Raw genomic sequence first — 72,089 nt, forward strand, 5'->3', positions numbered from 1 at the left:
TTCCAACAAGGCCACACTTCTTGACCAAGTACTCTCCACCTGGAGCTTCACCGCGAGCCTGAGGCCCAGCTCCCACACTCAGAAAGCGCCCCCACAGCCATTGCCACCTGTCCCTTCTCAAACTCCCCTGCTCCCTAAACCTGCCTCATGCATGATCGCTCCTCTCTGGCAGCTCATTTCCTCCAAAACTTCCACTTGCTCTTCCTGACACATCCCAACTCAAGCCTTCAGTCCCTAAACCAGGAAGGCACCCCAATCCCCAAAGCTTCCTTCCACACCCACTACAGCTTTGGGACCTCTCAACTCCATCTTGAATGACTTTCTAGTCCTTCCCTCACCAGACTCCCACCAGCCTCACACCAGCTTGTCCACGGACTCTACACACTTGAAGTTCTACTTCTCTCTCATGTCTGCTGCTCCAGGTTCAAAAGCTGGGAACCATTCTTTTAAAACATTTTGTCATTATAAACTTCCAAAATGCTTATTACAGAAATCTGAGAAAATATCAAACAAGCAAACAGACAAACAGCAGTCACCCACAATTCCACCTTGGAAGGAAACCATTTCACTCTGAAACATCCATCTGGTTTCGGTTTTTATGCAGAGTTCATGGTCCTTCCAAACATGGGAAGCTGTGCGCATATTTTCCTTAACCTACATTTCTCACGTAAAAATACAATATTCCTTCTATTAAAGCCACTTTTAAAAAATGATTGAAATACATCAAGTGCGCAGAAGCGTATCAAGAGCCAGACCAACAAAACCTCGAGGCCCTGAAGCCTGCATTGCTTGACCGTGTCATTATGCCACAGAGCTTAACTACATTCCCAGCTTCGAGCAGCAGAGTTGTTTTGTTTTTTTAAGATTTATTTGACAGAGAGCACAAGCAAGCAGGGAAAGTGGCAGGCAGAAGCAGGCTCCCCACTGAGCAGACCCCCCATGGGGCTCCATCCCAGGACCCTGGGATCATGACCTGAGCAGCAGACACTTAACCGACTGAGCCACCCGGACGCCCGGCAGAGTTCTTATTTTCAAATCTTTCTGTTCCTTCAGTAGCAGCACCTACCATTTCCCCCTTCGTTTGGCTCATTCCCTCAAACATGGATTATTTTTAATGTCCTACTACCTCCAACTTTTCCCAGATCCAACCCATTCTACATACATCACATGGGTATCCCTAAAACACCATCCTCTCAGGCTAAAAGATCTGTAGCCCCCAGTGCTCCACACCAGAACCCCAATGTCTCAGCCCCTCCACTCACAACAGCTCTATAAAAAACACTTCATATGCTTGAGGGGGAAAAAATCTCAAAGGCCACTGGTGTAATGCCTCCCCGTGAATCCTCACCAAACCCATTGAGCTCTGAAGCTCTTCATGTCAAGCTCAAGCTGCCACATTGCAAAACCTTCACACCAGCCCGGGTTTCACCTCCAACACCTTCTTCCTCAATGACACGCAAGGCACTGGCTCCTCTCCTCAGTAAAGGGGACGGTTACTCTCTTTCCACACCCCTGTTGCTCTGGATACCGCTTGCTGGTCCCAGGATTCCCACTTAATTTACCATGTGCCCACTCCTTTCCCAAAGTCAGAAACCCAAGAGAAAGCCAAGCCTGCTGCAGACACATTTGTTGAAAGTGGCTGGCACAGGCCCTACTGGTAGGCCCTGGCAGCTCAGCTCCTCTTAACAAAGCACAGGACTGTTAAGTGGCAGGACTCCAGGGAGTAAGGCCCCACACCCTGCCCCATGTAGGCCCCAAGCGTTGTAGTTAGGTCTCTCCTGACAGCTTCATCCCCTTTCAACACTCATTACTATCCCACATTCGCACCAATGCTCGTGCGCGCACACACACACACACAAGCACTACACATCCAGTGGTGGCAAGTGTTACTAGCATACTCCAGGCCATGGAGTTCTTCAAAGGGGCAGGGATCAGTCCTGGCACTGGTCCTCAATGGTGCCATAACCCACCTTCTGCTGTTGTCAAAACCCTCAGAAGGACGGACAACACAAGAGAGAGATTCCTATGTACCAGAGAACTGGGCCAACATTCAACATGGAACTTTGAGTACAGAAAAAGAGCAACTTCTTGCCACCTGTTAACAAGTGCAATTTAGTTAAGAGGACTCCTACCTCTGGAGTTTTCGTCGTGTGCGTGCACACACACACACACACACACACACACACGCCCTTCATTAGAAAATTAAGGAAACCATTCCTGAGTGTAAGACAGGTTTCTTTTATTAATTTTTCCTAAACTTGGCTGTTCATTTAATGTTTCTCTTAGTGTAAGAACGTGACCTGGAGCTTTAACAAACCAATTTGGATAATGCAACCTGGATAAATGCTTGTCTGCAAACAAGTCATCATCACACACACTCTCTGTCTTGGCCTCCAAGTAAATCCAATTGGTCTTAAAGCCTGTCTAAACAGACAGCAAGCAGACCACATCATCTTATTTCTAGTTTAAACTTTAAACTTCAATTTCATCCCCATCCCACACCCACACCCTCCCCCACACAAAAAGTTTTCTTAGAAGAAATGGCCATTGCGGACTGAGTCAGTTGCATAAGAATTGGCTTAATCCTGCAGCCAGCACGCCAGAGTAGCTACTGGCCTCACTGCAGGAACTCAAAGCATGACAGGTACAGAATGGATAGACACTCTAAGGACAGGGCCAAGTCCTGGTGCTACAAGGCTTCTGTGCGAGCTTATGCACCGACGTAAATACACTTCCACCTTCCACCTCTAAGCAGTGTTTCTCTATAGCACTTCAGAACTTGGTAACACTCTAAAACTGTTTAGTGCAGAGATGGACAGAAACTTATTCTAAATAGGCAAAGATCATCTTATTTCTAACATAGGCCAAAATTAACAGAGAGATACTCTGTTACACAGATAACAATTATTACAAAGATCCAAAATGTAACCAACAAAGCTTGTAACAGTTTCTAAGGCAGAGACCAGCTATGGCCTCTAATACAGGCTTCCCTCAGAGTTTCCCAAATGTTGCCCTCCTATCAACACGGCCACAAAGGGCAGTCACAGGGAACGCTCTGGTGCACCTGACACTGGCCACGCAGTAAGAATGAGGTGTGGCTCACATCAGACACCATGCTTCTTTAACACTAATTTCAGACTCATCCAGTACAGTCCAGTGTATCTTAGGGTTTGGGTTTTGTTTTTTGTTTTTTTTTATCTGTCAGCTGTTTAACACATAAATTGGCAGGTTCCTGGCAGGTATTAACACTTAACATACAAATGATTGTGAATGAGCTAAAAAGAACGTTTAACTCTTGCCCTAGGACTTCAAGCTATACCTCAAATTTACACAGAACATCTCTCACCTGAATGAGCAGGCCAGGATACAAATCTTTACACCGTAATTAACAAGAATCAGTTCCTCAGCTCAATTTACCATGCCTGTATCCAACAATACATCTATCCAATTCTAACTTTCCAAAGAGAAAATTATTTAGACTTGATGTTCGGGGTATTTGTGAACGCACTTTCAGGAACATACTTTCTCAGGAAGAGCTTCCAGGTCCAAAATCCTCAGTTATCAACTTGCTGCTGGTGAAGGGGTCTATTTTCCCAAGAGCAGCACATGGCATTTGTAAGAGGAGCTCCCTCACCGGGGGCAGGGGGAGGTAGGGGTGGGAGTCGAAGTGGAGTGAAGTGCAGTGTGAAGGAGCTCAGCGCACGCCCCTCATGTTCTGCTATGTTAATCCAGGCCATGCCATGCTCTAGCCCTCAGAAAGAGGGGGCCCCATCCCCACACCAGGCGGGGAGGCTTCGTGGCAATCTCTACAACAGATTTTTGAAGCACAATTTCAAGAGTTCCTGCCACATAGGTCACAATGAAAAGTCTGCTTGACAGCTAGTTAGAGCCTTTGCTTATAGCCCAGCTTTCCAAAACAAACTTATCCTTGTGTAAGCATGATTAAACATAAAAGAAGTGAAGCAGAAGCTCGGTAAGTAAGACTAACTGGGCTTCTAAATAGTACCATTATGAAAAAGATACAATGCACTTAATTTCTGTATCTAACTATGTAGAAGTCAAAATGCTCCATACATTACCTATATCCCCTCCCACGAAATCCCCTAAAAACTGACTAAGAAATCTCCAGTATTTGATTGCTCTAGTTGATATTCAGAACAAAGTTGACAACTTAAAGCTTTATAATAGTCTGTTTTAATATAAACAATTGTTGGAATCAATCAATGTCCATTTCAGGAAGCTTCTTGTCTGACTCCGAAGGCACAGCTGCGTCTGCACCCTGCTCGGCAGCCTGAGGGCCTGGGCTGTCTCCTTGTCCATCCACTGGTCCATTCTGCTCTGCATTTTTTTGCTCCTCTTTTGGAGGTTCCACTTTGGGTTTGGGCTTGGAAATTATAGGGCTACAGATACTCATCAGCTCCTAGAATGGCAGAGGAAAGAAAACCGTGGGTTCTTAAAGATCACCAATTTTACATGACATTCTCAACTTAAACCCAAGTCCACCCCCTCCCAACCAGAAGCCAGAAACTGAGATGCACTAATGAAGTTCCCTCTTCAGTGTCACTTTAAGGACCCTTAACAATAAATAACAAGGCTGACAAGAGACTATGAGATACTCAGAGCCATGAACTACCTTCATTTTCGCTTCGATCTCTTTTGCCTTGACAACTGGATCCACGGTCAGACTCTGCTTGCTCTGCAGGTTCAGTCTGTTATTCATCCACTCCATGGCCTCATTCGTGCTTTTCTCCACCTTCAGCATGTCTGCCGCGTCCAAATGGTCATACTGGTCCTCCTGCAACCACAGACCACCAGGCAAGTGTCACAGGACGATATTCTCCCCACCCAAATAGTACCTAGTTGTTTGCCGTCTTTCAAAAAGGTACAGTCTTTCCAAAAATGAAGCACATTCAGCCTCACCATCCAAATGGACATTCGATTCCTTAAAATAATTAAGAAAAAAATAACCCCGTTTTAAAAACACTCAGGATATAGACTTAAGGGCCAAAAACACTCTGAAGGGTAGCAATTAAAAGACTTCAATGGTATGAAAAGTACATGCTTGACACACAATCTTATGATGGTAATTTCACAAAGATGACATTACAGGTCACGAGACGTGAGAGCAGAGTTTAGGCATGCTAGTTAGGAACCAAAACAATAACGAATACAATTTCTAAAGGAGAGCCTTCAGCAACAAATTTTTTAAAAAAATAAGCCCAATTTATCACTCAAAAGTTTCTTACAAGGACTATCCATCAAGAACCTGGAGTAGAGTGGAGTGGTTAGGAACCCAAAATTTGTGAAGTCAGTCCTCAGGCCAAACCCCCCTCTCAAGAGTAACCTTGGGTGTTACTTAAGGACAGTGAGGCTTAAAGCAGTTAGAAGTTACCTGTTAACTATTACCGACATGACCGCCTACCTCATTAGGGTACTCTGAGGATTTAATGAAATAATATATTTATGGAATGTATATCACAAGCGCTCAAAAGAATTGTTAAGCAGTTTACTATTCAGACAGTCCTACATCTGCATAACAAACCAAACCACAGGCCTAATGGTTCGCAGAAGACCAGGACAGAGCAGGTTAAGTCACTGATGAAGAAGCATTTCACAGCAAGAAAAGGAAATCGAACAATATTGCTCACTTCCAAATTCTACCTATTAAAGAAAAGTAGTTCTTAATAAGACTCTATAAAATGTTATACACATTACACTAACATCCCCAAAAAAGTATTATTAAACATTGTAAAAAGAGCAAAAAATTGCTACGTAAATGCCTCAAAACTTTACCAAAATAACAGTAGGAAAAAAAAAAAAGATACCTTGTTTTTGAAAGAGCTGATTACTTTCATATACTGTTGGATTTGTTTCCCTAGTTCTTCAAATAATTTTGGTCTTTCTTCAGATTCCTGGAATCGCATCTTAATAGGTTGACCTAGATTCTTAACATAAGAAAGAATGCTTAACTATCAGGATAGTACTGTTTCTATAATTACTGAGATCTACCGTGAATTAAAGTACATTTCATCTCCATGTGCTTGATGTGAAAAGCTCAGTATCAATCCCCATGCCACTGAAATCTATCCTTAGGCTAGATAGGAGAATACACCTCTATACTATTCCACGTAGGGCCACTTCAACTTGTCACTGGAGTCCTAATTCTCAAAACACTGCAGGGAGACAATGCAAAAGAAGGTGCCTCCTGATAGTGATACGCAATCCTTAATAAGCATACCTGCCAAAAAATTTTTTGAAAACGAAATCTGATGAAGCCTCTAGATCTAACCATCATTTTACCCGGTGGTGATAAATAGCATAGAAGTGAATTAGAAAATAATAAATAGCACAGAACTGAAAATCAGCAAAATCCAGACTGGGTGAAAATCTGACCTAGGACATCTGATCCACTTTTTTAAAATAAATGAATAAGGGGGCAGAAATGATGGAAGAACTACACAGAGTTAAGAGACAAAAGCATAAAATGTACAGTCCTTATGGGGATTCTCAGTCAAACAAACTAAAAACTAATTTATAAAACAACTGGAACTTGAAAACTGAACTTAAAAGTGATATTAAGGAATTTTTTAAAATGCGATAATAGTATAACTTAAGGTTACATTTTCTTTTAAATACCTACTGAAATATTTTCAGATTAAATATAACACGAGGGACTTTCTTCAAATAAATGGGAGTGGGAGGGAACAGAAACCAAACAAAACTGGCCATAAGCAGACAAGTCGACAAGCGTTAAAGCTATTGCTGTACTTGAATGTGTTTGACATCTCCCATAATGAAAAGTAAAGCAAAAGATTCCATTGGAGAGATCTCACTGGAAGCTCTTGTTATCCTTCCGTAATGACAGGAAAACTGCCAGGTACTGTCCTTGAGCAATTCCATTTCAGAGGTTAATCACAATGGCCCAGTTTGATTGTACTGAAGTCATCAATCCACAGAAACGTGGAAAGTTCTTCCTATGTGTTTGCATCCTTTTGCAAACAAAGTCCTCAACCTTAGATCATTTTTTATATTTTTTAATAAAGTTTTATTCAAACACAATCACTTCATTCATTTAGAGTCCTTAACTCAGAGGAAAGGCATGACGCTGGACATGCACTAAAACACTCAGTATACCAGGAACAAACCAGGGACCTTCAGTTCTTCAGCCTAACACTCTCCAAACTGAGCTATTTCAGCATCCTCATTTTTTTGTACTTTTAACCAGAAGGTTTAATGATCAAAATTCTTTAAATACAAAACAAGATACTTTGCTTTACCGAAAATCAAACCTATATAAACAACCTTGCCTCAACTGCACTATCGGTACCTTTAGGACAGGTCCCATCTTTCTAGTCTTTCAATCGCCACACCAAGAATGCAATCTCCTTCAGGAAACCATTTTAAGTCCAAACTGAATTTTCAGAAAAATAATTTTGTTACTATAAGGTTCTAAAAATAAGAAAATAACCGTAAGTGATAAAGGGTATATTTCTTCAATCACTTTCAGCCTGTCTTCATTACTTGATATGACAATTCCTCCCAATTTTGAGATAAGTCCTTGGAAATTACAGTGTGGGTTCGGGTTTCAGAACACTTATGCTTTCAAGAACCATTGTTTTTTGTTTTTTTTACAGTCAGAAGGAAATGCTCTCCATCCTCCTGCTTTATTTTAAGTAAGCTCTAGGCCCAACATCAGGCTTGAACTCACAAATGTAACATCAAGAGTCACATGCTCCACCAACCGAGTCAGCCAGGCACCCCCAACAATCACTTACTTTTAATTCTGCCAATTTATCGACATAAACTTGCTTTGGCTGGTCTTCTCCATCCTCATATAACCAATTTTCAGTATCTTCTAGTTTCAAGGTAAAACTGTTACGATCCTAAATATGAATATTATGATTACATCAGTCAAAAATCAGCTGATTGACCAGTGAAGTCATAGGCAAAGGGTACAGTATCTGAATTGGCTTTAAAATACGGGGGGGGATGGGACAGACAGAGGACACAGACAAGAATGGCAATGTTGTTTTGCTTGGTATCTACAGTTAGTTTTATTATTCTCTCTGCTGCGGGGGATAGGTTTAAAATTTTGGCTAATTTGGTTATTTGAAAATTTCAGAAATAAAAACTGCATTTAAAAATATGTAAGCCAGGAGAGCCGGGGTGGCTCAGCCGGCTAAGCATGTGCCTTCAGCTCAGGTCACGATCCCAGGGTGCTGGGACTGAGCCCATCGGGCTCCCTGCTCAGTGGGGAGCCTGCTTCTGCCTCTCCCTCTGTCTGCCGCTCATGCTCCCTCTTGCTCACTCTCTCAAATAAATAAATTTTAAAAAATAAAATAATGTAAGCTATAAAAAAATAAAACCTTGAAAGAAATGTAAGCTATGTAACTAAAATACTGTATTGCCTATTTGAAAGCTGCTAATAAGTAGGTCTTAAAAGTTCTCCTCACAAGAGAAAAGAACTTTTATAACTATGTATAGTGACAGATGTTTAACAAGACTTATGTGATCATTTCATAATATACACAAATATCATCATGCTGTACTCCTGAAACTAATGTTGTCAATTATACCTCAATTTTTTTAAAAAGTGAATGAAAATACAGAAACATGAGAGAAGGGTGGGCTGACTTAAAGAAAAATACCAGGTAAATAATAGCATGCAAATGTATCAAAAAGTGATGCATAAAAAAAAAAAGGAAAAAAATGATGCATGACGACAAGACTTTGGGAAACCCAAAAGAAATACAAAATTTTTCCCCAGAAGAGCCCATTTTTAATCATTTGACTGTGTACCTATGGATGCCAGCAAATGTGCCTACCATATTTAAGGCTGCTCCCAGAAGACACCTAGTAGGGAGACACATACTTACATCTTCACTCACAAACTTCTCGTATTCCCCACTAAGCTTGTCTCTCATTTCGTACACATATTCTTCCACTGCGTTCTTGGCATCATTCCTCTCCTTCTCCAGTTTATCCTGCATGATCATCTTACCCTGAGAACAGTAGAAATTAGATCTTCGGACAACTGAGACAATATCCTCTTAAATATTAGTACTGTAATTTAAGAGTGGAGAATCCTTCTTCCCCAAATCCTCTTAGTTCTGCAAACCATCCAAGAAAGGAGAAGTGGAAGTATTAGTCCCCAGTAAATTATGAAGATATGAGTTCTCTGAGTGTGCTCAGAAAAAAACAGTAATACAAATATCAAGATTTAGAAACTCAAAAGCAAAAATAAGGAAAAGAACTTAAGACAAGAGAACTTTAAGACACTTATTAGCTCCATGTCACAAGGTGGTATACTCTGCTGTAGGATTACTATACAATACCAAGAAAAGCAAATGATTCATAGTATAGTTTAAAAAAAAAAAAAAAAACTTCAGAGACAATAATTAATTCAATAATTTGTGCACCAGGGTACCAAACCTCGCATCACTCACAGTAACAAGAGTTCAACACTGACTAGCAATAGGGGAAGGAACTAATACACAAAACAGCACTACCACTAATGCTCTGATTTCTCCTACTGATCAACATCCATGACCCACCACCTCAAACATCCCAAGCTCCCAAGTGGACACACACACAAATGAATGCTACCACCTCTAAACCAAAGACATAATGTCAAAGATGTCTTAACAGAGCTTCTAGCTATGGACACATAAAACCATAAAAGAATTCTGGTATCACATGGGATTTGCCCTTGAAGAACTCAAAATTCTGAAATTACTGCCTTGAACACCGAACAACTAAAAATGCATAAAAGTCACCAAAGAGTCTGGACACTATGGCCACATTAATCTGTTAGCTTCTTGTTCTAAAAGACCTGAAATAACCACCTCATTTTCAATGTACAAGTTGAGCATCTCTCTGTCTATCTGCCACAAGAGCTGGTTCTCAATTGGCAGGTCCACGGTACTGGTCTTCACTTTGGCCTTCTTGGCTTGAGGTGGTTGGTCCATCTTTTTGTCTTTTGATCCAGCTTGAGAGGTCTAAAATAACAAGAAATCATTATTAACAAACACATATACAGACTATCTTAAACTTCCCAATGGGTCAGGTTTAAAGAGCTCTTTTTGGTTTTTTATTAGTTTGCTCTCTAATGATATAAATAACCTGGGATGACTACTTATAGTATCTAGAAAGTTAAAAACATTAATATTATATGAGTAGTCAAATCCAAAGAGACAGAAAGTAACAGTGGGTGCCAGGTGCTGGGGGGAGGAAAAGTGAGGGAACGGGGAGTTGCTGTTTATTGGGCACAGAGTATCCATTTGGCAAGATGAAAAAGTTCAGAAGACTGGCTGCACCACAACGTGAATACACTTACTACCACTGCACTGTGTGTACACACACACACACACCTCCATAATCCCACAATCAGTACATTATTAAATATTCTCCAATTTTCTTCCACTCTTCTCTAAATATACAGACGTGCATATGAAATTAGGAGGGAAAGGGTATGAAATTTTTATGGTTCAGAAACACATTACCAATAGGATTTCCAAACTGTCTGTACCAATTGACATCGTCACAAAGAGTGAGGGAGACCGTCCACAGTGCCCCAGCCACAGAGAGTATCTGTTTGCCATTGTCTATTGTTTTCTCTGGGTCAATAACCTTTTCTCACACACTTATAAACCACACTTATTTCTTCACATTGCCTCATCATATTTCAACCAACATCTCTTAAGATTTTAGTGATCTTTTCCCCCTCAACTGATGGACTTTTCTTATAATTTCTTTAATACATCTGTACGAGTTTTTACTGTTGAACGTGTCCATCTTCTCCTTTGTGATAACTTTCACTGCTTTCATGCTCTCAAAGCCCTGCATGATCCCCCGACTGGAAAGATACTCATTCCAGTTGTTTTTTTATTTAACTTTCAAATTCATCTGATCAACGTGCTGCTCACGGACATGAGGCACAATTGCAAACTTGTTTCCACCTCCTACCCAAGTTAAGTCAGTTTCTAAAATGTATTTAGCATTTGAAAAAAAAAATAAAGTTTATTTAGCATTTTTATTTCACTTCATACTAGGAAAGGCACCAGTTCTCAAGCCACCTCAATGAAGAAGCCTAAGCAACAAACACCCCCCTGAAATCTTCCACTGCCCCGCAGCATGTTATGGGGGAAAGCAGCTCTCTCTTCTCACCAGCTCCCCACGTACACCCCAAATAAGTACTTCTCTCTCACCCTGCTGCCCCCAACAACATGAAGGGCTTTCCACCCTGGAAAAGGCCATTCCTTTTCCTCCTCCCATTATATTTTCTTTTTTATGAGTATCTGCATAGCCAAATGGAAGTACACTTTATTAACTGATGTGAAAATGAGTAAGAGACTGAAGCCATCTACAGGCTCTGCTGAATTTTTTAAATGCCACAATCAGAAATACCTCACAAAGTGAGACTCTGCAATGTCATAACTTGAAAGAAAACATGCTTTCAATACTGACACCAAACTTAAACATGAAAACTTGGAAGTTAGAATTAAAAAACAGGATTGTAAAGGATTAAAAAATGTTACGTATTCTTTTAAATAAATACCTGAGATAAACATACTATTTACACTATTTACAAAATACATGTAAATACGATATTATTTAAAACACTATCTTTGGGGCGCCTGGGTGGCTCAGCACATTAAGTGTCAGCCTTTGGCTCAATTCGTGATCCCAGATCCTGGGATCAGGCCCTGCGTTGGGCTCCATGCCCAGCAGGAGAGTCTGCCTCTCCCTCTGCCCTTCTACCACTTGGGCTCTCACTCAAATAAATAACAGATGAAATCTTTTTATAAATAAATGAAAATAAAACACTACTTTTAAACAAAAGACAAGTGTCAGAGAGATAACAAAATTTGAAAAAATTCCCTCTCGTTTATTTGTAAAGAATAAATTATGGGTAGGATGAATTATAGTAACAGCCATTCAGAAACCAACATGAACCAATCACCAGCCTAGTAAATTACGGTTTCTGAGCACATTCTTCCCACATACCAAAGGGACTAGAGTTCAAAGTTCTTGCCAAACATACTTTCCAAACCCACTACAAAATCTAGCTTAAAAACTTGAGATATATAAAGAACTCCTAATACAGCTGACCCTTAATTAAAACAGGTTTGAACTGCAGAGGTCCACGTATATACAGAGTTTTGGTAACAGTACAGTACTGTTAATGTATTTTCTCTGCTTTATGATTTTCTTAGTAACATATTCTTTTCTCTAGCTTACCTTACAGTAAGAATACAGTATTTAATACAGGTAACATACAGAATAGGAGTTCATCAACTATTTATGTTATTCTGGTCAACCAAATGGGCCATTAGTGAAGTTTTGGGGGAGTCAAAAGTTACATGCAGATTTTTTTACTGCGTAAGGGTCAGCACCCCTAACCTGCACACTGTTCACGGGTCAACTGCGCAACTACCTTCTAAGACACAGTATCTCATGTATGTGAAGAGATAACAAGTCCTATTCTAGAACACAACGTCTACCTCCATTTCTTCAGACTCTGCCTTATTCTCTGCTGGCGTCTGCTGCTGCTGCTCCTCAGCATGCGGTTCCTCCTGGTCCACTTGCATCTTCTGAAAAACAGGTCACAGCGAGTCCTGAAACTAGGAAACACTAACGGAAGACGAAGCAACCTTCGTGACACGTGGGCAAAATCCCATGGTATGGAATTCCTCATCCATTACCAGCCATCAAAATGCCTAGACTCCAATTCCAGACATGACGCATATATTACCTATTAACAGGGAAGTTTTCCTCTCCAGATCTGTTAGTAAATCTGTACAATGGAGTCAACACTCGCCCTGCCCTACCTGTACGTAAACAAGGGTGGCTGTGGAAATGCTTTGTAAACCAGCGCAGTACTCATCCTAAAGGAGTGTGGCAATATTTAACACAATGTCTCTGAAGAGAGCAGGAGTTTCTCTCACGCTTCCTTGTGAGAAAATTTCTCTCAAACGTCTCAACATTTTCAAGCAGTTTTTAAATTAGTCTTTTCATCCTCACAAGTACAACCATTGTGCACATTAGGGGAGGTGAACACCTCGAGAATTCTGTTAAAAGAACAAAGCCTGGGGGCGTCTGGGTGGCTCAGTCAGTTGAGCTTCCAACTCTTGGTTTCAGCTCAGGTTGTGTCTCATCAGTTGTGGGATTGAGCCCCCCACCCCAACCCCCGTCGCTCCCCACTCAGTGGGGAGCCCACTTGAAGATTCTCTCTTTCTGCTCTTCCCCCAACTCACGTGCATATGCGTGCACTTTCCCTTACATAAATAAAAAAAAATAAAATAAAAAAAGAACAAAGCCTGACAATAAGACAAAGAAGGGAAAAGCTTGTGGAGACCTGGATCACTGGCTCTCAATGTCTGCAGCTCATAATAATAATGACCTCAGAGGCTTCTAAAAGTGATACCTGGGCCTTAAACCAGACCAACTCACTAAGACCTCTGGAGACTCGAACATTTGTAGTTTCATAAAGCTTGATTTTGATACACAGTAAGGATGAGACCCAGGGCATGACTCCAATAAATGACTGTAAAATCAACTTATGAAAATAATCAATCAAGACTCAGAACATTCTTTGGTAGTAAGAATCAAGAACAACTCGAGAAGTCTGAAGAGGGAAGCCAAACTATATTCCATTTCCATTAGAACAACTGCATAAAGACCTTCTGCTAGTTCACCTGTGGCTGGGTTAAGGGGACACAATGCAAACCTACTCTCAGCAGCTCGGCCACAAGGTCCTCCCTTGCCACCCAATTTGTTAGAATTTCTAGACAAGTCACCTCTATACCATCTTAAATGGACTAAAATGGTATAAAATGTCCAGATTACCTCTTCCTCCTTTGCATTCTGATCTGTTTCCATCGGTTCCTCATTTTCCTCAAACTTGAGCACTTCCACTAGAGATGCACTGGACACACTGAAGATGCCATGGACATTTACTCGAACCTTGACTTTCACTTTTGAACTGGAGCCATCAGACTGAGGAGTGACTTTCTGAACTAAAAACTGAGCTAGGGACATATGAAACAAAAGAGAACACATAACCTGAGAGGATGAATTCAAACATGAATATATGCCCATACGGCCAGGTTATGCCCATTTCTCAGTGACAGGTCGGTAACGTGACACTTCAATAAACCAAGTAGGTACTCTTACAATCTTACTAAATCGTTAGATTTCTCCTTCTTCTCTCATAGTCAAACTCTTAGTACCTTGTCCCAATTAAGGACTCACATATCTCCTAACCCTCCAAGCATTTTCTTACCTTTGGTCTCTTATTCCAACTCATCTTTATATGCCACTGCCAGGGAAGTTTCTAAACCGATGTCACTTCTCTACTGAAAAAAACCCTACTGATTCCACACTGCTTCTGTCATTTATCAAGAAATTGCCTACAGAGAGTCAGTTACAACACCAGAGTTTTACTTATGTTTTTTAATTCACGAAATATGAATTCTCATTCTCATTCCTGTTTTACAAATGAGGAAAACAGAGTAGGTTAACTTTCCCACAGCTTCTAAGTGCCATTCAGGATATTCCTAATACTTTACTCGTGTATCCTCAGTCGGTAATGATCATGTTAACTGTAGTTTCTCTCCTCACCTAGTGTAATTTCCAGATTATAAGAGTTTCTGAGGGTCTCTGAAGACGCTAGCCAACATAGCTCCAACATAACAATTTTCTAATGATTTTCTGTGTACATCTTATAATTCTGTGTTAGGGTCAAAAATGAGCTCAACTCCTTTTCAGTATCTAAGTATTATCACATTATGCACAAGGTATACCCACTATGTGCATTAACCAAGAAATACTGCCCACTCTATTGGAGATCCAATTAAATTGTAACCATCCTGCGAGTAGTGAACTGGTCACAAACCTGAAAGAGGTTTTTTGTGTGGGATTTACAATATCAAATTTGAGAATATTATACTTGCTCTCTCCCAGTTCTCCCAAGTACATAACTTTTCTTTTTTTTAAGTTCCCAATTCTACTTACCTATAGCAGGATCTGGGTAGGGCAAATCCTGCGGGGAACTATAATAGGCCTCAAGAGTGAAAGGTTCCTTTCTATAAAATGTGAGTACTTTAGAGAAAGGAGCAGAATGATTTTTTGTAAAGACTTCACAGTCACTAGATGGAGGAAAAAGACAAAAAACACACAAATTTAAGATATTCCTGAACACTTTGACCCATTTATTCTACATCTGTAATTACTGCGCAGCTCTAGTTACTCTTCTCATGCTCTCTCATCTGGCATCATTTCCAGGATATAAAAGGTTCCAAGGGGAAAAAAACTTACATATATATCTATAGATACATGTGAAATCAGTTTTAAGAAAAGGAATATAAATATACTTAAGTACGTAAAAGGCACCAATTACTTCAGCAGGATCAATTATAGTAAACTACTAAGTAGGGACACGAATTTATTCTCGAGACTAAATAAAGTAAGGCATCACTTCGCTTCATGCACTGTAATGAAATGTTACAGATCTACAAAATTTGAAATGGAGGGCAGTTTTTTACTCAGACTTAACACTGAGTTAACTGTAAGTATAAAAATAATTAATAAATATTATTACCTTAACCCTTCTTCAGCTGGAGAATTCCATCTCAGAGATATTGGATATGGTACTACATCAGTTATAGAAAACTCTCTGACTTTGAAAGCAGGCGATAAGATTGCACACTAGAATAATAATTTTTAAAAATTCCATATGACAAGTACAGACATTATGAACTGTTATGAGACCTATAAATAATGACTTCAAAAAACCATCAACGTTTTTTAAGTGTTTACATTAATAATTTAATGATGTATTAGTATGTGGTTTTAAAAACTTCTATCATTGGTCAAATTAACTATTCTCTAGCCATTACTTATCATTTTCCATTAACCCAAACCTTTAGTTAATTGATGTACGAGGCTACTTCATATATAGACAATAGATAATGCACCAAATTCTAGTAATATTTCAGGCCTACCAATGTTTCTAGTAAATTAATTCAGCTTATTGCATATTATAGAGTATAACTGCATTTATCAACACCACCTATGCTATCCATTGCAAAACTAAACTTTCAGAATCTTACACCTAGAGATCGTGCGAAGCTAACCTCAGCTTACTTGCTGGATACAGAAAAGCAATGCCGTCTTGGCACAATGACCTATAAACAGACGGCTACCTGTGAGAGAAAGCTCACCTGCAAAGCACAGCCTCGAGTGACAGCTTCATCAGCATTTAGTGTGGTACTAAGTTCTTTACCAAAAAATCTGCTGATCTTCTCTTTCACCGCAGGGATTCGTGTTGCGCCACCAACTATCTCCACGGCGTAAATATCTTCTTTCTTTAACTCTATTTTAAAATGATTAGAAGAGACACTGAGATGCAAATAACCTTTAAATTAGTACTTTACAATTAAATAAGAGAGCAATGTAACATCTTAACACAACAAAATAACTTACAGATTCGTAGCAAAACCCCACCACTCATTCAACCCCCTCACACCATCACCACCACACACACACACACACACACACACACAGAGCTGCGGCATCTGAAAACAGGTAGGTGTGTTCTGATGCACCAAGAGACAGGGTTTCAAGAGACATTGGGACTTAAGACAACCGGGCCATGAATACTGAATGCCCTACAGAGTAGAGACCCCATAATCTCTGAAACAGTCCCACATAAAAAACTGTTAAAACATCAGTAGTTCAGCGAGCCACAGCGGAAATAAGAGGGCCTTGAAATACTGAGTTACCCTTGACAGAGCATGAAAGAAAAAAGTATTCGAAGCCCACCTAGCCACATCAGCGCTCCATCCAGAACACAGGCATAGGACAGATAATATTAACACAAGTACAGCCTCTTCCTAACAGAAGTAAAGAAGGTGCACACCAAAGCTTTTCTGTCACCCATAAAATACTCGTCACACCACCTGGTTTCCTGGTCACATTCTATGCAACAAATACTGACGATATGTTGAGAAGGGCTATTTAAAGAAATGGGCTATCCCCCTATGGAAAGAACATACCAGTTTGCCATAATCACTCTGATTTAAGAGCTGACCTTTGTCAAGATGACAGTACATCTCAACACTCTGAAATACTTAGCAACCAACACAACAGTGGACTCCAAGTAAAAGCTAGGTGAAGGTTGTAGGAAAATCAGTGATACATTACTGAATCAAACATCTACTTTTAACTAGAGATAAAATTAAAGCATCCTGTTAAAATAACTATGTGGTTATCACATCCTCCCTTGGCTGTATTTCTCAGTCAGCAAAAAGTTCAGACAGAAAAGCCTGCACTACTACAAGCAGCAATGCAAAAGACAATTTTTACCATTATGAAATAAATGGGATGTTTATATCCATCTGAGTCTGAATTAGCTTTCTTGAGAAAACTATCAGATGTCTCTGGACACCATTATCATAAGAGGTAGGGCCAGGAAGGGGGGAGGTGCTCCAGAGGAAAGATAAGACACAAAAAGCAGCTTAATACAGCAATGAAGGAGTGGTATATACCATGAAAATTTCTGTAACTTTAAAAGAAACAGTCATAAACAACATTTTCCAAAGAGCCATGATTATACAAATAATTCGGTCACAGTAATACTTACTGGCTTGTTCCAAAACACTACGAAGGGGTGGCTCCACTCTAGCTAAGAGACCATCACACATCTCCAGAAATTTGCCCCTATGAAAAAAACAGCAATAGGTTTAAATCACGTTCCACTTTTATGTGGGGTAATAAACAGCTATATTCAAAAAGGCAGATAATAACAAGTATTGGCAAGAATGGAGAGAAACTGGATCCCTCATACGTTCTGGGTAATGGTGTGGCCATTTTGGAAAAAAATTTGGTGGTTCTTCAAAATGTTAAATACAGTGTTACCATATGACCCAGCAATTCCACTCTACGTATATAACCAAAAGAACTGAAAACATACGTCCACACGAAAACTTGCACATAAATGTTCTTCACAGCAGCATTAGTCACAACAGCCAAAAAGGTGGGGAAAAACCTAATATCCATCGAGTAACATTCAGGAATAAAAAGGAATGAATACAGTAAGAGAGACTGACAAATGTTAGAACATGGATAAACTTTCAAAAAATTATGCAAGGTGAAAGATGCCAATCAAAAAAGAACACATATTATATGACTCCATTTATATGAAATGTTCAGAATAGGTAAATCCCAAGAGACAGAGAGTAGACTAATGGCTCCCTAGGACTGGAGTAGGAAGAACAGATGACGAAAGAGAGCTCATGGGTACAATTTCTTTTTTTCTTTTTTTTTAATGCACTTTATTTTTTATATCAGTTTTAGGTTTACAGAGAAATAAACAGAAAGTACAGAGAATTCCCACATACCCCTCACTCACCCCCCTCCCCCAGTTCCCCTATTAACATCTTGCATGACTGTGATCACACTTCTAACAAGTAATGAACCAATACTGATGACAACATAAATTAGGGCTCTATAGGTTTTGACAAATGTATAATGATAAGTATCCAGCTTGATGGTATCACACAGAATAGTTTCACTGCCCTAAAAATCCTGTGCTCCACCTATTCATCCCTCACTTCCCCTGAATCCCTGCCAACCACTGATGTTTCCACGGTCTCCATACTTCTGCTTTTCCAGAATGTCATCTAGCTGAAATCAAACAGTATGTAACCTTTTCAAACTGGCTTCTTTTGCTTGCAATTATGCATTCAGGGTTCCTCCAAATTTTTTTTATATCTTGATAACTCATTCAGGGTTTTTTTATGAGATGATAAAAATATTCTATAATTGGGTTGTGGGGATGGTTGCCCAATTGTGTGAATATACTGAAAACCACTGATCAGACACTTTGGATGAATATACTAAAAACCACTGATCAGACACTTTAGAAGTGTGATTTTTATGAATTCTATCTCTGAGGTACAAAATAAACACACACAAATGGCAAATATTTAAAACCATCTATACCAATACTGGTGAGGATGTAAAACTAAAACTCTTACATGTTTGTGAGAGTATAAAATGAGTTTTATCCCTAATAGCAAAAAAAAAAATGGAAAAACTAATTCCCACAACTATAGAATTCACCTACTTAAAACATAGAACTAAATGGCTTTTAGTATATTCAGAGCTGTGAAACTATCATCACAATCAATTTTAAAACACTTCTGTCACCACATTAACCAATATTCCCTTTGACCCCCTCACCTACCCCTCAGCCCTAAGCACCCACTCATGCTGGACATTCCATATAAGTACAATTAGACAAAATGGGGGCACCTGGGTGGCTCAGCCGTTAAGTGTCTGCCTTCGGCTCAGGTCATGATCCCAGGGTCTTGGGATCAAGCCCCACACCAGGCTCCCGGCTCAGCAGGAAGCCTGCTTCTCCCTCTCACACTCCCCTTGCTTATGTTCCCTCTCTTGCTGTCTCTATCAAATAAATAAATAAAATCTTTAAAAAAAAGAATTATACAAAATGTACTCCTTTGTAACTGGCTTCTTTCACCTGGCATAAAGTTGTCAAGGTTCATCCATGTTATAGCATGTATCTGTACCACATTTTTTAAATTGCCAAATAATATTCCATTGTATGGACATACCACATTTTGTTTATCCATTTTAGTAGTTAATGGACACTGGGGTTGTTTCCATTTTTTGGCTATTAGAAGTAGTGCTGCTATGACCATTCATGCACGAATTTTTGTGTGCACATGTTTTATTACTCTTGAATGTATACCAAGGAATGAAATTGCTGAATCATATGTTAACTCTAGGTTTAATCTATTTTAAGCGACTGCTGAACTGTTTTCAAAATGGCTGCACCATTTCAGACTGCCACCAGCAGCGTGTAAGTATTTCTCCACATCCTCTTCAAGGCTTTTGACAAGAGCAATCCTGGTGAGTGTGCACTGTTGTCTCACTGTGGTTTTGATTTGCATTTCCCCAACGGCTAATGATGTTGAACATCTTCTCATACCCCTAACTAGCCATTTCTTTATCTACTTTAGAGAAGTATCTATTCAGATCCTTTGCCCATTTTTTAATTGGACTGTCATTTTATTACTCATCTGTAATCATCTCTATATATTCTGGATACACACAGTATAGTTTTTTAATCTCTTCATATTCTGTCAAATAAATACAAAGAGCAATAGGATAGCAAAACCAAAACCCAACTAACACCTACAACAAAAACAGATAACAGTATTTGCCACAAACCCCAAAATACAAATGGGTAAAGAAAAACCACCAATAATTATACAATTCCTACAAAGTACCAGTATCTGTGCAAAAGGAAGCAGAGGAAAACAACAGGACATATAATGGACCTGAAAATATAATGGACCTGAAAAAATAAACCAAAAGTCAGCAGGCCAATTTGAAAACAGCAGGTGAAGTCAGGAGGGGCTGGCACACTCTAGAACAAGAGAATATAAAAAAGGTCCTCGATACGGTACATTAAGAACCATGCTAAATAAACTCTCCACAGTAACCAAGTTAAAAGTTTCCTTCAAAAAAAAAGGGCCACGATGAGGAAAAACTGCTGATAAAATCCAAACCAAAGAGAACACTGGAGACAAAGGAAGACAGAATAAAGAAAAACAAAGTTAAGAAGCCACATTTTTAAAATATTTCATAAAAACAAAAGAGGGCACTATGGAGCAGTGAATTCAGAAAAACTCTTAAATCACGCTTCCAGTCTAAAAGTTCGGGAGTACTTGGGAAAAAAAAAAAAAAAAGGAGGAGGTGTCTAGGTGGCTCAGTCGGTTGACCGTCTTTACTTGGTTTTAGCTCAGGTCATGATATCAGGGCCATGAGATAGAGACCCATATCAGCTTCAAGCTCTGCAGGGAGTCTGCCTGAAGATTCTCTCCTTCTCCCTCTGCCTCTCCACACTAACACTCTCTCTGGCACACACTCTCTCATAGTAAGTCTTTTTTTAAAAAGTTTAGGAATATTACAGATTTCACATAAAAATGAAACTACACAGGGACACCTAGCTGGCTCAGTCAGTACAGCATGTGACTCTTGATCTTGAGGTCATAAAGTTGAACCCCACTTTGCGGGGGGTGCCTTGGTGGCTCAGTCCATTAAGTGGCTGCCTTCAGACTCCAGTCATGATCCTAGGGTCTTGGGATGGAGTCCCACATTGGGCTCCCAGGGAGCCTGCTTCTCCTCTCCCTTTGCCCCTCCTCCCACTTGTCCTCCCTCTCTCCCTCTCAAATAAATAAAATCTTAAATAAATAAAATAAAATAAAATAAAATAAAATAAAATAAAATACAAAAAAAAATGAGACTAGGCAAATCCACTAAGACAGAAAGTAGGCTGGTAATCGTGTAGGGTTAGCATGGGAGGAATGGAGATAACTGCTAATGGATATACGAGGTTTCTTTTTGGCCTGATGAAAACATTCCAAAATTAGATCATGATCCTTATTGCACAACCTTGTGAATATACTGAAACCACTGAATTGTACACTTTAAAGTCTGACATATTTTATGGTATATGAATTGTATCTCAATAAAAAATGATACAGAAAATGAAAGAGCAACAAATAGAATCAGAAAAACTAAGAGTCAGAAATAAAGGAACAAATGTCAGAAATGAAAAATAACCTAGAAATGTCACAAGGACAAACACCCCAAATAGTGGCATAGAGGGATGAATGCAAAGAGAATGATAAATATAGATCATAGGCAAGAAAGACCCAACATACTTACATAAGAGTTTTAAAAGAATAAAATCAAAGTACAAGAACAGAACAAGTACTGAATAATGTAATTCAAGAAAACTTGCTTGGTTTTTAAATAGCTGTGAAACTACATACTGAAAACACACACTGCGTACCTGGGAAAAAATTATCAAAAACAACCAGCAACAAAACCCAATTATTCTGGTAAATTAGGCTTTCCAAAAAAAGGGGGGGCTATCTAGCAAAAAGAACAACAAATAACTGAAAAGTACACTGTCACAATGAGACAGCAATGCTATATGCCAAAAGAGTATTATTTCTCCATTTAAGAGAATCAAGGCAACGAGCACCTGGCTGGCTTAGTCAGGGGAGCATGTGACTCTTGATCTCAGGGTTATGAGTTATGCGACTCCATCTCTGGGTTATAAGTTTGAGCCCCATGTTAGGTATAGACATTACTTAAAAATAAACACTTTAAATAAATAAATAAATAAATAAATAAATAAATAAATAAATAAATAAAGATAATCAAGGAAAGAATACGAGCTAAGGTTATGTTCTCTCCAACCAAGTATAATGTGGAAAACGGTCATCAACATGCAAGAACTTTACACGGTTCACATGTGCCATTTTTTTAAAAATCTATTAGAATATCCTTCCAACAACCAAAATGATTAAAACACATTACCATAAAGCAGTAGTAAATAACAAGCCTCAGCAAGGATGTGGTAAAATTGAAACCCTAATACACTGCTGGTCAGAATGTAAAATGGTCCAAATGCTGAGGGAAATAAATTGGCAATTCCTCAAAACGCTAAACACAGAATTAGCATATAACTCAGCAATTCCACTCCTACATTTATTCCAAAAAGAACTGAAAACAAAATAGTCAAACAAATACTTTTTCATGAATAGTTATAGAAGCACTATTCATGATACTAAAAGGTAGAAACAACCCAAAGGTCCATCGGTTGATGAAAGGATTAAAAAAAAAAAAAGTGATGTTATCCATACAAAGGGATTATTATTTGCCTTAAAAAGCAAAAAAGTACTAATACATGCTACAATGTGAATGAACCTAGAAAGCATTATGTTAAAGTGAAAGAAGTCAGATACAAATGAAGCAAAACACACAGTAGTAATACCATTCATATGAAACATCCAGAAGAGGTAAATTCATACAGATAAAAAAAAAAAGTAGCGGTTGCCAGGTACAAGAGGCAAGAGAACTGCTTAATGGTTATGAGGTTTTATCTTGCGAGTGATGAAAACGTTTTGTCACTAGATAGAGCTGGTCACTGCACAACAATGTGAATGTACTAAAAATGCCAGTTTTTCACTTTAAAATGGTAATGGGAGGGCACCTGGGTGGCTCAGTTGGTTCAGTGTCTCCCTTCAGCTTGGGTCATGATCCTGGGGTCCCGGGATCGAGTCCCACATGGGGCTCCCTGCTCAGCGGGGAGCCTGCTTCTCCCTCTCCCCTGCTCATGCTCTCTCCTGCTCTCTCTAATAATAAAATCTTTAAAAAATAATCATAAAAATAAAATAAAATGGTATGTGAATTTTACCTCAAAAAAAGTTAATTAGAAAAAAGGCTACAATGTCAAAAGTAATCCAGTCTCATTAGTTAAAAAAAAAAAGATTGCTGGTGAGCATTACAGACTATATGAAGACTATAGAGCACAGAATATGACAGCTTTGCACTCATGTACACAAAGTACAACTGTTTAAAAAAAAACAGCATACAGGTTAACTGTTTTCAGTTTTTAAAAAGTATAAAAAGTATAAACTACTTAAAAGTGTCTACTTGGCTCTGATTATCACAAAACGTTCCACTAACAATTTCTGAGACACGCTGGTACTCCCCTACCCCCCAATCTCCCTAACACACACACACACACACACACACACACACACACACAACTGCTGCTTAATAAAAATGAAAACCCTCACTTTCAAGTGGAGAGGAAAGGGGACTACAAACGTGGTTACTAGGCACATTAACATAATTCCAATTCCATCTCAATTTTTTGAGGGTAACTGAGGCCATACTTCCCGAAGCAAGCCATTAATTGTGCCTAAATTTCTACCAGTAGAGTTCACATCCTAAAGAACTTATCACTCTCATCATCCAAGCAACCCCAGAGACAACAGTAACATTCTGGGTGTTTCTGAGGATAGCCATGAAATGTCAATTACCCAGAATTCTTGTAGCACTGTACAAAAAGAGCTGTTGCCCACAAGTGACTCTGAACTACCCAAGAACACCAATTCTCAATCAACAACTAAATCAAATTTAATACTATTCAGCATTAAAGCACCTTGCCCTAATTTAAAACTAACTCACACATGTAATACATGCACCTATCAACTGACTAATCAGAACAAAAAGATTAGTCAACATTCTTAGAATAATCAAACCCAAACTTCACATAAAAGTAGGATCCTGAATGGTGTCTAATTTTTACCAACAGAAGTTATCTTACAGCAACCATGATAATTTCAACATTTAAATAAATAAATGCTAATAGAAGTGGAGAAAAATAACAGTTCAGCTTAACATCAAAATACTGATCTGGTTACCTATTCATAGTCCCAGATACGTCAACATCATTCATAAAACATTCGATGCTCAAAGGGAGGTCTGAAGCATTTGCACTCATCAATTTCTTGAGTTTCTCACATTCTTGAGACAGTCGTAATAATGCACGGATTTTGGACTTTATGTCTAGCTTATATTTCTTCCCAAATTCTTCACAGAAGTGATTAACTAACACCTCATCAAATTTTCTGCCTCCCAGTGTTGTGTCAAATGCAGTGGCCAGAACCTTAGGAAAAAAGATGATAGTTAATTCAAAAATGTACCAATCAATTTAAAAATTTATCATGATATATATTTAACTGGTAAATTACAATTAGGCACATTAAGGTTGAAACAAGGCAATGTTGCACCTGTCATTTTATCACTGTGAAAAGAGACACTATAATCCACAATTTACAGATGATGCTATAGGCATAGACAGGTCAGATAATCTGCAGGTCACAAAGCTAGGAAGTGGCAGAAGTACAACTCAAAACCCAATCCCCTCAATTCCAAAATCCAATCCCTTTCTACTACACCCACCTGACTGCAAACTAAAATTACATAACCAAGGCCAAATGCAGTAATACGTCATTACAGAGTTCTGGTCTTATCACTGTCACAAAACTATGAATAATACCAAAGCCCTACCTCGATGCACTTTACTACCAGGAAAAGATGCTAAAAGCTTAATTCACAGCAACTTGTAGAAGTCTCATTAGCTTTGATTATCCATTACCCAAATCTTAAGCAGATTAGAAGCAAACGATATCTAATCCAATTCAGTAACAGACGTAGGCTAATTACATTTTTATGAAAAAATAAAATCAATAAGAATCTTTTCAAAGATGTTAAATGTCGTGGGGAAATTTTAATATATTAAGTAAAGGGGAAAAAAAGGACACAGAACTGATTACAGTCTAATTCTAATTTTGTTTTCTTCAAAAGACTAAAATGAAATATAGCATCCTGTTCATAGTAGTAAGATTGTGAATGCTTTTTCTTTCCATATAAAGGTCTTCCAAGTTTGGGGGTGTTTTCATAATGAGTATTTTTAGAATTAAATTTTAATTATAATTGCAAAACCGATAGATAACAAGAGATAATAAAGGACAATTTTGGTGGAGGGAAAAATGGCAAGTAATCACAAATATACATCACTTTGACCCAAAGCCAAACCTGAATTATATGGCCAGTAGCTTCTGTTTAAAAAGGTGAGAGGTGCCTGGGTGGCTCAGTCAGTTAAGCGTATCACTCAGTCTGGTTTCTTTTTGGCCATCCAAGTTTTAGTCCCCACACTATTTTCCCAGAACGCTCAAAACCAGGGCACCTGAGTGGCTCAGTTGGTTGGGCATCTGCCTTTGGCTCGGGTCATGATCTCAGGGTTCTGCGATCAAGCCCCGCTTCAGGGTCCCTGCTGGGCTAGGAGCCTGCTTCTCTCTCTCCACCACCCCCCTTGCTCGGACGCTCTCTCTCAAATAAAGACCACACAAAACCTTAAGATAAAGAACACAATCTTTGTCATCTCTCGCTCAGTGTAAAAAAAAATACACAAAAGGACTACATGTTAAAGAATCCTAATAAGCCTTCAGGGTAACCATTATTTTCTGCAAATTATAGATTAGAAAAGTAAGGATCAGGGGGCGCCTGGGTGGCACAGCGGTTAAGCGTCTGCCTTCGGCTCAGGGCGTGATCCCGGCGTTATGGGATCGAGCCCCACATCAGGCTCCTCTGCTATGAGCCTGCTTCTTCCTCTCCCGCTCCCCCTGCTTGTGTTCCCTCTCTCGCTGGCTGTCTCTATCTCTGTCGAATAAATAAATAAAACCTTTAAAAAAAAAAAAAAAGGATCAGAAATCTTAAGAGCTTTTTCTTCAAGGTCTATGCTCTTTGCTTCACACCATGCCAACTCTCGATAAATTACAGCTTCAACCCTCCTTCTACATACCTAGTTCTAGTTTAGATGGCTCATACCAAGTTTCCATCAATGAAACAAAATTCTTTAAGTTCTTTTTTCAACTGTCTCCCATAAATTCCTCATTACCATACACTTGTAATAAAGTTTTCCAGAAATAATATCCTTACTTTAAGTTTTCCTCTATTAAACGCACATACAGAAACTTGATAAGAAGAATGACCCATGTCTATAAAAACTACGTTTCTTGGTTTCTCTTCTAGGGCAGGAAGATCTTGCTTATAGATTCCATAGGCAAGAGCAACTACATAAGAAAAAAAATTAAAGTCAGTGTAACATTATCATTAAAATAGTACATTTAAAATTCACTTTAAGTAAAAAAAAAAATTATACAGTGAATAGGACTGCATCATATGCTATGTTTTACAACGAATCAAATTCTTCATATGCTTTGCATAATTCATTCATGAGGAACAGTTACTTCAAAGAATTAAATGCTGACATTCACTTAGACCTCCTTAACGTTTCCTATTTCTAATTCCAATGACTGACAATTTTTCCCAACCACTTCCCCTACTTTTCCAAACATATTTTTCAGGATTCCTTTCTTCTACACTTGCGCCATCTCACCATTCCCACATATCTCTCCCTGAGATGTTGCTTTACACTTTACAGCCCATTAAAGGGCTGGAGAAAAGGCCAATCTTTAAACCAACACACTGTGAACACACAATAACTGTGTTACTTTCCAAATGAGGATGTGATTACGTACCAAAGTATGTGGACAGAGAAAAAGCACTGTCAGATGAATTCTTTATGTGTGACACAGTATCCAAAAATACTATGGCATATAGGTGTAAGGGTTGCAAGCAAAATAAAGAACAAGAAACCCCAGGGTTTTAAGATGGCAAAACCTTCACGATTCACCAAGTCACAGATGCTAACAGTTCCTGTTACCTGCAGTTGTTTCATTCATTAATCGCAGGCAATTGAGGCCAGCAATTTGTGTTGCATCCATCACTGATCGTCTTTCTGCATCAGTATAAAAACAAGGAACCTACAAAAAATTTGACAGTTTCCTATATTAGGGAGTCCTTATTTAAAATACACCTGCCAAAGCACAGTAAAGTCTAGAAATGCCCTCAAATACCTAGAGCAATTTATTCTGTATATGATCAAGGAAGTATTTCAAACCAGTAAGGAAAAGTCAGAATATTCATTAAGTAGTGTTGAAACAAATGGATAACCATACAGAAAAAAATGAGGTACCATCCCTACTGTGCACCTCATACCAAAATATATTTCGAATCAAAGCTTTAACAGTTAAAATAAAGATGAGTACCAGAAGGAAAGGGGGTCTTTACCATCAGAGTAGGAAGACATTCTGTCAATACAACACAAAATACAGAAGAAAACAAGGGGGAGAAAAGATTAATATATCTGAACAGCAATGTAACAGGACAGATTAAGGTAACTACACTTGTGGTGAACATAGCGTAATGTATAAACTTGTCAAATCACTCAGGTGTACACTTGAAACTAATGTAACACTGTATGTCAACTATAAACAAAACAATTTTTATAAAGATTAATATATTTGACTCATAAAAATTCTAATGACCAAATGGGGAAAATATTTGCAACTCATAACATGATAGCGCTAATCTCTCTAATATATATGAAGAACTACAAATCAAAATGTACACCCAGAAAATCAAACTACTCAGAGAACAGAAACGTTTTACAGAAAAGAAATACAGAAGGGCTCTTAAATTTTAAAATGTTCTCAACTCCACCTAAAGAATAAAACATTAAAATCACAAACACTTTGATAGCATTATTCACCTATTAGAGGATCAGCTAACACCCCCATAAGCTGTGCTGGTGAGGCTGCTGCCCAACAAGTCCTCTTATACACCGCAGGTAGAAGTGTGAGTACGAATTCTTTAAAGGGCAATTAAACAACTGCGATACCTGGGAGGCTCAGTCGGTTAAGTATCTGCTTTCAGCTCAGGTCAGGTCATGATCCCAGGGTCCTGGGATGGAGTCCCGCATTGGGCTACTTACTCAGTGGGGAGCCTGCTTCTCCCTCTGCCTGCCACTCCCCCTGTTTGTGCTCTCTCTCAATCTGACAAATAAATAAAATCTTTGAAAAAAAAATTACAAATACACATATCCTTTGTTCTACCAATTGTACTTCTAGGAATTTAACCTATAAATCCTACAAACTTATCACATAAGAGCAAAATCTTATCTGTTCAAGTTTATTGACAGCAAAATTTTTTTTTAATTTTTTACAATTAAAAAAAAAATTGGAGGAGCACACCTCAGTCAGTTTAAGCGTCTTGACTTTTTTTTTTTTAAGATTTTATTTATTTATTTGACAGAGAGAGAGAGAGAGAGAGACAGCCAGCGAGAGAGGGAACACAAGCAGGGGGAGTGGGAGAGGAAGAAGCAGGCTCCCAGCAGAGCAGGGAGCCCGATGCAGGGCTCGATCCAAGGACCCTGGAATCATGCCCTGAGCCGAAGGCAGTAAATGTCTTGACTCTTGACTTTGGCTCAGGTCATGATCTCAGGGTCCTCGGATGGAGCCCAATGTTGGGCTCTGTACTCAGCAGGGAGTAGACCAGAGATTCTCTTTCCCCCTCTCCCTCAGCCCCTCCCCCTGCTCGCATGCAGGCTCTCTCTCAAATAACAAATCTTTAAAAAAATAAAATACATATGTAAATTTTTAAAAAAGGAAGGAACCACAAGTCCAAAAAAACAGACTAGTTAAAGAGATTTCAGTACATGGATAAACTGGAATATTCTGCACCCGCTGAAAAGAACAAAGTCCTTCTTTACCACTAAGGAAGATATAGAAGATAAAAGGTCTAAAATTTATCAAAAGAAAAATGAAAGTAAAAAAGGATATATATACATATGTACTTGGGTATACAAAAATCTCTGGAAAGATGTGTAACCAAGTAATAAAACTCCTAACATCTGGGAAGAAAAAACTTCCTTCTAGGTAAGCAGAGGGTGTTGAAGTTTCCCATACACGCATTTGATTTCTGAACATGGGGGCTATTATTACTTTTCCCAAAAAATACAGTTTATGTTTTAACAATAACCAATTCATAAATAAGGTAAAACATACCCAGGCATAGGGGCTGGAGCCGGCGGCTATCCTTAGAAAGGCCTGATGAAAAGGTTAGCTCTTTCCCAGCATAGAGGAACTTAAATGATAAACAGGTCGCTAAATTGAAAGAAAAATTACCCTAAAGACAAGAATGGCTCTTGTCTAAACTGTTTGTACAACATAATTTATGCTACATGGCTACTTTCCTTCTGGGAGTCTAGAATTTGGTATGGGTTAGGCAGAAGGTGCCTATATGACGGACCTCCAATTAAAAACCCTGGACTCCTAGGCTCAGGCAGAAATTGCCTGGTATTCGGTATGTCGCGTGTTATCACAACTTGCTGCTAGAAGAATTAAGCGCATCCAGTATGACTCCCCTAGAAGGGGACTCTTGGAAGCTTGTACCTGGTTTCCTCCAGAAACTGCCCTTATACCCTTCCCTTTGTTGCCTCTGCTTTGTATCCTTTCATTGCAAGATATCTTAGCCATAGGTATGGCTATACAGTGAGTTCTAAAATTCTCCTAGCAAGTCACTGAAATTCAGTATAGTCATGAGGACCCCTAACACATAACTTAATACATCACCTTTTAACTTGATCTCAAAAGCTGGAAAAGCCACTCGGGCATTCTGCCATCGTACATAAATTTCACTTCTATACTGAGCATAACCGAGAATCAAAGTTAGGGCACTAGGTGGGGGAAATGGGGACAAATCTGAAAATACAATAGTTAGGGAATGACAGAAATGCATCTAAGAAACAGTGCCTGCACTGAATACGAGCTCTTAAGAAAAGGATCACTTTTATTCTTTGAATCCCCAGAATATAGCATACAACCATAATCTAATTCTTCCTGACCAATGTCAGTTCTACTTTTCTAGATAGCCAAGAACCAAGGAATCTATCAGACAACAGACTGCAGGATAACAGTCACCTAACAGCCCTTGCTTTGCAGATGAATACACCAATACGAAGACAAAAGAGAACACAGAACTAAAATATTAATATAACAACCGCAGAATGAGGAGACTCAGCTGCAAAGTCAATACATCCACCCAAATTTCAACAATTCCTAAGGACTCCATTGTCCCACAAGCATAAAGCTATAAAGAGCCAGGCTTCCATCTTATGGAAGGGATATGGAAAAGATAAGATTAGTCTACTGCTGCCCTGCCTTTAGTTCTAAGTACAGGGCAAGCAAAAAGAAGAAAATAACATTTCTAATTGTGAGTATTCAACTAATTCAACAAACAAGTGGCTATCACGTGCCAGGCACTATATAAGGTGCTAAAAGGAATCCAGGGGGAAGTGGGCTTTGAGGTAAACCTTCAAATGGGAAAAACAGAGAAAGGCTGAGTAAAAACTAGGGGGCAGAAAAGAATACTCAAGAAAATGAAGACGTTGATAAATTCTTAAAATAATCTCCATAACTGAAGGCAAAAAGCAATGTTATTTCCAACTGACAACATTCTTTTCTCTGCTTCATCGCTTAAGTCCCCAGTAAAACACAGGGATCAAACTCACCGAAACAACACAGTCCACAACAGGCTTCTTAAGAACACTTTCTGCTGTCTCCTTCAGTTTGGACAAAAGCATGGCAGTCACTTGCTCCATAGTAAAATTTCGCTCTTCCTCCATATATTTCACCTGCAATAAAATAACAAAAGGATCTAGACTTATTCCAGTTTTTCATGACCTAAAAGCCTAAAATGAACAATGTCTAACACATCATCGATGGAACCTTATCTCAAAAAGGAACTGAAGAACACTAGTCTGGGAAGGAAAAACAACTTGAAGGTCACTTTTAGCTTTTTAACATGTTTATCAAACATGAATACCTGAAGATAAGGACCATTATGTAAACAGTATACTGTGACCACCAACAAAAGCTGAGATCAACTGTGCAGAAGCAAACTGGCAGAGCTCACCAGGGCCCACACTCTACCTCCGTGAAGTGGTCTGGTGGTGGACACTCTGTGACCTGGAATACTATGTGCGTTTTACTTTGTTTAGTGTGTTGACTTATGATCATTCCCGAAATCAGGATCCAATCTAGCCTGAGGTCATAGTTTTTGTTAGTTTGTTTACTGCTATAGGCCCAAGACTTAGGACAAACCGGACACAATAAATACTTGAATTAAACGATAAATGAATAAAGCTTCAAGATATCGTACCCTGCATAAAAGTGGGCAACTTGCATAAGGGCTACAAACTTGAAATGCTGAAAGAATGGCTAGGACAAGCCCCATTCCACATGCCCACAGTCCCCAAATACGATCCACACCTGAAAACTTAACTGTCTTCTTTCAGCTGTTGCTCCAAGTGAACCTGAACACCACCGTCTCCTAAACTCTTCGCTCCCCAGCCTAATCCTAATTTATTCTGGTTCACAATCTAGTAGTCCCTTACTTTACTGCACGACAAAGATGGGAAGGCACCCCTCCCGTGAGCCTCTTCTTCCCCGCTATCTGCTTAATTCTTAGTCTATTCCTCCACTCTTGTACTTGTATCCACTGTTTCCCGGATCTTCCCCGAGTCTCTTCCTCCTCTGGCTCTTGCAGTGCTTTAGACTGAATCTTCCAATACCTAATCCTGCTTCTTTCCTGACTATAAGTATCCTCCATCTACTCACCTCCTTTTTTTCCCTTTTTGCCTCCCCTGTACTCCAGATTTATCCATTACCAGCCATTCAAACTGTTCGGAGATTACTGCCACAGATATCTTAAGTAAACCCAGTCAGTGATCATTCTTTCATTATCAGAATTCTTTACTTCTGAATTCAGCTGAGTTCTCCATAGCACAACTCATTATCTTTTTCTCACAATTCTCATCATCTCTTGGGTTTTGAGCCTGATCCTACAATCCTGACTTCTCCAACTGCGCTCTCTCAAACACCAAATCTTCCCTTGCTAAACTCAGTTGCCTCTTTTGTAGGATCAGTTCACTGCATGCTTCACAAACTCTCCTAGATGTCCTCAAGATACCAAAGACTAAATTCCCTTTTCCCCAAAAGAACAACACCTCTTTCCAATGTAAGTACTACTGTCAAGCGTATGACCATACATCTGGCTAGTGACTTTAAAGTGTTAAGTTCTTTGGTTGGTATTCCAGAAGACGTTCACTAAAATCACACCAGGAAGACTGCTCCATCAGTAAACAACATAAGCAGCAACGGCAATGTTAACTTCAAACCACCACTACCCACCTGTCCAACCCATTTTAACAGTGCCACCTATTGCTCCCAATCAAAATCCAGATCATTCAAAAAAGGCCAAATGGTCTTTCCTACCAAAACCTTCTCCTAAACACATGTAAACATTTTCACTACAACTTGAATTCAGAATGGTACAGATATAAATTGACCTGATATAATAAAACACTGTATTTTAATCGTAAGGCATCACTTTGAGACCTTACCTTTATACCTGTTAATCCAGTGGGCAGTTGCACAATATCATATGCAAGGTTACATTTTTCTGCTTCCACAAATGGATCAGAGAATGCTCGGCCATGGAATCTTTTAAATCCTTGGACTGTGTTCTTTGCATTGGAAATTACCTAAAGACAAAGAATATCAGAATCAGAGTGAAAAGACTAAGAGCAATTAAATTAGGAAAAAAAAAAATTCAACAGCCTCAGATTAAACTAGCATCACTTTAACTCCACAAGGTTTCCTTCTGGGTTTCATTTTCCTCAGCACTACACCTTTCTGTATGATGCCTGCTCGCATGAGAAGTGAGGACCAACGGACTCGGATAGACCACAGTGGCCGGGATGGCACTACAGCCCAGCTTGTCCTACTTCTCTATGAAGATGGGTCGCTGTACATGTACGAAGGTATTCTTCTGTCCTTAAACTTCTAATTAACATTTACCTAAAATGCGCTTTAAGTTTTAAAAATTAAATTTTTACCATAATTTGTGATTCAAACCTTCCAGGAGTCAATTTGGCAATATCAATCAGAAATTCTAGTGAAAGAAACTTTACAGGAAAAAAAGAGGACAGTAAGTACATAATGATAACTGTAAAAAGACAGTGACCAAATATTTACAACAGCAGAAGACTGGAAACAGCCTGGATGGTCAATTAACAGGAGAATGGATAAACAGATGATATATTCATACAGTGGGTAACATTATTTCAGAAGGTTGGAAGACAAGTATCTATATGATATGATCTCACTTTTGGAGTGGGGGAAGCATTTAAATCCATAGAAAGAGCACAAAAGGTTATACGTTAAGATACTAACAGTGATGTTTGGATAAAGGTAGCACGTGTAACTTCCAAATTTCTTTTACTTTTGTATTTATAAGAACTGCAGAGCTCCTCTACATCAGCTATGTTAGAAGGCACACAGAAGTCTTTTATAAAACTCCAAAATCAGGCCCTTCTTCAGTAGGCTGCCAAGCAGAAACTCAGTGTCACAATAACTATGTTATCCTAGAACTAGGCAGCTGGTTTAGTACAGTAACTGTTCTCAATAACGAGAGCAAGTTTAGAAACAAGAACTCACTGGAATTTTAGAAGGAAAGACATTTCAAACTAACTCCGTACTTGCTATCTACTGCTTCCTAACAAATCTTTTGACTTTTTGAAAATAAGATTATAAAATACCCAATGTAATTAAAAAATCAACGGGTTAAGCACTATTTTCTTAGGCTTTTTAAGCTGTTGTTTTTTTTTCCCCCAGTAATCTCTACACCCAAGATGGGGCTCAAACTCATAACCCCAAGATAAGAGTCACATGCTCTTCCAACTGGGCCAGCCAGGCACCCCTGGACTTTTATATCGTAGGCCCTGTCCAGTCCAGAAAAAAAAAAACATTTATTCATTCTACATGGTGCTCCAGGCTGAACCATAAAAAGGTCAAATATGCAACTCCTTAATTTTACAGCAACCTGAGACACTCAAAGCAACAGAACTCTTGGGGTTTTGCTGCTCTGGTTACTTAGAAACCAACAAATAATGTTAGGTTCCTGTTATAAATTATAAAATAAACACATAAAAGTCAAGTGTGCTTCTACAAGTATGCTTTCTTTCCTTGAGAACCTTGATTAACAAGATAAAATCTACAAACAACGGTGACTCTAAGTATGCCTAAGATAAAAACCCAAAGAGACAGACTTCAAGGAACATATAAAATACAGAGGAATAAGCAAGCTTTGCTTAAACAAGATCTGGACAAAATACATCCCAGGAGTTTGCACTAAATAAATTATACTGTTCATGCTATTTTATCTTTTTTTTTTTTTTTAAAGTAGGGTCCACGTCCAGCATGGAGCCCAAAGCGGGGTTTGAACTCAGACCCTGAGATCAAGACCTCAGCCAGATCAAGAGTCAGAAGCTTAACCAACTAAGCCACCCAGGGCCCCCTATTCATGCTTTTTAAAAAGCTATTTGCTTCTCACTCAAGTACATGAGACTAGTGATCAGACCTCTTTCTCAGCTGTTCACCCAGGGACTGTCGTATTAGGCATATAATGGGCACTGAAATAGTTGCTGAAGAGAAAGATGGACAAAGCAGAGAAATAAGTTATTTTAGGGGAAAAAAACAAAACTCTACCTGGCTTTTAGCTGCTGCTCCAATTGAACGATTCTTAGGACCAAAAGAAATGCAAGCCCTAGAAAAAAAAACATTTAAGCATCAAACCTTACTGCAACATTACATCCAACAGGATTACATCGCCATAGCAAGCAACTTTTCTGACTCTGAGCTAAAAAGCCACATATTGTAAAAGCACACAGGAAGTCTGTGATTTTGAACTCTCCACTGAGTAAAACTGTCCAAGAAAATGACTGGGCTCTTAGAATAATGGGAGTCCTGTCATTCAGATGTTGAAGCACAAGTCTGATGTGTTAACCATCTGTCTAGAATACTACAGGGTGGCAACCTAGCCAGTCTCCGCTATTCTCTTATTCTTCAAGTCTGGTGCTCAAAATCCCAATACAAAATAATGTACCCTCTTAATACCTCAATTAAATGCTCTTGCTTTTTCAAACAGCTTATAACCTGACCTAGAGAATAGTCTAAACCAATAGAACTCGTCCTACTATATATTAGTAAAAATTTTTCCAGAACCAGCTTCCAAGAACTCACAATTTCTTTTTTTTAACTTTATTTTTCTTAGTAATCGGTACACCCAACCTGGGGCTCAAACTCACAATCCCAAGATCAAGAAGAGCCACATGCTCCTCCACCTGAGCCAGCCAGGCACCGAAAGTACTCAAAATTTCTGACAATGAACTTCATTCCCACTTATGAACACATTCTTCCAAATCACCAATTCATATACTGCCTGCTGTATTTTGTAGTTTGATGTATATCTGCAGCTTATTTTAGAAAGCAAAACTGAAACCTGCTCACAGGTATTACTACTTTAAAACACCATGTTTAAGCTTAAAAAGTCAGTTATATTGGAACTGATACTTTTGTTAGATGGCCCCTATGCTTCCCCATAGGTTTTTCATTCTAATTAATCCCTCTGGAACCCTGCCCCATTTTCCCTCTACTCTCACTTATTCGTCACCTCCCCTTCCCGTAGCTGCTTTCTTTCAAGCTAAAGATCAAATTCACCGCAAAGCACCCAAAAAATCCTAAAAGACAAAACTAAATCCTAAACAGAGATTATTTTCTCCTCAATCCAGTAAAACCTCTTCTTCCTACTTTGATAACAATGACTGCACAAATCGCTATGTGTATTATCTCATTAAATCTTCAGAAGCACCCCCCATCTTATCACTCTTTTATAGGAAAAGAAACTGAGTCCAAAAAGATTTTAGTAAGTAAATTTATCCAGCATCTCACAATCTGAAAGAAATGGAGTCAGGACTCTAGACCATTTCCCCACACTTTACACTCTAGCTTTGGCTCTCTCTATCTGCCCTAGACCCCTAGTTCTTCCAATCTGGAGTAAGTAAGTTCTGAAGCCATAATGCCTTGGTCCAAATCTGACATTAGATGATCTACTGAGAATTATTTTATTTAAATAAACTTACTAGCCCTGTGCAATCTGCCAGAATGCTGGGCCTCTCTGTGCCTCAGTGGCCCTTTCCACCCAATAGGGTAGGAACTCCTGTGAGCCAATCTCCCAAAGCAGTTGCAAGTAGCTCTGCACTGTATAAATATGGCATAGCCTGGGATATCATTAGATTTGCTCTGAACCCTGAACTCTGCAGGCCCAGAATGTGCTGGAGGTAGCCTCCGAGAAACACAGGTGGTCAAGCTTATTAGCTTTTCTGCATATATATATATACACCCCTAATTACTAATTTTTTTTTAATATCCCCAGTACCAAATAAATGTCCCTCCTATCAAAGCTCATACTGCCATTTCGGAAACTGCCAAACACAATCTCATCCACTCCATTCACCCTCTCCGCTCCAAAAAGGCCTTCCAGCCTAAGCGTAATGATTGGTAAACTCACATCTTTTCTAAAAGCCACCAGATCCCACCAACACGTCAATCCCAACATAATTATAAGGCAACGTTATTTATCTTCCATTGTTTCCTGCAGCCCCTTCTTCAAACCTTCATCTCATCAAAACAACTGCTGGCTCTAACAATAAAAAACACTAATGTTCCCAAGTTTATTATATGTCCTTTTGGAAGGTTAATGTTCTACCTGGTAACTCTGAAGCAGTCTTATTTGTTGTAATTACCTTTCAAATAAAACCAATAACCGACAAATAAAGCCCAGATGCCTTACTGTGGAACTTAGGCCTCATACCATCCATCCCAACCCCAACCACACTTTCCACCTTCATCTCAGGCACACTGAACCAACCCGTTAGTCTTCCCATCTTCCTGCTTTGCTCAGACAACTTTTGCCACCTGAAACGCTCTGGTCCTTCTATATCTCACTCATTCTCCAACAGTATTACCCACTTTGTGAGGCCTTCCCAATGGCCCTCAAGTAAAACTCAAATCATTTTTATCTCTTAAAACTTATTAGAACTGGATACAGAATACCTCCATCTCAATGAATGTTCTATTGTACAGAGTGGTTCTAGGTAATATTCTCCCTTGAAGTCTGGTAACATTTTTACTTACTTTTAGTTACTTTCAAAATCTGCATCTGTCTTAACAGTAAGAATTGCTCTGTACAACTTGAAAAGCTAAATAAAAGTTTGTCTCAGTTTAAATTACAGCTGACCCTTGAACAACACTGATTTGAACTGTGGGGGTCCACTTATAACATGTATTTTTTATGATATGGTACTGTAAATGTACTTTCTCTTCCTTATTATCTTAATAACATTTTTTCTCTAGCTTACTTTATTATAAGAATATAGTACATAACACGTATAACATACAAAATGGGCTATTCAACGGTTTCTGTTATCTGTAAGGCTGCCAGTCAACAGTACGCTATTAAGTTTTTGGTTAGTCAAGTTACACACAGATTTTCGACTACACAGGGGATTGTCACCCATAACCCCCAAATTATTCAAGAGTCAACTGCATTCATCCTTTTTTGGCTCATATACACACACACTACGAACAGTTACCACTTCTTACAAAATAATCAAGTGTCAATACTGGAATGTCCATCTTCACCACACGATACAGCAGGCGAACAAGGCCTCAAACAAGGCTAACTCCTACAAAGTATGGGGAAGGTCCACACTTTCCTTACCCTATTATAAGAAAACATCACTACAAAGCAACGCTCACATTCTTAAAAAAAAATTCTGTAATAGTAAGCCTATTGCACTGAAGAAAGAAATCCATTGTTTTTTCACTTTGCCATCAACTTTACTGATTTGAATACATGTACAGTAAAAGGAGCTCAGACTGTAGAATCAGTATGGGTCTGTCCAAATCCTTTCTCTGCCTTTCTAGCTGTGTGAATTCTCTGTTGCTTAATCTCTCTGAAATTCTATCTGCTCAACTCTAAAACAGGGAAAATTAGGGCATTGGCCTTAGCAGCTGAGGACAGTGGCAGAAGGCCACGGTGGCGGGAAGATGGCTCCTTCTCCTACCAAATGCAAAGATCACCCTGATGAGAAGTCCAAGGGTCATGCTAAAGAGAAAGGGATCCCCAAGGAGTGGAGCAAGGATGGTGACAGGGATAAAACTCAGAAGAAGTACAGTCCTTGCAAGGGTGGCAGCAGCACCAGGTCCCGGTGCAACTCTCCTTCCAGCACCAGCACAGGCTTGAGCAATGGCTCAAGCTCCTCTTCTGTGTCCAATTTCTGGGGATGTTCAGCATGTCCTACAGCTCCAATTCCAGCAGCTCCTCTAACTCAACCAGTACCTCTGGGTGTTGGCATGACAACAGGCGGTGTTCCCGCTCCAAATCCGAACCACCCAAAAGAGATGAAAAGGAAAGGAAAAACTGGAGTCCTTCCCCTGGCCAAAGTGTACATCAGGAGGCTCACTAGGAATGTGAGCAAGGACCACACATGGAGATACTCTCCACCTCTGGGAAAATTAATAGATTGACATGCTTCTAAAAGGCTGTCACCCATCTTTCTAAAGGCTATGCATACATGGAGTCAGAAAATCCAGATGAAGCCGAGAAGGTGGTAAAGGACATGGATGAAGGACAAATCGATGGCCAGGAGATCACTACCACCACTGTGCTGGCTCCCTGGCCTACGTCGCCCCCCTCCCCATGGGAATTCAGCCCTCCCAGGAGAATGCTGCCACCACCCCCCACATGGCACCAGTCACCCCTGCAGATGAGATGATTGAGTTCCCTGAGGGGCAGTCCCCTGTGCACCAGGCAATGTCGCTCCCCTGGCTGCTGCTGCCACGGTAGCCACTCCAGCTCCAATTCCTCCCAATAAACAGAGCCACGGAAGCTCTGTGCCCGGTAACTTCTATCTCCTCCACTTCAATTTGGTCACTTTTCCAGCCAAAGGAAGATTGGTAAGAAACAAATTCCTCACTCAGCAAAGGCCCTCAAGAGAGTAACTGAGACTTACTCTGAAAAGTTCCAGCCGCAGGCGTGTTACTGGCTTGGGGTTGCGCCTGTAAAGATGCTCTCCAGTTTACTGGCTAGAAAGCTCCCACATTTTCCGTTTCTGAGAGAGTTAAATTTAGTGGCAAAGCCAGCAGGGACAAACAGGGTAGCAGTGTGGCCCCAGCCTGCGGGTAGGACTTTCATTTCCACAAATGACCGGGGGCTAGTCTGGTGGCCTGATCATGGCCTTGCTTGTTGGTCTGCAGAATGTCTCAGGAAAAGGAAAAAGTGTCTCAGGAAAATGCAGCTGCTGTTCCTGACAGTCTGGCCCAGCTCCCCTGCCCCCGTCCTCTTCCAACCTCTAGGATCAAACATGCCGTGTTACCGAAAATGGTTCTATTTTTACATGTACTCATGCACACACCCCCACATCCCAGGTCTCCCTTTCTCTCTGAAATTGGTGAGCAAGTTGAGAGCCAGCTTTGCAGGGTCATCACCGACCCCTCTGTTGCAGCTGTTATTCATGGGGGTCTTGCAGGTTACCTTGAAAACATGAACACTGCTTTTTTGGCTTTTATTGTAGAGTCGGTACTATAATTTTTTTTGTTTTGAGTCTTATAAACTTCTAGCATTTTAGGCACTGTTGTGTTTAGACTCTGTTATGCAGACTGAAAGGACTGTGTTGAATAAATGGGGGATTTGAACACAGACTGGGAAAAAGTAAAAATAAATAAAATGGGGGAAATCACAGCACCTACCTCATATGCCTGCTATAAAAATTAAAGGTGTTGATCAACTTTTTTTTTTTTTTAAGAGCAGGGTAGGAGCAGAGGAAGAGGGAGAGAGAATCTTAGGCAGGCTCCACGCCCAACACGGAGCCCAATGCAGTAATAATCGCTTTGTACATCTTGAAAAGCTAAATAAAAGTTTGTCTCAGTGCAAATTATAGCTCACAGCCCTAAGATCGTGACCTGAGGTGAAATCAAGAGTAGGACACTTAACCGACTGAGCCACCCAGGTGCCCCTGTGTTGATCCCCTTTTAAAGGGTTTATATCAGAGACTAGCACATCATAAATAATAAAATACTAGCCATTATTATTGCTCCACTGAAGATCTGGTTTGAGTTTCATACAAAAATATACCAACTAGTTTGCTATGAAAGTTCTGCTTCACCTTCTCAAACTATCCATTAAAATCTAGTCAGCCATCTTCAAAATCATCTACCCACGAGGAATAAAAATTCCTACTTCCATTCACAAAGAAAAACTGAATGAGGGTCAATACGTCAAACAGCACAAATTGAAGGGTTTTTAAAAATAAAAGCTTACACAAAGAAACCTAATATTTAAATGTGAAGAAAGGCCAAAAGATGAAGTCAAAAATTAGAGCCTGTTTTAGAACCTAGTGTCCAGTGCTTTCTAGTTAGCATAAGCTCTTCGCAGAAAATTAGAAAACAAAAAGTATGACAAAGGAAAAAAACATTATCTTTAATTCCAAACCACCACGCCCACCATGGATGGCCACCATCAGCATTTAAGTAAATACTCCTACGCAATTCTAATAAATATAATAAATCCTTAAAAATAATAGTAAGCTAAATACCCTCAATTTAGTTTGTCTCTCAACATACAATCTGAAAAATTTTTAGTGGCTGAATTATTCCATTAGGATTTTTACATGGAACAAGGACAGAACCAAATATTTAAAAAAAAAAACTACTCCCCACTCTCCAGCAACTTCCAAAATTCACACATAGCCTGCATCCAATCTTTATCTATGGCAGGAAGCCTCTCTTTCAACCAAGCAGGTCAAGCTCCCCACACCTTTCATATGCCAGGCAACGTGCTTAGCAACCTACACTTGATTTTCCCAAATACTCAGAACTATTTTCCCAAATACAAAGAACTATTTTTGTCCAATTTTATAAATGAAGATCTAATTCAAGTCAAGTTAATGCATCCAGAAACGTAACTGGTAAATACAAGCATCCAAGATTCAAAATCAGGACTACCAGACTCCAGATCCCATATATACCTATTTTTGTACTGCCTAGCAAACCAATTATATTTATTCCTACTTCTATACCTTCACTTAGACCATACCAAACTTTTCATCCATGTATTTTAATCCTCTGTGCTCAAGTACCACCCCTGCCTTTCCTCATCACTCCACCCCCCAGGGATATAACCTCTCCTCTGCACTGACACTTTAAGTCTGTACTTAATAACCCATCCAAGACTTCTTATTCTATTTACCACTGCTTTCTATCATTCATATTTCCACCTAGAATGGTTACATCTCTAGACAACAGGAATCTTTACCTTACATTTCCTGTCTATGCCACACAATTCCAAGTCAATGCTGCTAAAAACGGACACTTGCTACCTGACATTACTTTTCCTCCACTCCCAAATACAGGTTGGTATTACAGGAATTTAATTCAAACTAAGTTCAAGACTTCCCTGTTCTAATTGTTAAGGCCTAGAAATAATCATACTTTTAGGCCAGAGAGTAACACTACTCTCCCTTTCATGGGTAAGAGATACTACTGACCAAATATTTATGCACATTCTAATGGGATGTTATGCACAGCTGCAATCAACACAGATCCTTAAAAGGCACAGTTTCATGTTTATAGAAATGTGTAGAACTGCCCTCGGGATATTTAGAACAGCTGCTGCTCTAATTCTCTTTCTTAACCGATATAAGAAAATGAGTTTATCAGAGAACCCACAATAACGCTGAGACTGTCAAATAAAAGATTTAAGCAAAACTGGCATGGAAAAGATTATATCAGTCAGAGTATCCTCTGCTTACTGCCTTAGCCCTGAACTATAAAGTACCCCAAAAAACCGACATCAAACAGACCAAACTCCTCACACTTAATGATACAGTTCCTAAAGCACAGCAAATCCTCCAAGCAATAAGATTTGCATATTAAAAGCTATAAATTATGAACCCCTCAGGCAAACTAAAATAGTTTTCATTTTATTATCCCAACATATAGTCCATTAATGAGGAGGATTAATAAAAAAATACAAAAAGATAGTAACAGCAATACTAGAAAATAATTGGGCAATATTTACTGTGTCTGGCTTTATCCTAAACACTTTAGTTTTAGCTCATTATAATCTTCACAATGCCCAGTGAATCACTTATCTTCCTGTTATAAATTAACCCCTTAAATCTGTGTAAAGTATCCTGGCAACAGTACTTGAAGCACATAGAGCTGACCCTTGAACAATACAGGTTTGAGATGTGTAAGTCCACTTATGCTTATGATTTTTCAATACAATATAGTATAAATGTATTTCCTCTTATGATTTTAGCAACATTTTTTCTCTAGCTTACTTTAAAACACAATATAGAATACATATGCAAAATGTGTTAATCAACCGCTTACATTATCAGTAAGGCTTCTGGTCAACAGCAGGCTACTAGTGGTTCAGTTTTTTGGAGTCAAAGGTTTTTATACACAGGTTTTCAACTGCAAAGAAGTGAGCGCCCCTAACCCCCATATTGATATACAGGGTCAACTGTATATTCTTTGCCCTAGCAAATTCACAACTGGAACTCTATCCAACAGAAATAAAAATATTAAAAAGTAAACTTAAGTATAAAAGACTACTGTTCAATTATTTATAATTACAAAAGTTAGAAATAACCTGTGTGAAAAAAAAATGTTACAGCCATAATAAAGAACATTACATTTAAGAAGGTAGATTCATATTTACTGACTCTGAAATAAGTCTAAAATATATGTGAAAGAAAACTTATAAAATATAGTATGATCCTATTTGTTTAAACATACCTAACCCCCCACCATGCATATCTGTAGAACTCTGAGGAAAAGGTACACAAGGATACACAGCAAACAGCAAATAATGAGGACAAGAAACTTCAGCACTTTAGTTTTTACTGTTACAACAAACAGGTATCTTAAGTCAAGAAAACAATGTTTTAATTTAGGACACCCAATTAAGAACTTAATGAAAAAGTTCCTGTCGCTTAGTCTACCAATTTTGTGTAGAAGATTGTATTTTAGCTCTTAAATTATTCTAAGGCATTACTTTCATAACTGCTACAATTAGACATATGAAGGAAAATGGTGTAAGCAATTTGAACTTTAGTTAACAAATCAACTTTCCTTTGAATCCAAGACTCAAGCTCCTACTGCTGTACTTAGCTCTACAACATGTAAAAACATTTACTTCATAGGAATACTTTTCTAGCACAAGTTAGGTATCAGATGTTAATCTTCCAGTTAACCAGAAAGTACGTACTTTCAGTTTTCTCTCTCAAAGGCAGCTAGTAATAGACAATTTCATCTCTTCGAATTCCTAATACACTGTTTTATTAGGAACTAAGTCCATGAAAATAGTAATATAAACAATTCACAAAAAGAAATTATTTCCTAAGTAATTCATTTCTACCCTATATTCTTTTTGGAAAGTATTGCCCAATTCTTCAGTAATGTTTGGCACTCCATTAACATTTTCAGTCCAAAGCTTTAAGGTTGTACCCTTTCTACTGTAATAATCCCACTAAATATAAAAATAGGTTTCTCATCTTATTCCTGTGATCAAATTCGTCAACATGGATGCCCCCAATTTAAACCTCCAAAGTTGATCTCAAAGCCGCCCACACTTCCCTCCCATGCTACTACACTAGTAGAGAACAACGTCAACTCCCACATGGACTAAATACTGCCATAACCTAAGTAACACCCTGATTCTTCTCTTCCCCTTCTCAGATAAATCCATTCACCATGAAAAAAGCCAATCATATTTTTAAAATTTAAACTGGATCAACTACCACAGCGCCTAAGTAAAAATCCTTAACATGATTTACAAAGTCCTGCCTAATTCCTCTCCAGTCCACCTCACACCATTCTTGCAAGTGGCTCAGGAGTAGTTATGATCTTCTCAGTTAGCCAAGTGTGCCAAGCTCTTCTGAATGCCTCAGGTTTTCCTCACTTGCTGTTCCTTCTGCCTTAATCAGCTCTTCCTTAGACCCAACCACCACCTCCACGTAAATTTCTCCTCATCCTCCAGGTCTGAACTTAAATGGTACTTCTTTAAGAGCACCTTTCATCTCCATGGTACATCTAATTTAAATTAGTCCCCAGTCATCGTATTCTGTACTTTCCCATCTGGACTTTACCAGTTAGTAATAACATGTTTGTTTAGCATCTGGCTTTTTTTCTACTACCCATGTCCATAATGGCAGGATCTTTTTTATTTGTTCAGAGTACACCTCCGGTGCTTACCACAATGGCTGGCATATTGGAGGCACTCAGTAGCGGCTAAAATAAAGAAAGCCTGTATTTGGTGAAAAGTAAGGGTCTCTTCTGGACAAGAGTCAACCAGATTCTCAAAAACTGAATCCAAATAGTGTTACAGCCACAGTTTGAAATGAGGTACTTCCATCGCAGCTAACCCTCCAGAAACTGAATCTCATTTCCACTATGACACTAAAGCAAACCCACATCACAATCTCTGTATACCTGAAACAAAAATCCACTATTTTGTAACTACTATAAAAATCAAAATTTCCATTCCCATCTCCTACTTAGGGACTCTAAGAAAGAAATTTAAGCTAATCAAAATCATAGTTCAAAAATTACTTCGATGTATGGTATCCCTAGAAGTTTCTGGAAAATATAAAATATGGGAAAAACATAAAAAGAAAATCACTTAAAGTATTTAAACAGTACTGTCTTATCACAAGTACATATATCTGGTCACCCACCACCTAGTCACTGAGGCAAACTTAATTCCAATTTGAAAAGATTAATCTTTTTTTTTTTAATGGAATTCATGGTAAAACTGGTGCAGCTGCTGTTTGTCAAAAAAAAAAAAAAAACCCTGGAACATAACAGAAAGAAAAGACAGGAATACTGTTAGTTCCAATATCGGGAATCCTCTTCCCTTTGGATGTAAATTATGTTCAAATCTAGGCAGGAAAGGACCAAAAAGTTAAATGCCTGACTCAGTGCACCATCCTTTTTGATTTCTTGGGGAAGACTATCTTTACAAATGAAGAAAACTTGGATCTGGAGAGAAGGACAATATCATATGGAAAATTAATGCTTAAATACTCAAAAACAAACGTCAAAGCTTTAAAAAAAAAACAACTTAGTATGCACTACCTTCTCTGGAATTACAAATTAGAACATAAAACCCACTATTAAAAACTATAAGTATAGGAGTACGCTAATGAGTACAGGATTTCTTTTGGACTGAGAAAAATGTTTTTAAATTGATTGTGGGGCATAGTTGCAGTTCTGTACTACACTAAAAACAATCCAACTGTACCCTTTAAATGGGTTAACTGTACATTATGTGAATTAAATCTCAATAAAATAACCTAATTGAGAAAGGGACATCAAACCACGTTTTATGATCAGAGATGGATTTTCAAGGAAGCGCTTGGTCTAGGTCTAAAACAAGGGGCAGAAATTTTACAAGTGGAAGGGAAATGTTTTGAGTCTCTGGGCAGCAAAGATCACTGGAGGGAGCAATCCAGTTTGACTACCCAAGTGCGGGTAGGGTGACCAAAGTTAGGGGGGGAAATGGGCCTTGGAACAGAAGCCCTTTTAGAGCCACGTAGCACATAATAAGAGAACCTAGAAAATAATAAGCTTCTTAAAAGATTTTGCCCCAAAAAAGGATAATGGATTGAAAAGTACCTCTATAGTCAAAAAGCAGACTACCCAAGGAAAGACCTGAGTGAGTCATGATTTTTTAGAGCCGTGTCTATACTGGTCCCTTCACTTACTATAGGTTCTAGAAGTCAAAGTGAGCCCCTGAGTCATTCATTAACAATTGCGGCCAACACCCTGATTGGAATGTATTAACTGTGAAAGTGGAACGCTGTTAGGTGTGGACGCGCAGAGAATGAAACCAGAGAATGACCCAACACAGTTCGACATACTGAAACGATGTGAAAAACCAACGTGAACGCAAAGGTATCAAGAAGACACTGACTTATTAAGTACTTTTCTGGTAGCTGTGCCTTCCGTGAGGAGCCCGAGCTTCTCGTGCTCCGGCTCCCTCTCTTCCGGGTGCTGCCCCGCCCCCACTCACGTGGGATTCTGGCCGCTCCATCTTCACACCGCCGGCAAACGCCAAAACCCTGAACTGTTATTAGGCGCCTACTGTGTGCAAAGCTCTAAACTCTGTGGTAGGCTGAAGAAACGGCAGTATGCCCTGGGTCGGACTCTGCCTCCAAAAGAACTCGGTCCACTATACATCCCAGGCCTGCCTACCCATGCCCTCCGCTGGGACGGGTACCAGCTCAGAGCCTACACTCAACCGGCAGGCCCCCGGGAAAAGGCCTCACCCCTGGCGCAGACCCTTATGGCGAGTCGCGGCCACAAGCGACTTGACACACAGAGGGGGGTCCTTACCCACCGGGCCCTCGGTTCGAAACCGAGGTGACTCCCCGGCTCGCGTTCCCAAAGCTTTGAGGGTCGCAGACCAGAGCAAGCGCTACCTCCCCACCCCCTGTGCACGCGGCCGGACTGGCCCACACTCACGGCGTGCAGCGGTCGCTGTACTCATTAGCGATCGTCTCGATGCCGCCGGCGCGGGCCACAGCGACGTAGCAGCTCTGGAAGCCCAGGTCTATGCCCACCACCGACATGGCGCCGGCTACAGTTCGGGCTCGAGCCCAGGTCCGGCCGGCGAAACAGGACACGGACCCCGGTGGGGCTGGCGCGCGGAGTGCGGGCCGCGTGTGCCGGGGGGCCGGGGCTAGCGGGGGACGTGAAGGAGTCCTCGCGGGCGCCTAAGTCCCTGGGAAGGGAGCGGCAGCGGAGAGCGCTGCTCAGGCCGGCTCCGGCTCAGCGGCCGCAGAGGAGGCGCCGGTAGCGGGGGCGGAGAAGATCTCGAAAGATCTCGTCGCGACGAGAGTAAAGCTGTAGCGCGAGAACTGCAAAGGAAAGGAATGTTCTCGCGAGACCCCGGCTCAGACGCTTCTCCTCCTGAGGTTCCGCCCCCAATTACGACAAGCGTACGTCACGTCCAGGCAAGAGAACCTCGGAAGGGACTCAGCGGCTGAGAGGTGGTTGGGAGGTCAACTGAGCCTGCGCACGGAACCCGCCGCAGCGACTCCCCAAGACGGCAAAAAGCAGTGGGGCGCCTCCCCTTCCAAAAGAAAGTAGGAGGGCCGGCTTGAGGCAAAATACCGAAAAGGCGCCGTTGGCCCACTTCCGCCGTTTTTCTTTATCAAAGAAACTTCCGGTGATGGGACCTCTTGCGCCCCACTTTGTGTTGCGCTCCCAAAATGGAAGCGCAAGCTAATCTTCAAAGTCCAGAGAGCCCTCCCTTCTGGTCCCTACGGGGTAGGTCCGCCGGTAGAGGACAAGGCCGCTCTTGGAATGTGGCCCTGAGGAGGGCCTCAGGTAGGGGCTCTGACGAAGTCCAAGACAGCGCCCTCTCCGGCGGAGGGCAGGAATCTTCTCAGTCCCACCGCCGTGGTTTTTTTCACTCAGCCTTGCCTCACCGTTCTCTAAGCCGCACGCGTCCTTAGAGCCCACGGAGGGGCCAACATGACTTAAACCTTGAAATCCCCAACACGTTCCAAGCACCTGTCCTGAGCTGAATGTAACTGGCCAGTAAGTGACAGGATTACTCGAGGCTAGTGAATCTTAAACTTCAGGGCCCCTCACGTCCAGAGTGTTCCAGGAGCAAACTGGAAGCCAGCTTGCCATCGGAAAGCAACTCTATGCAATAAGAATTTCTGATAAATTGATTGAAGAGGTCTCAGTGGGGGAATCTGGATCTCCCAAGTCTCCAGTAATGTGTCGTGGGTTTTTTTTTGTCCTACATACTTATTTTGTGGCTTGTTTTAAGTGTATAAGTGTATAAGCCTCAAACCCCCCAAAACCTGAATCCCCCCCCCCCGTCACGAGGATAGCTTAAAAAGTTAAAAGAATCCCAGTACAAGGTGGCAAGTGTTATGCACGAAATGGGGAAGACTAGAAAGAATTTCCAGAAAAGCAAAAGTCTGCTTTCAGGTTGTGGGGGGAAAAAAAAAAAAACAATAGAGAGCTAGTCTGAGTTGCTGAGAACTAAAAGAATTTCTGTATTGCTGGAATGTAGACTGAGTTAAAGATCTCTATCTCAAGGCTAGAACAATTGGATCATTTAATGAATGAGCCAAGAAGAAAGTGCATTTTCTCAAATCTGCATTTCCCCCACACACAGACACCTCAGTCTCCTGGAGCAATGCCCAAAGGCCAGATTGTTTGCCTTTACACTTGCAAATTATCACACAGATCTTACATTTTGGCTAAACCAAACCTACTTTATCTTCAAAACCAAGTACTGAGTGCTACCTAGGGTAGGAGATTGAGGGAGGGAGGTAATAGGAGTAGAGGCCGCAGGAAAAGGCCTTTTAACAAAGAAAACGGGGTGAACAGATACTCTACACCCCTGTTCATAGCATTATTGACAATAGCAAAAAGGTGAAAACAACCCAAATAATCACTGATGCATGAATGGATTTTTAACATCGTATATACATGTAATGCAGTATTATTCAGCCTTAAAAAGGAACAAAACTCTTAACACATGTTACAACATGGATGAACTTTAAAAACATTATGCCAAGTGAAAGAAGTCAGACAGGAAATGACAAATTTTTAATTTATGTGAGGAAACTTTAGAGGACACTCTTAGCAACCAACTTGAACTGTGGAAACCTGAGTAAGATAGAAGGGCCTGCAGTGACCACCAACCCTCTGGCTGATACAAATAGGCCCATTAGGTGACCCACCTCAAAATAGCCATAAGCCCTAGCTGACCAATGAATTACTTACACCCAGACACAGGTACCAAAAAAGGAAAATTCTGTGTGTTTCCATAATCTCTCACCTTCTCTCTTTAACTACAGCCCCCCAGCACTGCCTTGGAGCAGACAGTCTCTGTTTTGCTGTCCTGCCTACCGCTTAGTTGTGGTGTTTTCAATAAATTTCTATCTCCCTTGTTCTGCCTTGGGTGAATTCTTTCACCACCGGCCTCCAGCTGATAGGGTTGCCCCACATTTGGTGGGCCCCATCCAATTGGGAGAGGCACAGAAATCAGAATAGGCAAATTCGTAGAGACAAAATAAAATAGTGGTTAGCAAGGGCTTGAGATAAGGGGAATAAAGAGTTACTGTTTAATGGGCACCAAGTTTCAGTTTAGGATGATGAAAAAGTTCTGGAGATGGGTAGTACTGGTGATCACACAACAGTACAAATGTATTTAATGCCACTGATTTGTATACTTTAAGATGGTTAAAATAATAAATTTTATGTTATGTGTTTTACCACAATAAAAAAGTTAAAAAAAAAAAAAAGATTGACCTTGACCACCTTCTGTCTTATATTTGTCTCCTACCTAGGAGGATATCAATGACACCAAGAACAGTATTGGCCTTTGTGATGACAGAGAGTCCTGTGTCTGTCTGCTCTGCATTATAAACACTGGACAAACAGAGGCCAGGCTGCCATAGGCTGAAGTGACTTAACCTAAATTATCACTAGATCTGTGGGCCCCTGGGTGGCTCAGTCGGTTAAGAGTCTGACTTTGGCTCAGGTCATGATCTAGGGGTTGTAGGATAGAGCCCCACGTTGGGCTCCCCACTCAGCAGCAAGTCTGCCTGTCTCTCTCCCTCTCCCTCTGCCACTCCCCTCACTTGTGCTCTCTTTCTCTTGCTCAAATAGATAAATAAAGAATCTTTAAAAATAAAATATCACTAGGTCTGGGTTATGGACTCTGTCTCTGCCTTCCTTCTAGAATGTGGGAGACCTCCCCAGCCTTTAACTGAACTGGAAAAAAGTACAACCATATCTTTTTGTGTTCCACCATCATACCTCACTGAGCTACCTTATTTGCCTTGGCTCTGTTTTCAGTTTAAAATACCATTGGCCCTATCAATCTTTTTAATGATTTGTCCTTCTCAAAATAAAACATAGCATCAGTCACAGAGAGTACTCATCCTGCTATAAATAGTTTCCTGGATCATCAAACTTATAGCTCAAGAGGCTATTCTGGGATATTTAAGTAAATGAAGTCAGAAAAAGTTATTTAAGAATTCTGAAGAATCTAAAGTGACAAGTTTCCAAGAATCACAATTGTGAAGCATTGAAGTTGCCAGAACATTTCATGTTGAAGGCATCGTGGTTGCAGCACAACTTCCTTTGATTCAGCAGAGCATCTTGAGAATTTTAGAAGGAGGAAGCTGTTGCATGCCTTCCTCTGGTACAATGATTAAATTTAGTTCTAAGCAATCAGGAAGATGTTTGTTTTTAATATACAGTGTTAACAGACTGCCCACCATGAAACAAAAGTTTTTTGGTTGGGAATTCATTACCTTCCCTGCCAAGTGCCCAATGGAATCCTGCCCTACACTCTGGAGCAGCTTCTGCAATTCTTTGCTTCAGGAGGAAGGTACAACCTCTGATAACGGTATTTTTGGGCCTCTCTGGTATCACATTGAGTGGACTAAGTGCCCTTAACCCTGCCAGCATTTCTTAAACTCTAAAATTCTAGTAACTGAATAATAATGGTAACTACCTCATCTCTAGATCCTACAGCATGTGCCAGACATTGTGCTGAGTGCTTTGGATGTCATAATTCAATTAATCTTCAGAACAAACCCATTAGGTAGATATTATTTTCCAATTTTATAGATGAGAAAACAGACGTGCTGAGGTTAAGGAACTGGTTCAAGGTCACACAGCTTTTAAAACTCCTGACTTTGACATTGGTCTCCTACAACTATACCACTCTTTTCTTTAAGTTCATGTTCTTTGTAAAGGGTCACTAAAAAGAATATGGAAACACAAAAGAGTAACAGGAATTTAAAAAAAAAAAAAAAGAATAAGAGGAATAATTCAACCAGTCATTCACTGTTGACATTTTGGAATACATTTCTCCCTTTCGCTAGTTTTGTTACATACAATCTTCGAATTGGGTTATGCCTTTTTAACATCAGGTTAAGTCAACCTTTCCCAAACTGTGTTCAATGGGACAGTGTTCCATGAGATAATAGATTCATATTGCCATTTTATAGACACTGATAAGTCCCATAGAAATTTTGTTTAATCATAAAAGTATAAACATAAGAAATACTGTTTAAGGAATAGGAGAGCACAATTCAGTCTCCTTTTTTTCCTCAAGTATTTTTCTAATCCTAATACTCTTTTGATATAAAAACTATCATTACAAATTACTTGTAAGTCCAAATTGGCTGAAATTTTAGGGTCCTTCCTCACTCTATCAAACTGCTTACATAGTAGCACCATGATCTCATTCTGAAGTCCTTCCCAAAATCCCCACTTTTTTGCCCTTATTTGGTTTGATTACAGTTATTTTATGTCTTGCAGTGCCATCATCAATCCCAGTCCTTTCCCTCTTTATAATCTTAAAATGCTGGATGAACTTTGCACAGATTTCTCAAGGCCACACAAGCTGATATGATCATGAAAATTTAACACCTTTATCTAAATCCTTTAATCAACAATAATTTTCCTGGCCTGACTTACAACCTCCTTACCCGTTGGCTCAAGCCTCTCCTCAACGAGCCACAGACTCAATTCAGTTTTCTCCCACTTCTAGTAGCCGACATTCCAGCTCCACTCCAATGTCCTACCTGTGAAATTGGTCTGCTGAGAGCACAAACGTGACTCTGACCTGCTCAGTCCAACTCTGTTGGGGTTGGTCCTGTTCCTGAGCATTAGGAGACCTCCAGGCAGATATTTTGCCATAGGAACTGCTGCCATCTCATTTCTACAAATTATGGAATTTTCTTTACAAGAGCTTTCATTTTAACTATCAAATTCATCAGGACTCAGTGTATCCTACGCTGGTTGGTTTCCCTTCAGCTGAATACAACTCATTTCTCATGACAGAATGTTCTTTGCTTCTTGCTCTAAGACTCAAAGAAAATGATTTTTAAAGGCCCTGGGCCTCTGATAATAATTTACTCTGCATGTTTCCTGATTAAAGAGGAATCTGGAGCTTGGAGTGTGAATATTTGTAATTTGATTAAGAATCAGTGTTACTCTGAACAGTGTTTCTATGAACAAGCTCATGTGGCATCCTGCCCATACATTGCTTCATAACCAGAGGGGCACCATTTATTTTCGTGTTGACATGTAGTTAATGTTCAAATGCAATGTGAGTTCAAAATCTAAATATATCACAGATGATTACAGTTTGCAACTAAATGCCAGCAGTGTAAGCCCTAACTCAGAGGAGAGTGACTAACATGTTTTCCTGGCAATGGCACAGGAATCCATCCTATGGTCAAAGGCAGCAGCAACAAGCTAAAACAAGAGTGGAGATGATCTGAGCTCACTAGAAGTATCAGAGTTTCTTCTCCAGAGAAGACAAAGACAAGCCTGGGAAAGGTGACCAGAAGTTTCCATAATGGAGATAGTATGAAACAAAAAGCATGTTAAGAACTTAGAGTATTCTTGAAAAGCTTTGAAAGAATAAGGTACTCAGCAGAGAACAGAAATGTGGTTAATAAGTCATTCTTCAAAACAGGATGACCAGCCCCTACTATTTAGTCTATTAAATATGGATATATTTTGTGACATTTCCACTAAAGGCAAGAGTTGACTTGTAAAGAAAGAGCAGTAGCTTAGGGCTTCTTCCCTAAAAGCGAAATGTCCTTCCTAAGTCGGGGGAGCACAGTGACAACCTAGCATCTCTATGTAAATGAACAGGAAGTATAACCACGTGATGGAGAGGAAGTTCATGAATGGCTCCTCTACCCCCCACCTTCCACCTTGGCAGACGGACTTCCACCCACGCCTGTGTACACACGTGTACACACACACACACACGAGCGCGCACACACACACACACACACACACACAATTCAGCATTTACTTTGATTGCCTAGGTAAGTGTCTTTCCCTAAAATTTTCTAAAGCATGCAACACATTTTCACTGCAATATTTGAGAGTTGCTGCTACTTGTGAAGGAGGGCTAGCCACTTGCCCCTCCTCTGTGAGGAGTTCTCTTCACTGAAGGTGTGGTTGCTGGTAGCAGAACCATCCTGTCAAAACTGCAAGAGAGAACACAACATAATGAAGCAGTAATAACAACTGTGATACTCGTACCAGAAAAGACAAAGACAAACAGAAATAAAAGTCCAGAAAAAAACCCAAGTATGAGAATTTAGCATATGATACATGGCATTTCAAACGAGTTATGGAGAAGGCGATTTGCAGACATTAGCTAACGGTCTGGGAAAAAATTTTAGATCCCTACCTCAAACCACATACAAGAACATATTCCTGGTAAGTCAAATATTTAAAGGTTTGTAAGTTGAATTTCAAAAATAACACCATTACCAGAAAAAAAGGTGATTATACACATATACATAGGTACCTATGCAAACACAGACATACAGTGAACTTTCATAAGCATAACGCCAAAAGACAAAAACAGTAAAAGAAAAGATAGAAAAGAGAATGCAAAAAAGACCACAAACAAAATTAAGGGCAATAAATACAAAATTAAGAAAGTTACCCAAAATTTAGAGATAAGGCAAAAAGAATACTGCTTGCTCTTTCAATATCATATCAAAACATTGTTTAATGAGCCTACCTAAGGGAACTATGATTCTCTAGGAAAAATGTAACTTTGCTCAACTTGCCATTTTCTGTTGATTAGGGCCCAGACTGTAAAATTAGACATTAACTTTACAGAAGATTGATAAAGTACAAACGGTGTTTGTATGGGAGAGATGCATATGATTTCTGTCTGGTGGAAAAGATATTTTCAAAGACTGTGCTTTTATTGCCTGGTACAATAATAACAAGTTTTGTATTTAATTTAGCACTCTGACTTCAACATTCTTTCCTTCACTTCGGCCTCTTGAGTTCTTCAAGGAATCAGCTTTAAGATCCTGCTCTCATTAATGAGAAGTCCTCTCATTAATGAGTCACATAAATCAGTGACACGTGTGTGTGTTTTTAAATCATACTTTGTCCAGAAAGTTAACCACAGAATTGCCCTATGATCCAGCAATTCTACTCCTACTTATACACATAAAGGAATTAAAAGCAAGAAGTCAAACAGATACTTGCACAGCAATCTTTATAGCAGTATTATTCCAACAGCCCAAAAGTGGAAACAAGCCAAGTATCCTTCAACAGGTGAATGGAGAAACAAAATATAGGATACACATACAATGGAATATTATTCAGCTATAAAACAGGAATAAAATGCTGATACATGCTACAACATGAAGAAACCTTGAAAATTATATGCTAAGTGAAATAAGCCAGACACAAAAGGACAAATATTGTCTGATTCCACATATATGGGGTACCTAAAATAAGCAAATTCACAAAACATAAACTGGAGACAACCAAGGGCTGTGGGGAGGAACAAACCCAGAATTACTCTTTAATGGGTACAGAGTTTCTGTTTGGGATGGTGAGTAAGCTCTGGAAATCATTAGTGGTGATAGTTGCACATTATGAATACACTTAATGCCATGCCATTGTACACTTAAAAATGGTTAAAATGGTAAATTTTATGTTATGTATATTTTATCGCAATAAAAAAATTTATTCTTTGACAACTCTGGGAAGAAATATCCTTTTTTTTTTTAAGAAATATTCTTAATATATACGACATCAAAGAGGCAATATTCTTGATCTATACATAGTTGTCATATGTCAATGAGAAAAAAATAGACCAAAGATTAGAAGACAAAATTCACTAAAGAATAAATGCAAATGACAAACACATAACACTCAACCTCACTTGGAATTTTTAAAGAGTTAATTAAAACAATAATGTAATCCCATTTTCCCAAACCATATTGGAAAAAAATTACATTAGAAAGTACTGGCAAAATATGAGAAATTATGCCTGGTTCAGACTTCCCAGAGAGCGTTTTGGAAAGTGTGTATACTCTGTGACAATAGTTGTACTTCAAAACATATACACTTAAGAAATGATAGGCAAGCATGCCTCCCATGGGTATACAAGAGAGGGAGGATAGTAGACTGTTTAAGGTTCTGTAGCCCTACAACCTGGGCTTGAATACCAGCTACACCATAATTACTGGAGTGCCTTTAGGCAAGTGCCTTAATAGTCTCTAAGCCTCAGTTTCCTCACCTGAAAAATGGAGGAAATAACAGGACCTACCTCATAGGGTTGATGTGATAATTAAATAAGACACTTAATATAAAATGTGCACTGTCTGACACATAGTGAGTTACCAAGAATTGTTACAGTGGTGCCTGCCTGGCTCAGTCAGAAGAGTACAGCGACTCTTGATCTCAGAGTTTAAGTTTGAGCCCCACGTTGGCTGCAGAGCATATACTGACTGCCCTCAGTTTAGAATGTACGTGCTTCACGCCCAACCCTACACAGAGCTGAATACTTGAGACATTTAGTTCTTTTCCTTTTTTTAAGATTTTATATTTTTAAGTAATCTCCACACCCAATGTGGGACTCAACCCCAAAACCAAGAGTCACGCTCCACTGACTGAGCCAGCCAGGTGCCCTACAGTGCCCTTCAGTTGAATATAAAAGTCCCAGGTAAAAGATTTTAATTGGTGCAACTTGGATCAGCCAAGCTAGTTCAGTTAAGTATAACTGGGAATAGTGGGTCATCAATAATGATGCCCAGTCTCCGAGGACTATCATCGTGAGCTAGAAAGACACCCAAAAGAGGTCTCACCGTGTTGATGTAGTGAAAGAAAATATTGTGCCCCAGAATACTAGAAAACTGAAGAATCCACATAGGCTTGAGTAGGCTTTGAAATAAATATTATATTGGGGGAGAATTTACTATTATACTGGGGGATTTACTCTTTACTATTTACATTTACTATTCCTCACTTTCTGGAGAGTTTTACAAGGTGATGTGTAGGGACTGTGGACAGAGGGGCCTTGATCTGAGATGAAGGAAGGGAGGTCAGTAATTGCCAGAAAGAGAGAGACAGAGTGATCACTTCATCTACAACGTGACTACCTTCCACTGAAGCCCATAAATCTTTCATGAGGTGCTTGGTGTGATGGAATTTCTGGAAGGTACCTGCAAGGGGGATGCAGGTTCATATATCCAGGTATGACCTGGGGAAGGAACAGAGACACAGAAGCTGAAGAGGCATCAAACCATCCAATATAGAGAGTAAGCCATGAATTACCCCAGAGCCTGAATATTGGAGCCAAGTTTATTGAATTCTCTTAGGGTGCTGGAGCCCTCAGAAACCACAAAGGAAAAGGAAATCACAAAGATTTCACGAATAGCAGCTCGATTAAATCACTTGTGACTAAATTAAGTCCAACTAACTATAAAGTGGAATCCTGATCCTTCACGGGATGGGATTTCTCTGTTTTCCTATCTGCAAATGGGCTGATGAAATGGAAAGGTGAAGCATTTCAAAACCCTTTAGTGTTCTTTAGACTCTAGGACTTCCAGTCTATATTTGTTTCTTTGGGCACCAGCTGGTCCAAGGAGTCAAATTTCCCTGGGGCGTTGTTATAGGGGTGCTGTTTTCTCCTCATACTAATTCATAAACTATGAGGCCTTAAAGCTCTTAGGTGGTGGAAGCAGAAATATCTGTGATTTCCAAATCACCGTAAGCCCAATTTGGCCTTGAAGTAGAATGGGAAAATGGCAAGTACCTTGAAAAAAATTGTAAAACCAGAATGAGTAGCTTGAAATATTACTAAAGGCTCTTAATATTTGTGGTTTCCGTTTTACAGCATTGATTGGAAAGAGGGAGGGGCAATTTTTCTGAGGATGGACACATCCTCAGACTGTTTCAAGTTCTAGAAAAGGGATTCATGGTAATTTACCAGTACTATTACTACAGTACCACTATTTAATTTTGAACAAAGGTTTGTGTCTTCTTTGGCTTTAAGGAAAAATTCTCACATTTAGCTCCCTGGGAATTAAACTGTGACTATTTGCCCACTGTAGAACCATTTTCTTTGTCTCCCCACTACCCCTTATCTTCACTACTCTGACCCAGGCTGAATCACTCAAAGAACTTCCTCCCACTGGGCCACAAAGATTGAACCAGAGATAGGCAGGTGAACATGGGACCAAACACATGACACTGTTTCAAAAATGTGTCTCTTGCAGCTGCTGGGGAACTTTCTCCCTTCTCCTTTGTGACAATGTTGAACTCTACCTAAGCCCTGTGTTCCTAGAAAACTTAAAAGGTTAAGAAATACCCCTGACCTCTTCATGTTCCAACTTTACTACAAAGAACCACTCTTCCTCATGTGACTTAGATAAGTCCCACAGATGACCCCCTTGTTTACCTATGATAAGGACGCACCAAAACTCTCCAAATTCCCATTCACAATGCCTCATAACTGATTCTGTGAATTGTCTGTCCCGCTGAAACTAGCTAGACACAAACATCTCCTGTTCAGCTCGCTGACTGAGACCCCTTGATTACAAAAACAATTGCAACAATAAAATCTCCCTACCTGGAACTTATCTACTCCTCCCTAGAAAAGTCTCCAGACAAACTACCCTGCCAAGGTAATGATCTTCAGATCCAGGATGCTCTCCCTATTGTAATACCCTAAATAAAACCAGTTTGCTTATTGTTTGCTTTTTGTCTTTGACAGGTTGTGTAATTGTAAAGATAGGTTCCCAAGGTTCTAGTGGCGATGTTCCCAGCCACAGGGAGGGGTCTGAGGGAATGAGGCTATTACTGAGATGAAAATAGAGACTAGCTTGTCTCGTAAAAGGCATCCTATCCCTGGTTCTGGGCCTAGGTGCCTAGAACTGCCCTCCTTTGGCATCTACTACTTTCTATCCCGTAAGTCCCATTTTTTGTTTGTTTTTGTTTTAAAGATTTTATCCATTTGTTAGAGAGAGAAAGGACACCGCACAAGCAGGGGAAGCAGCAGACTTGAGGGAGATGGAGAAGCAGGCTCCCCGCTGAGCAAGGAGCCCAATGTGGGCCTCAATCCCAGGACCCTGAGATCGTGACCTGGACTGAAGGCAGACCCTTAACCAACTGAGCCACCCAGGCGTCCCTTAGGTCCCGTTTTTTACAATGGTTACTTTGATTCTGATTTCTGTCACCTGCAACCTGAATAGCCCTGACTAATAAATCCACCATATTCAAAATTTACCTTGCAAGTGCAGGAAGTATATTCATATAAAAATACTGGGGATTAAAAAATACTGGGGATTAAAATTCACTTTGAGGATTTATCAATGACAGAAAGCCCTTCGCATGAATGTTAACTAGACCTATTGTGGTGTTCTTTTTGCAATACATATCTTCCTCAACTTATCATGGGGTTACGTCCCATAACGTTACATCCCAATAAATCCATTATAAGTTAACAATATTATACGTCAAAAATGCATTCAATACACCTATCCTACGGAACATCATGCCTTAGCCTAGCAGACCTGAAATGTGCTCAGAATACTTACATTAGCTAATAGTTGGGAAAGTCATCTAACATAAAGCCTCTTTTATAATAAAGCATTGAATGTCTCATATAATTTATTGAATACCGCACTCGAAGTGAAAAACAATGGCTCTATGGGTAGGAACTTACAACCCTAAGTCTGTCAGTTACCTTCATGGTCATGTGGCTGACCAGGAGCTACGGCTCACTGCCATTGCCCAGCATCGAGAGAGAATATCACACTGCACATCTGGGAAAAGGTCAAAATTCAAACTCCGAAGTACAGTTTCTATGGAATCCATACCTCTTTCACACTATTGTAAAATTGAAAAATTATAAGTCAAACCATAGTAAAGCTGGAGACCATCTGTACATACAAATATGGAATCATTATGTTGACACCTGAAGAAATGTTATAACTCAATTATACTCCCTCACTTAAAAAAGCCCTTCATGACATCCCCTTTTTTTTTTTAAGATTTATTTATTTGACAGAGAGAGACAGCGAGAGAGGAAACACAAGCAAGGGGAGTGGGAGAGGGAGAAGCAGGCTTCCCGCCAAGCAGGGAGCCCAATGTGGGGCTCGATACCAAGACCCTGGGATCATGACCTGAGCTGAAGGCAGCCGCTTAACGGCTGAGCCACCCAGGCGTCCCCATGACATCCATTTTTAAATGGCTTCATGAAACTTCACTGAAGAAATGGAAAAGAAACAGAATAGTTAGTATTTTTTAAATGCAGAGAGAGAGCATGAATGTCACAAAAATTATCCTCGTCTAACATGTGATGAATGGAAAGCCGTATTACCTAAAATGGACAAGATTTATAGATGCTAGTAATACTTGGAAATTTGAAGCAAATCCTAACAATCTCCAAAGTTAATTCACACTTTACCAAATTCTTAAAAGACTGATAAAGACTAGATGGTGCACGAAGGAAATCTGTATAGCAAACTACTGATAGCAAGTACAAGAAAAGGATCCTTCGACAACTCCACAGCCTACCTTGGACCTAAACTGCTGCTATACGAAATGTTTCTCACAAAAAGGCAAACTTCTCAATATTAAAGAAGGGCTCTTAGGGGCGCCTGGGTGGCACAGTCAGTTAAGTGTCCAACTCTTGCTTTCAGCTCAAGCGGTCATCTCAGGGTCCTGGGATTGAGCCCTGTGACGGGCGCCATGCTCAGCCCAGAGTCTGCCTGAGATTCTCTCTCTCCCTGTCCCCCTGCTCCTCCCCACCGCTCTCTCTTCCTCTCTCTCTCTCTCTAAAATAAAGAAATCTTTTTTAAAAAAGAAGAAAGAAGGGCTCTTAGACTGTGTTGTTGTTTTTGTGGAGAAAGGCTATCATGTCATTCTTATTCATAAAACAAAGTATAATTACTATTTTATTTCTGCTTTACACACCACATAAACTGAATCTTGATATGGTATTTTTCTGATTAGCACTCCAATGAAAAATGAATTAGAGGAATTTATTTTAAAGTACTTTGGAAAGTTTGGTTTCTTTCACTAGCAGCACTGATAACTTGAAAAGGCCTTTTTCAGTTTTATTGATCACAGAGAAAAGCATTTAATTCTAAAATATTACTTGCTTCACGTTTTCTAAAACTTAAGATATACATTCAAAGACATTTATAAATTTTTACAATTTATAATAAATTATTTACAAATGTTCCATATACCTAAGGACCTATAGGTAAGTTGTGTGTTTTCCTATATTTTTTTGCATTCACCAAAAGTAAAACTTTTTAAAAGTAGAACACTTAAGAAATAATTTTGTCTAGGGGCACCTGGGTGGCTCAGTGAGTTAAGTGTCTGCCTTCAGCTCAGGTCATGATCCCAGCGTCCTGGGATCAAGCCCCGCATTGGGCTCCCTACTCAGCGGGTAGCCTGTTTCTCCCTCTCCCACTCCCCCTGCTTGTGTGCCCTCTCTCACTGTCTCTCTCTCTGTCAAATAAATAAATAAAATCTTAAAAAAAATATTCTTCAGGGAAAGTGACACTTTTTAAAGATGCTAATGATAGCTGTAAGGAACCCTCAGAGTTCTACACATAGGAGAGCATCCTTCCTCTAATGGCCAAAAAACAGGGCTGAGAGCAATGTGGACACTGTGAAACGCAAAAAATGGACACCTTCATTCCAGTCCAGATAGACCACCATGATGGTAGAACTCTCACTCCTCATGTCTCTTGATATGCAACATGGCTTTACGATTTGTAAAATCACTGAGAGACTGTTCCAGATCTTGATTTAGGTGGCGGTTGCATCTTTTGTGGTTACATGGGTGTTTGCACTTGGTAAAATTCGTCAAACTATACAGTTCAAAATCTTGTCCATTTTATCCTATGTAAATTATACCTCAACTTTTAGAAATATTCCCTAAAAGCACAGCGTGTGACCCTCAATAAGTGCTGTTGGAAAAAAAAAAAAATCACCAAGAAGAAAGATCTACTTAGGCTGCTCAGGACAATTTAAAATTCCCCAGACATTGTCTGTGATATTTCAAAATGTGTTGTAATTAGTTAGGGGGAGTTATGGATACAGGAAACATCTACATTTCCCAAGAGAGAACTTCGAACATCTCTTTCTGTAGGTAGTGGAAGGTAATATACATTATTTTTTCTTAATCTCTATTTCTAAGTTTTTCCATAATGCAAATGGATTACTTGTGTTTTAAAAAAGGAGGCGTGGTTTCAAGACTATTCAAGACCGGAATGAAGTCATTTTAGCCTTAGGACCCACACTGCTGGGAAGGTGCAGTGGAGGGGGTGGGAAGCCAGAACAGTTCAATGAATGGGGATATGTCTACAAGAAATATTAGATGGGGTGCCTGGGTGGCTCAGTCTGTTAAGCATCTACCTTTGGCTCGAGTCATGATCGCAGGGTCTCGGGATTGAGCCCTGCATCAGGCTCCTTGCTCAGCCAAGAGTCTGCTTCTCCCTCTCCCTCTGCCGCGCCCCCTGCTTATGCTCTCTCTCTGTCTGTCAGATAAATAAATAAAATCTTAAAAAAAAAAAAAAAGAAATATTAGAGCATCATTCTGAATTTCATATGAACTTTAATAAAACATTTACCACACGACTTGGCAATTAAAATGACTGGATTTAGAGCACAGAAGTTTATCATCCTCACCAGAAAAGGGATAGAGAGAACTATTTTCCTTTGGGTTTGCTATATGACATCTCTAAATGCTTGGTCACTGTATATGCTTTTGCAAAACATTGTGACCTCTCCCCATGCATCTAGCTGTGAATAATTTACACGAAAGATCTTGTAGAAAGGTCCTTTTACAGGAGATAATGTACATCTTTTGTTTTTTCTGCTCAGCATTCATTCCTTAAGGTGTTCCTCTATTCTTCCTCATTCTGACAGGCTGCTGATTGTGGGATCCCATCCATGGCTAGAGAGATGGACACATCTCAGTAGGAAGCCAGGGAAACTCTTACAGGGAACTTTACATCTGACATGAGGAGCACAGGTACTGCAGGGGGTTGGACCCAATCATGTGCTGGCAAGAGTCGAAAGAAATAGCATACAGGGGCGCCTGGGTGGCACAGCAGTTAAGCGTCTGCCTTCGGCTCAGGGCGTGATCCCAGTGTTATGGGATCGAGCCCCACATCAGGCTCCTCCGCTATGAGCCTGCTTCTTCCTCTCCCACTCCCCCTGCTTGTGTTCCCTCTCTCGCTGGCTGTCTCTATCTCTGTCGAATAAATAAATAAAATCTTTAAAAAAAAAAAAAAAAGGAAATAGCATACAAATTCCCCACTAGTAAGCTCTGGACTCTTCTGGTTCAAGAATTTCTCAAGGCTGGGTATACAATTCCTCCTTCTAAACTATGATCTGGCTAACACACTACCAATAAATCCCGTGTTTATTTAGCCATAGTTTTGCTTCTTGCAATTGAATCCTCAATGATATACGGGAAGCGGTTCTATATTATTTCAAAATAAACCCAACTGGCTGGAGGGGAGGGAGAGGTACGCAATGGAAAAAGCTGAGGGCTATGGACCTTGGATAAATCACTTAACCAAGACACCTGAAGCTTCGCACGGTGGCGGCGTTGTAGCCAATGAGGTTTGTCAGAGGCACAATTATTTCCAGTTGAAAACCTTTCCCAATACCCTACCTTGAGGATTGAAACACAGATGCCTGAGTCTCTCAGGGGGATAAACCCTACCTCTGGTGATAAAATCAAGGATTCTTTGGGAGCAAGACAGAAACCAGACTTGAACCCCTTTTTTTTTTTAAGTTGGCTCCACACCCAGTGTGGGGCTTGAACTCACAACCCTGAGATCAAAAGTCACATGCTCTACTGACTGAGCCAGCCAGGTGCCCCCTAACTTGCACCATCTTCATCACAAAAGGGATTTACTAAAGAGAAGCCATGACAACCTAAAGGAAAACAATCAAGTCTAGGTAGTTATTGGTCTCTCATCTCTGGTCCTTTCAGCACTTCCTTGATCCTTTCAACTTCCTTTGCTCGCACTGCAGACACGTTTAATTATGAGAGAGGGAAACAGCAAACCCTGCACTCACAATCACACAGCCTTAGGAGCACTCCCTGAAGCTATGTCAGAGTAGAGTGTTCTATCAAGGCGCAAAGACTGAGGAGTCCCAGCAGCTCTGTCTGATAAAAGAACGTGACACAACTCTCAAGTAGGTAGCAGTCAAGCCATCTCAGGACGTAGAAGCAACTGGGGAAGGCAGCTCTTCCCCACTTACAAGGAGCTTCAGGCACTGTTCTCACCTCCGTGCCCAGAGGTGGATGGGAACGCCATCCTTTCTCCATTTGGGGAACCGGAGCCTCATACCCACAGGCCCAAAAACCCTTCTGCCAGTCCCCTTGCATGGCTACTCCTCTTTACAAAACATATAGTCCCCCTGCTCTGACTCTCTTATTAACAAAATCAGTCAAATTCTCTTATCCTACTGTAAAGAAAATGTCTCCTTTCTTTGTATTCAAAGGCATATGAGGCAAGAACCCACATTTGCTTTTGCCCCAGGTTCTAATTTTACAACACTGAGGTTTCTCAAATAGTTACAATAACTAGTTGTAAAACATAATGAAAGGGTAAAAAAACTTTTTTCTTTTTTTTTTTTAAACAATAGCCACCAATCTTCAGGGAGAAGACTGATTCTGAATTCCAGGAAAGGTGGGAGGATCAGGTCTCTCCCCTCTTCTGCTCCTGGTGGATCTAGTTTGCATTTCACTCATCTCACAGTGTCTTGTGAAACCACTTTGACCAACCTCTGGTGTAGACCATTTACATGATGTATAGGGTGTAGTGCAAAACTAAAACGCAGGGCTCCCTCTTCAAAAGTTATTATGAATTTTTAAAATGGCAGTAGCAGAACATTAAACCAAATGTGGGATTTTCTAAGCACAGGGCCCTGAACTGTATATAGTTTGCCCCTGAAGCAGGCCCTGTTCTGTGCTCCACTGTCGCTCTCCAGTCACAGGTGCTCACTAACGGGCCAGGGTCAGAGCAGGGAACAACCATCTTGCTTGCCCCAAAGCATCCCAGGCCAGAGAGATGCAACTTTTTCTCCAACACATGTCTTTTACATCCATCCTTCCCCCAGTTCTTTGAGACATCTTGTGTAACTGGAAGACACTTAGGTTTTCCAAGAGTAAAGAAACAGTCTGCTTAAAGACTAGTAAAATGTTCATTCTTGTCAGATAGCAATTACTTGCAGCTTTCACAAGAGTTTGTAATTCCTTCAGCTGCAACCCATTAAGGTTTACAAAACTCAGCATCTGAATTTGGCCTAAATTCTCTGAACAAAGCTGAGGGTCCCTGGGTCTCAAAGGGAAACAGCTACATCGGCTTGCTGTTGCCCCTGAAAAAGCGAGTTATTATTGTATTTTGTGTGTATATATCTGACCCTGATGTTGAACTCTTTAGAGACTTTTAATTAATTCTTATAGGCTCTCCAGGTATGCAACCAAATCATCACAAATAATGCCATTTGCTTTGTTATAGCTCATTCTGTCTCATCTTTTCATATTTGCTATAATGCAGTTTCTTTTAAAATTAGCTGACAGATGAATCTTGCTTTGTGGGAAACTTGAAAATCTGAGAAAACGGCTTATCTAAGGAAATAAATGCCTAGGAGCAATGAAGAAAATTGAGGAAAAAGAAGGATTAATTAGGAGGCATTACCATGCCAGATAGCAAAATATCCTACTGAACCATGGAAATTTAAAAAATGACACATCCTGACAAAAATAGATCTTCAGAAGAAAACAAGATGTTCAAACTAAATTTGTACATATTTAGTATATGAGAAAGTAGCATTTCAAATCAATAAAGAAGTGATAGATTATTTAGTAAATGGTATTTCAAAAACTAAAAATGAGGATTAAGAATATAACCGTAATTGTAACTAAAGAATTACAATAAAATACAAGAAAATATTTTATTTTTTATTATTATTTTTTTTAAGTATTCTCTCCACCCAACGTGGGGCTCGAACTCCCAATCCAGACATCAAGACTCACATGCTCTACTGACTGAGCCAGCCGGGTGCTGCTCAAAACACATTTCGATAATTTGGGGACATAAAAGGCCATTCTAAGCATGCATTAAATCCAGGAACCCATAAAGAAAAAGACCATTAAAATGCCTATTCGGGGGGGGGGGCACCTGAGTGGCTCAGTTGGTTAAGTGTCCGACTTTTGATTTCAGCTCAGGTCATGGGATCGAGCCCGTGTCTGGCTCCGCACTCAGTGGGGAGTCTGCTTGAGATTCTCTCTCTCTCTCTCCCTCTAAACCCCCCACTGAGTGCGCATGCGCACTCTCTTCCTAAGATAAATAAATCTTTAAATTTAAAAAAAATGTCTATTTAGGGGACACCTGGGTGGCTCAGTTGGTTAAGCATCCAACTCTTGACCTCAGCTCAGGTCTCCATCTTGGGGTCAGGAGTTCATGACCAGTGTGGAGCCTACTTCAAAAAAAAAAAAAAAGTTGGAAAAAAATGCCTATTTAACAATTTAATGTCTCTGTACAGGGTAAATGATCACAAAGTTGAAAGGAAAAATATTTGTAAAATATAAAACAAAGTGTCTTTATGTAAAATATTAAGTTTCTACAATTCATTATTAAAAAGATAAAAATCCAATAGAAAAATGAGCAAAGAATTTGACAGACAATTCACGAAAGAGTCTCCAATGATCATATGAAAAGTACTTACCCTCACCAATAACGTATCAGTCGGCTTATTAGATAGGAAAGAGTTTAAAAGTTTGACCATTTGCAATTCTGGTGAGGAAACACGTTTGGGTAAGACCTATTTAAAGGACAACAGATAATACCAATCAAAATTAAAAGTGCATATACCCTTTGACCCAGTGATTTTACTTCCAGAAAGTCATATTATAGAAACACAGACGAGTGCTTAAAAATCTATTCATCCCGGGGCGCCTGGGTGGCACAGCGGTTAAGCGTCTGCCTTCGGCTCAGGGCATAATCCCGGCATTCTGGGATCAAGCCCCACATCAGGCTCCTCCGCTATGAGCCTGCTTCTTCCTCTCCCACTCCCCCTGCTTGTGTTCCCTCTCTCGCTGGCTGTCTCTATCTCTGTCAAATAAATAAATAAAATCTTTAAAAAAAAAATCTATTCATCCCATCTTTGTGGGTAAATGATCTAATTGTTCAAAATTGGGTACTGGTTAAATAAATTGTGGCATAGCCATGTAATCCATATAACTTAACATAGAAAAAGAATGAATCAAATCTGTATGTGCTCACGTGGGAAAAGATGTCCACAAGTACATGGAGAAATGAAGGAAGCAAGCTGAAGAATAGAACAGATAGTAAGATTCCATTTTGTTAAGAACAAGATGTGCTCAAGGGGCAAGGATATCACCTTCTCTAACTCTCAGTGTTTTATCCTCTTACCCTGAATTTTTTTTTCTTTAGAGTATTTATGCTCATTGGACATCTCCTTTGTTTATTGTTTGTAGAAAGCTCCATGTGTGCAAGGATTTTATTTGTTTAATGCTCTATCCTCACTTTTTAAAACATTTTAGGCACTCCATAAATAATACCTGAGAAAAATGAGTGGAAGCCCAGAAACATACATACATATATATTTCAAAAAAGTTATATATGGTTCAAAGAATGTGGATTTAAGGAAATAAAATTTCCATGATCTGCCACGAAATGCTAAAATATCCTAAAATAATTAGTACTTGTATAATCTTTTTCCAGTAGACAAAGTAGCTTTAGTTAGTCTCATTCGGTCCTTATACCATCCCTATGAAATACATAAATATTGAAATAATTAACATATATTTGCACTATATGGTTTACTAAAATCAGTCTTTCAATTTATGGTCCCAATCTTGCTCAATTCATTCCTTTTTATTTTGCTTTCCAGACTACTTCCTGAACACTGCAGTTTTATTCAGTTATGTATATATGTATTTATATGTCCCTCGTTTGAGAATGTTTCTGCCTGCCTCTTCACGCAGTATACCTGTACTCATCCTTCAAAAGCCTGTTCATGTGAGACAACCGGCCTCATTCCTCTTTCTTAAAGTACAGACCTACACAGGAGACAAGACCCACCATCTACCCACCCACTGCTTACCCCAAAAGTTGCCCCAGAAGCTCTCCAAGCCAGACTGGCTCCGCCCACGCAGGCGGACGCGAGGTTCGAAGTCTCCGCCCCTTCCGAGGAGTTTCCCAAAACCCAGCGCGGCAGTCTTCAGCCGCGCTAAGATGGCGACTCCCATGCATCGGCTCATAGCTCGGAGACAAGCGTAAGTGAGGGCCCGAGTAGGGCCGCGGGGCGGGCTGGGGGCGGGGAGAATCGCGTCAGCCGGCGGGTGAGCAGGAGCCGAGACGCGGGGCAGGTATCAGATCATCAGTAGGGACGGGCAGAGGGTGGCCGTTTCTCTCACTTGTTGCTGCTCCATGGGGGCTCGGCCGGGGTGATAAGTTTGGTATCCATGGGCTAGTGATTGCGTGGGAGACGACTGCGTAAGGTCCACGGGGCGGGACCTCGGTTGCGGGGTGGGTGTGGGGGGGGGTCTGAAGAGAGCCTAGCGTTTGTTTTCCGCACAGGGGACGCCCAGGAGTTGGGTATTAAGTGGCGTATGCCCCTTTGCCCACCCATCCGCCCACCCTACGGGTGGCCAGGGAAGCCTGAAGCCCTGATCTGACGCCTTCCACTCTCACCGATGTAAACCTTCAGCTCCCTATGCAGTCTCCAACCCAGCTGGCTTTTTCTGCCCCCTTCCCATCGCCTTCCTTAGGAACAGCCTGACTACAACGCCGGTTTTCCTCCCAAGTTATTTTCTCACTTTCTGCCATTCATTCTTTCAATAAGTAATATTTTTTCATTATCTGTCGGTCTCTGCCAGAATTTGGGTATAAAGAAAAAGAGATGTTCGAGACAGGAATCCCTGCTTTCAGGAAACTTACATTCCATTGGTAAACAGTCGATAAACTAAACATTTTAAGTAAATACAGGTGGTGTTAAGAGCTTTGAAGGAGGGGCTCCTGGGTGGCTCAGTCATTAAGCCTCTGCTTTCGGCTCAGGGCATGATCCCGGGGTCGTGGGATCGAGCCCCGCATCGGGCTCCCTGCTCCGCTGGCAGGGAGTCTGCTTCTTCCTCTCCCACTCCCCCTGCTTGTGTTCCCTCTCTCGCTGGCTGTCTCTCACTCTGTCAAATAAATAAATAAAATCTTTTTTGTAAAAAAGAGCTTTGAAGGAAATAAGACATGATAGAAAGGAAGGCCCAGGTTAGGTTGGTTGGACTGGAAAGCCATCTCTGAAGTGGTGGCATTTGAACAGAGATTGAAAGTGTGACAGAAAAGCCAGTCATGAGAGGATTTGGGGAAAGAGCATCAGACAATGGCATGATTGCTTTCAGACAGGAATGAACTTTAGTTTGGGGGGGGGGGTTTAAGAGAGGGAGGGGGAGGGGATAGAGGATCTTAGGCCACACACCCAGTTTGGAGCCCAGCATGGGGCTTCCCTGACCCTGATAGCATGACCTGAGCTGAGATCAAGAGCCCTCTGCACAACTGACTGAGCCACCTAGGCTCCCCAAGAACTTTAGTTTTTAAGAATTGAAAGCTGGCCATTGTGGCTAGTGACCAAGAGAGAGTGACGCAAGAGGTTTGCCATGGACACCTAATGCAGATATCGTCCCACATGCCCCTTTCCTGTAAAGCCTTTTTTCTTCTACCAACCTGCACACCCGAACAACCTGCCATTTTTTTCATTCTCTTAGCGTTTCTTACTGTTACTAGTTTCAAGTCTGCATATATATGTGCATATCACTCATAGTCTGCATATATATGTGCATGTTTCTTTTTACGGTTCTGTTCTTCAGTCTTTTTGGTTGTCTTTCCTTCTCTCCATCAGATGAAATGAGAAAAGAGTTGCCTCTCACACCTTATGAAAAGAGTTCCTTGAGCGTCAAGATAAAGACCTAGGAAGTCAGGGTAGTATGCCTGATGGAGGAGAAGGCTTCAAAGTTAGAAAATTCTGAAGTCAAGAATGGAGTGAATATAATACATAATAGGTGTGCTAAATTATGTCATCAGGGTCTGTAACTCTCAGGTTTGCTCTTTTGGGTGTTAGTTCCACACTTGGATAGGTTAGGTTCATTCCGTTGGTCCCAAGATGGCAGCACTGATTTTTGGTCCTTTATATCTTCTCACGTTCAATTTGATGGCATCTCATTTGTGTAGATTGAATCATGTCTGTGGGATTCTAATGCTCTGATTGGCAAATCTCGTTCTTTTACCAGCACAACTGGATGGATCTCTGTAAACCAATGATGAGCTAGATAGGTAGGTTAGATAGTAAATGCTAGGATGGCAGAACCAAGCAGTGTCCACTTAAATATGAAGTGAAAGACTTTTTAGCATCTAAAGAATATTGCTATTTCTCATTTCAGAAGTTTCAGAAAGTTCAACAAATGTTTTTCTATGGAATGCCTGTGTTTGGTACAAAAGCTACACAGAGGGGCGCCTGGGTGGCATAGTGGTTAAGCGTCTGCCTTCGGCTCAGGGCGTGATCCCAGCGTGCTGGGATCGAGCCCCACATCAGGCTCCTCTGCTATGAGCCTGCTTCTTCCTCTCCCACTCCCCCTGCTTGTGTTCCCTCTCTCACTGGCTGTCTCTATCTCTGTCGAATAAATAAATAAAATCTTTAAAAAAAAAAAAAAGCTACACGGAAGTAAAAGAAATCTTGCCTTTAGGAGCTTCTGGTCTTGTTGGCAAGAAAACAAATGGTGTTATGATAACAGTGGTGATAGTATACAGAATAAGTCCTCAGGGAGTTAGAGAAGGAGACTTTTAGAGGTTAGGGTAGTCTGATAGAGTTTGGGGAATATTTGGGTGGGGGGAACAGAAGAAGAGCCATTACTTTTCACTTTATGTTCATCACAAAGTTTTAGTTTTATTTATAAAAAGCGTATATTACTTCTGTAATAAGTTTTAAACTATTTTTAAGTTTGTTATGAGAAGTGTGAAAGTACTGTTGTCATTCTTTTTAAGAGTCTTTGGACTAATAGAGGAAAGGGAGGAAATAAAAGAGAAAAAAAAGAGAGAGCCTAAATTTGAACTTCCTATTCAGTCGATCTTTCAGGGAGTTAACTTTAAATCAATTGAAATGAACTTATTTTCCGTTTGTTAGTTGTAATTACATCTACTTATATATAAGTAGATTGTAGAATCTCGGCACTGTGTGGGGTCATTTCATCTGCTAAACCTTCCACTGGATTCCAGTACTGTGTCTTCACCATCCAGGAGAATTATCTAACTTTGACTTGGGGACCTCCAGGAAGGACATACTTACCTCCTGAAGTAGCCTGTTAGATTTTTCAAATCTGTCAAAAGTTTATGTTGAACTGAAACGAAAATAATATTTATATTGAACTGAAAAAAAGAATACTTATGAAGCTAAACCCTGCTCCCTTCTAACTTCCTAACTTTGGACCTAAACCGTGATTTCAGTCAATTAAAAACCCTAGGTGTTATTGAATTACCATCAAGTCAAGCTTCCCCTGTCTTGGTATTTGTATTGATTTTCTGGACTTAAGAGTCAGACTTACTTTTACCCTTGTTTAATTTCACCTTGTTAGATTTGACACTGAGTTCTAGCCTGTCAAGACCTTTTTGGAACCTGATTTGGTCATCCTTTGTTTTAGCTCTCCCTCTTAGCTTTGGTCAGCTGCAGCTCTAAGTCATTTATAAAATGTTGAACAAGTCCAAACTGAGGACCAAGCCCTCAGGCCATCACTGGGTACCTCTCTATACATTTACTTCAACCCATTAAACAGTAGTCTTTTGTGGGGCGCCTGGGTGGATCAGTTGGTTAAGCAACTGCTTTAGGCTCAGGTCATGATCCCAGGGTCCTGGGATCAAGCCCCTAGTTGGGCTCCCTGCTCTGCAGGGATCCTGGTTCTCCCTCTCCCTCTGCCTGCAGCTCCCCCTGCTTGTGCTCTCTCTCTGTGTCAAATAAATAAATAAAATCTTAAAACATAACAAAAACAGTAGTCTTTTGTCCATGATGTTCAACTGATCTACCTCATTGTTCTGTTTTGTTCACAAGGATATTGTAAGAGACTTTCCAAGATGCCTTATTAAAATACCATTACCCAAAAGCCAATAAGGGTATTAGTCTGTAATGATTTGATACTTAGTGATCAGGGCTTTTCTTTCTGAATGGATTTAATAATTCCAGCCAGAATTTTGCCTAGAATGAATGTCAAGTTCACTGGTCTAGTTTGTGGAATCTACCTTTCTCCCCACTTTGAAAATCAAAACTGCCTTTGCCTACTTCTAGTCTTTCAGCACCACTCCTTTTTGCCAGGGTCTCTCATTACCAGCAGCAGTACAGTCAACTCACCTGGAAAATCTCTGGTATGTTGGGGAGCAGTCACTTGGGCCAATGCCACTTAAACACATTCAGAGTGGATAAAAGCACTCTGTTATGCACCCCTCACTATCTTCGTGTTCAGTTCTACTCTTCCCATTCTGAATATCATTGTGTTTGAGGGAAGACTGAAGCAAAATAAAAATAATCCTGCTTGTACTCTCAGCCTATAACTTAACATTGGTGATGTCTTTGCTGAGCACCCCAAATAATAAGCCTATTCCTTTTTTGGTTCTTTGTGCTTTAAATGTAACTAAAACACAAAACAATTTTTGTTGTTCTTGATACTTTCTTTCACAAGCCTCAATTTATTTTGGTAGGGTATTTATTTATATTAGGTTTAGATATTTCTCTTACAGGCCTTTTAGTACTCTCCTACATTCCTTAGTTTTATGTTCCTTTGAAAAATATATTTTACAATTTGCTTTATGATTTCACATGCGGTCCATGTTCATTGTAGGAAAGTTGGAGAATACAGATAATGAAAAAATATAATCCTATCCCAAAGATAATCGTTTT

At 40.0% G+C, this 72,089-nt stretch overlaps 2 protein-coding genes and 1 pseudogene across 2 annotated transcripts in view; 2 read left to right on the forward strand and 1 right to left on the reverse strand.

The window, feature by feature from the left end:
* Nucleotides 1-2,218: 2,218 nt before the first annotated feature.
* HSPA4 (heat shock protein family A (Hsp70) member 4) lies at nucleotides 2,219-47,148 on the reverse strand. The gene is made up of 19 exons (XM_008691617.2): nucleotides 46,794-47,148; nucleotides 34,908-34,965; nucleotides 32,762-32,902; nucleotides 30,869-30,991; nucleotides 27,182-27,281; nucleotides 26,395-26,528; nucleotides 24,315-24,559; nucleotides 17,645-17,721; nucleotides 16,224-16,375; nucleotides 15,602-15,708; nucleotides 15,016-15,149; nucleotides 13,849-14,030; nucleotides 12,504-12,593; nucleotides 9,846-9,998; nucleotides 8,877-9,002; nucleotides 7,776-7,883; nucleotides 5,826-5,945; nucleotides 4,634-4,795; nucleotides 2,219-4,420 (listed from the first exon to the last, which is right to left on the reverse strand). The coding sequence occupies exons 1-19, from the start codon at nucleotides 46,898-46,900 to the stop codon at nucleotides 4,217-4,219; spliced, it is 2,523 nt and encodes an 840-aa protein (XP_008689839.1). The 5' UTR covers nucleotides 46,901-47,148; the 3' UTR covers nucleotides 2,219-4,216.
* LOC103663820 lies at nucleotides 37,845-39,136 on the forward strand (annotated as a pseudogene).
* Nucleotides 47,149-67,339: 20,191 nt separating the features above from the next.
* ZCCHC10 (zinc finger CCHC-type containing 10) overlaps nucleotides 67,340-72,089 on the forward strand; it is a 19,083-nt gene continuing 14,333 nt past the window's right edge. Inside the window, exon 1 of the mRNA XM_008691618.2 lies at nucleotides 67,340-67,437. Coding sequence (XP_008689840.1) covers nucleotides 67,397-67,437 — 41 coding nt within the window. The 5' untranslated portion in view covers nucleotides 67,340-67,396. The remainder of the gene's footprint in view (nucleotides 67,438-72,089) is intronic.

Source organism: Ursus maritimus, unplaced genomic scaffold (assembly GCF_017311325.1).
Source record: "Ursus maritimus isolate PB19 unplaced genomic scaffold, ASM1731132v1 scaffold_5, whole genome shotgun sequence".
Classification (NCBI taxonomy): Eukaryota; Metazoa; Chordata; class Mammalia; order Carnivora; family Ursidae; genus Ursus; species Ursus maritimus.

Excerpts from the sequence above, each read along its gene's own strand:
- HSPA4 (XM_008691617.2), bottom strand. The coding sequence starts at position 46,900 with ATGTCGGTGGTGGGCATAGACCTGGGCTTCCAGAGCTGCTACGTCGCT. Across the intron at positions 32,903-34,907 it reads GAGCAGCAGCTAAAAGCCAG|GTAATTTCCAATGCAAAGAA; the intron begins GTAGAGTTTTGT and ends CTTTGTCTTTAG. Across the intron at positions 15,150-15,601 it reads CCAGCTGAAGAAGGGTTAAG|TGACTGTGAAGTCTTTACAA; the intron begins GTAATAATATTT and ends TCCTCCATCTAG.